The 72,089-nt window shown below is 44.5% G+C and overlaps 3 protein-coding genes and 1 pseudogene across 3 annotated transcripts; 1 reads left to right on the forward strand and 3 right to left on the reverse strand.

The window, feature by feature from the left end:
- Positions 1-19,500: 19,500 nt before the first annotated feature.
- Positions 19,501-20,369, reverse strand: LOC125546867 (putative ribosome-binding factor A, chloroplastic; annotated as a pseudogene).
- Positions 20,370-29,356: 8,987 nt separating this feature from the next.
- On the forward strand, positions 29,357-30,795 carry LOC125548207 (uncharacterized). Its single transcript, XM_048711874.2, has 2 exons — positions 29,357-30,353; positions 30,443-30,795. The coding sequence occupies exons 1-2, from the start codon at positions 29,486-29,488 to the stop codon at positions 30,499-30,501; spliced, it is 927 nt and encodes a 308-aa protein (XP_048567831.1). The 5' UTR covers positions 29,357-29,485; the 3' UTR covers positions 30,502-30,795.
- A 335-nt stretch (positions 30,796-31,130) lies between these two features.
- On the reverse strand, positions 31,131-33,064 carry LOC147979107 (F-box/FBD/LRR-repeat protein At1g13570-like). Its single transcript, XM_087546741.1, has 4 exons — positions 32,963-33,064; positions 32,009-32,878; positions 31,772-31,921; positions 31,131-31,582 (listed from the first exon to the last, which is right to left on the reverse strand). The coding sequence occupies exons 1-4, from the start codon at positions 33,062-33,064 to the stop codon at positions 31,253-31,255; spliced, it is 1,452 nt and encodes a 483-aa protein (XP_087402867.1). The 3' UTR covers positions 31,131-31,252.
- A 1,468-nt stretch (positions 33,065-34,532) lies between these two features.
- Positions 34,533-40,166, reverse strand: LOC125543396 (uncharacterized). The gene is made up of 4 exons (XM_048706723.2): positions 39,783-40,166; positions 39,613-39,680; positions 36,615-36,733; positions 34,533-35,227 (listed from the first exon to the last, which is right to left on the reverse strand). Exons 1-4 carry the CDS (start codon positions 39,988-39,990, stop codon positions 34,699-34,701), a joined length of 924 nt encoding a protein of 307 aa, XP_048562680.1. The 5' UTR covers positions 39,991-40,166; the 3' UTR covers positions 34,533-34,698.
- Positions 40,167-72,089: the final 31,923 nt, after the last annotated feature.

The following is a 72,089-nucleotide window of genomic DNA, read 5'->3' on the forward strand; positions in this document are numbered from 1 at the left end:
CTTCTGCAACGTGTAGCATCGCGTTAGGTCACCCCCAATGCAACGTTTTGCTTTGTCATGATTCATTGCTTTGTTATTTATTATGTTCCCCCTCATTTACTTCTCTTCGGTAAACCCCGAGACTGCTGTCGATGCCCCCGTGATCGACTACGTCTCCGACGACCCTTCTTCCTTTACAGCAGAGCTTCCAGGCAAGCAAACCCCCCCTTGAGCATTCCGATATCGCCCATTTCTTTCCCTCTCATGCTTGCATTAGAACTGCTACTGCTTTATGTACGATCCTACTCTGATGCATAGCCTGTTTTTGTTACCTGCTTTCATACCTTACCTGCTTATCCTAAACTGCTTAGTATAGGTTGGTTAGTGATCCATCAGTGACCCCCACCTTGTCCCAGTTGCCCCGCTTTATGTTCAATGACTCGATCAACGTGATCGACGTCCAGGCCCCGACACCGCACATCACCCCCCCCCCCTAGTTGTACGACTCTGCAGAGTTACCATCGAGTGCCGAGGGTGGAACCTCTCACATCACTCCTGATGAGATCGCAGTAGTGTAGCTATACGGCCGAGGTCATCGAGGGTGATTTCCTCCTTAACCACTTCTGTTACGGCTCTGTCATGCAACCCCTCAAGTGTGAACCTCGAGGGTGGATCCTCTTACGTTCACCTTGATGATAACATCGAATGGAATTCACCGAGGGTGACTCCTCGGGTTTCCACCTTGGTGTTAGACACACGGTTACTATGGTTACTATGACTTTACACTGAACCATGTTACTAAAGACGGGTCGACCCTGAGGGGTACCCGCGCGAGCTTAATAGCGAGTGATGTGGAGTCGGGTTGACCTAGAAGGTGCCTGTGAGATACTTACGAGGCATGGCCGGGCATTCTTAGCCCTTGCTGCAAGTACTCAAGACGAGGTGATGGGGTCACATCGATCGTGAGTCTCTGCTCGTTACCGTGCATTCCTAATCCACTACGATTTGGATATTTGATCTGAGGGGCCTCTGGCCTGATAGCACTAACCATCACGTGGGCATAGTATGGGCGTTCTACGTCGTATACATCAGCCGAAGCTTAATAGACGTCAACGACTGAGCGGCGCGCGCCGGGTTGGACGGGTAAGCACCTACCTTGTTGAAGGAGGTAGCTAGGTCTGCTCACCGGCCACGTACGCAACGTGTAGGAGTTCCCGGGGAGATGGCCCATGATCCCTTGGGGCATTGGTTTAGTCCGGCGTGCTGGCCCCTCTATTAAGCCTAGGTCGGGTTGCGGCGTATTTTTTGGCCGAGGCCGGACATGACCCAGGAAAGTGTGTCCGACCGGAGTTAATCGAGCGTGGTGCGTAAGTTGGTGCACCCCTGCAGGGAAGAAAACATCTATCGATAGCCTGTCCTACGGTAACGGACACTTGGAGTTGTATCCCGATCGATACAACTAGAACTGGATACTTGAGATGAGACATGGAGATGAGACTTGGATATGAGATGATAACTGGATAGTATGGCTCTGGGTTTGCTTTCTCGCAGGGAGTCGAGAAAGGATCTCTGGTCGAGGTTGATAACACTTCTACTACTTTACTGTATGCTACTCTACTCCCTCCTTTTGCTGCAAGATGGTGGTTTCCAGAAAATGCTAGTCTTCGATAGGACTAGCTTCTCCCCCTCTTATTCTGGCATTTATGCAGCCCAGTCCACATATACAGCCTTCCTTTGATAATGTTGCATATGTAGTGTAGATCCTTGCTTGCTGAGTACTTCGGATGAGTACTCGCGGTTGCTTTGCTTCCTCTTTTCCCCCTTTTTCCATCCTTCGCGGATGTCGCAACCAGATGGTGGAGCCCAGGATCCCGACGCCACCTTCGACGACGACTGCTACTACAGTGAGGGTGCCTACTACTATGTGGAGGCCGCCGACGACCAGGAGTAGTTAGGAGGCTCCCAGGCAGGAGGCCTTGCCTTTTCGATCGATGTTGCTGTTGTGCTAGCCTTCTTAAGGCAAACTTGTGTAAACTTATGTCTGTACTCAGATATTGTTGCTTCCGCTGACTCTTGTGTTTTCGAGCTTATGTATTCGAGCCCTCGAGGCCCCTGGCTTGTAATATAAAGCTTGTATTATTTAAATTTGTGTCTAGAGTTGTGTTGTGATATCTTCCCGTGAGTCCTTGATTTTGATCGTACACATTTGCGTGCATGATTAGTGAACGATTGAATCAAGGGCGTCACAGTACGGCAATCGTTCCTATAACCCAGTCAACCAACTATCACCATGAGAACGGTAAAACAGACACCTATCAAGGGAAAACATTTGCCTTGCACATAGTCCACTTGAGCTAGACGATGACGATCTTGACTTCCTCAAGTTGGACCACCTTTCTTGATTGTGTTGGATCGATGAAGACTAGTTTATTGCTCCCCATACTCCACTATGGGTGAGCCACTCTTTGGCACATCTTCACAAGTCCATTGTCACCACAATGGAGGCCAAGCTTCAAGCATGATATCTTCATGATGCTCCACTTGAATTTGCACACCGCAATCTTGATGACGATCACCACTTGATGTCATCCTCCAAGGGTTGTATGCGATCTTCCTCTTGACGCAAGCCCATGGAAACATGCCTAACCCCACATGGAACTCTCACATAGACCTTGGGTTACTACACAAAGCATAATGGACAATGCTTACCTTACCATGGGATCACTTGATCCCTCTCGGTACATCTCATACGCTTTGTGTGTTGATCAACTTGACTCACTCTTTGACTTGGTCTTGATCAACCTCTCATGTGACCAATATTTAGATAATTCCTTGAATAGCACTTTGGTCATCACATACTATCTTGAAACCAACAAATGGACTTCAAGGAAAACCTATGGACAAACCCTTCAAATACAACTCAAGGCAACCATTAGTCCATAGAGATTGTCATCAATTACCAAAACCAAACATGGGGACACCGCATGTTCTTTCACCAGGGTTTCTACCGAAATAGTGCATTCTGTCATGGCTTCATGCGAAGCCAACGAACGAGGCCCCAAAGTCGTTAAGTAGTTGCGAAAGGAGAACTGTCGTATACCGGATTACGATGGAGCAATTATACAACCTCTCTCGAACTCAAGGTATTTATGACTTCCAGTACCATAGACGACAGAATTGTGGTAGCGGGACTGGTTTTATGCCCCAGATCTCCCAAAGAACATAGAGGAACCGGGCGTGCCAATCTTTAGTAACGAGCCTCCACAGGAGTTGTAATCCTCGATCTCGGCGACCATCCTATCCATGGGAACTTCTCAACTAGTGGGGCGGTTTATCAACTCAAGGACGTCGGGCTCACAGGTGTAGGTTCGTGGCTGAAGAGCAAATGTATTCTCAAGATCTGTTAATTCTTTTCATCGTTGGCTCAACCTTTCCATTATTCATTCCGGAGTGCCTCAACAATTCACGGTGGTGTTTCTCGTTGTCATTTGAAGACCGAAGAAGAGTTTCTCTTTAATCTTGCTCCATTCTCTTCAAGATTCGTGATTCTAGCTTGTTGCCATCCTCTCGTAATTGTTTTGATCGTGAGAATTCTTTTCACCCTTCCGGAGAGATTTAAGAGTCTTCTCAGTTTGTTATCCGGAGTCCATCATTTCGGGATTATTCATTCTCAGCTTTCAGTTATCATTCTCCAATTTTACCGGTGAAGGCATTCTCAAGTTGCGATATATCTATCTTAATCCTTTCTACGAGAATAAGTAGTGTGCCAAATCCGTTGAGTGTCATCAATTTAATTGGTGAAGGATACGCATAACATAATTCTTATTCTTGTTCATCCAAGTGATTAATTCTTTATTCCGGAGGCTCATCATATTCTTAGTTCGAGATGCTTTATCTTTTCTGTTACCGGAGTTCCAAGCCCTCTCAACTATATCGTCACAAAGATCCATCTAATCATTGCAAGGGTTCAACCTGTGTTTCAACTTTTCTTTCCATTCGTTTGACCATTCTTTTACCGGAGTTTCTTCATGGAGGCTATACATGAGGGTTCATCAAAGATTATTTCCTTCTCGAAGCGTTCATCGAGATTCTTTTCAGAGGAGTTCAAGCATTCTTCATCTTGCTATCCGGAGTGCAATTCTTTCTTTCTTATCATTGGAGGTGGTATTATGTCATTCTTGATAATTTGAGTTCATGTTTCATGATTCACATATTGTTAAGAATGAGGTATTTTAAATCCATCAATCTCGTCATTGGAGTTACCTTGGGTTATATTCCACCTAAAGCCTTCCCTAAGGTTTGTTGCTAATTATGGTGCTTACAAATGTCCCAAGTTCTTCATTTATCCTCCCGATGAAATAAGTTTCTCGTCTCCTCGTTCATATCAATTCAATTCTTTTTCCCGTGAGTGGCAGGTTGTCACCTCATAATTTGAGATGTATTCCATAAGACCATATCAAGCTTATTCTTTTCATTGTGGTTTTCCAACAACTCCGTTCTAGCATTTGTTGTAAGTGTGCTCTCTCAAGATCGTGTTTCCCTTCGTTCATTCCATTCCATTCTTACTTTTGTTCCGGAAGCATTGTGATGTTGCTCTCTTCAACCCATCTTTTTGTTTGTCAGGATCGTGTTCTTTTCTTGGTTTATCCATTTAACCGGAGTGTTGTGTCCTCTGCAGAAGTTCTTTCTTCTTAACAAGTCTTTCATCTCTTTTAACCGGAGTGCTATCCGAATTGGTTCTTTCTTACTCCTCTTTCTTAACGGAGTGCTTTCAACTTCGTTCATCGCTGTTGCTTCTTTCTTTAAATTTGCTCAACCTTGCAAGGTTCTTTGGTTTCACTCGTTTGTCAAAGAAGCAACTTAGTTTTACCTCTTCTTTTTCTCTTCCGTTTTCCCTCCGGTGCCATTCTAGATCTCGGGACGAGATCCTCTCGTAGTGGTGGAGTGTTGTAACGCCCCGAGACCGATGTGCCAGGTGTCGTCCAGTTATTCGCTGTTGTTGCCTTGTCGTTGCTTGCGTGTCATGCATTGCATATCATGTCATCATGTGCATTTCATTCGCATACGTGCTCGTCTCATGCATCCGAGCATTTTCCCCGTTGTCCGTTTTGCATTCCGGCGCTTCGTTCTCCTCCGGTGGTCATTTCTACCTTTCTTTCATGTGTGGGGGTTAAACATTTCCAGATTGGACCGAGACTTGTCATGCGGCCTTGGTTTACTACCGGTAGACCGCCTGTCAAGTTTCGTATCATTTGGACTTCGTTTGATACTCCAACGGTTAACCGAGGGACCGAAAAGGCCTCGTGTATGTTGCAGCCCAACACCCCTCCATTTTGGCCCAAAAACCCACCAAACTCTGCTCCATCACCTAGAGCGTTCGATCACGATCGCGTGGCCGAAAACCGCACCTCATTTGGACTCTCCTAGCTCCCTCTATGCCTATAAAAAGGCCCCCCGAAATTCGGATCTCTCTCCCTCTCCGAAACCCTAAATCGCCCCACCACCGACGGACATGTCCGCCGCCTGACCGGACACGTCCGCCGCCGCGCCCCAGCCAACCAGCGCCTGACACGTGGCACTTCGCCGCCTCTCCTCCGTGCGGCCCGGCGAGCCCGCGGGAGGCCCGCTCGAGCCGCCACCGGGCCAGATCCGCCCGCGCCGCCCCGCGGCTTCTTCCCCGTCGCCGATCCGCTCCCGCCGCCGCCCTTCGCCGCCATCGCTGCCTCCGGCCGACCCAGCCGCCGCCTCGGCCGGCCGTCGCCTCAACCGTCCGCCGCGGGCCACCGCGCCGGATGCCGCCGACCCCGCCGCCCGGTCTCCCCTCGTCGCCGGAGTCCCGCACCGCCGCCCCTCCACTCGGATCAAGCCGCCGGCCTCCTCCCCCGTCGTCGCCGGTGAACAGGAGCACGAACTCCGGCGAGCTCAGATCTGGCCTCGGTTCGCGCGCCGCGAGGAACCCTAGATCTGGCGGTTGACTTTTTCCCCTCTCCTCTTAGTTTTTTATGCATACTTTGACTGGCCATATCTTTGCATCTGTAGCTCCGATTCATGCATATAGCATATCAAAATGTTCATCTCAGAAAGTACATCATTTCATTCCATTGCATCATTTTCATTTGAGCTCATCTTGATGCCCGAAATGCTGTTAGAAGAGGGCTACTTGAGTTAATTGTCAGATCTGTTACTCCGTTTAGCACTTTTGTCATTTTTGCCATGATTAATGTGTGCATGCTATGCCCGTGAGTTCTTCATATGTTTTGTTAAGGGTTTTGTCATCTTTCCAGAGGTGCAACCCATGTATTTTTAGGATGTGTGTGGTGACTTGTGCAAGCTTGCAAAGTGGTGCACTTGCTAATTCTGTTTTCAGGGACTTAGTGATTTCACTAAGTCCTGGGATTGTTTATCTCATGATGCCATATGTTCAAGTTGTTTCCTAGTGATCCGTGCCTCTTTTGAGGATGATCAGTAAAGGAGTTTTGTTAATATTGTAGTGCTCTATCCATCCAGGTCTTTGTTTGCAATTATGGAGCACCCTAGCTTGAGTCAATCGAGCTCTACTTTTGCTTCGTTGCGAATCTGGGCAGATCGTCAAATTGTTTGCAATTTTGCCGATGTTATTGTAGTTGATCCGTGCATGCTATGCCATTGTTCTTGCCATGTCTAGCTTGCATTTTATGCCTTCTTAAGGGATGTATGCTTGTCTTGCCATGACTTGCACCGTAGTGAGTGCATCGAGCTCGTAAACATGCCTTCGTGAGTTATGTTTCAGCATGTCCCAGTTTTTACTAAGTCTGAAAACTGATTATGTTTTTGCTATGTTCGTGTGCTTGTTAGTATATTTTGTGATCCCTTTTGGCTCAAGGTCACTAAGGGACTTTTGTTAAGATTGTTGAGTAGCTCCATGCCATGTCTTTCTTTGTCATGTTCAGGTCCTGTAGCATGTTTTTTTTTTTGCTCCGAAGAGGGCTATATGATCTGAAATTCCAGACAAGTGTTAATTTCACTAAGTCTGAGATCTGTTTTACCATTTGCGTTTTTGCCATGCTTGTTTGAACCTCCTAATGGATGAATTGACCGTAGCTCAGTGCTAGACTTTTGTTAAGCATCTTGTGTGCATCCCTGCCATGTATTTTGTTGTCATGTTTGGGTGCTGTAGCATGTTCATTTCATTGCATTTAGATGCCTACTTGCTGTAAATCGCAGACCGGTGTCATTTTTGAATCGCTTGCCATTTCCAAACCGTAACTCCGATTCCGGCGTTCTTTATATCGTTTTCAAGCGATTTCATCTCATCTTTCCAGTGGCACACTTGGAATTCCAAGTTGAGGCCAGGTTCATGATTTTCCTGTCCTATCTTGCATTTTGCATCCCGCATAGCATATCATCTTTGCATCGTGTTGTTTGAGTTTGCACGTGGTTGATTGTATCCTTGTTGCTTGTTTGTCTTGTTTGGGTAGAGCCGGGAGACGAGTTCGCTAACGAGGAGCCCGTTGAGTTTGCTTTCGAGGATCCAGTCAACTCTGACAACTGTGCAGGCAAGATGATCCTACCCTCAAAATCACTACTATCTTTGCTATGCTAGTTTGCTCGCTCTTTTGCTATGCCATTGCTACGATGCCTACCACTTGCTTGCAAGCCTCCCAAATTGCCATGTCAAACCTCTAACCCACCATTGTCCTAGCAACCGTTGATTGGCTATGCTACCGCTTTGCTCAGCCCCTCTTATAGCGTTGCTAGTTGCAGGTGAAGATTGGAGGCCGTTCCTTGTTGGAACATTTATTTACTTGTTGGGATATCATTATATTGCTATGTTATCTTAATGCATCTATATACTTGGTAAAGGGTGGAAGGCTCGGCCTCTCGCCTAGTGTTTTGTTCCACTCTTGCCGCCCTAGTTTCCGTCATATCGGTGTTATGTTCCCGGATTTTTGCGTTCCTTACGCGGTTGGGTTATAATGGGAACCCCTTGATAGTTCGCCTTGATTAAAGCTTTTCCAGCAATGCCCAACATTGGTCTTACCATTTTCCACCTAGCCTCTTTTTCCCTCGGGTTTCCGGAGCCCGCGGGTCATCTTATTTTAAACCCCCCGGGCCAGTGCTCCTCTGAGTGTTGGTCCAAACTAGAGTCCTGTGCAGCGCCCCCTCGGGGAAACTCGAGGTTTGGTTTTAGTTGTATGGAGTGCTCATCTGAGTGTGCCTTGAGAAAGAGATATGTGCAGCTCCTATCGGGATTTGTCGGCACATTCGGGCGGTGTTGCTGGTCTTGTTTTAACCTGTCGAAGTGTCTTGAATTATCGAGATACCGAGTCTGATCGGAACGTCTTGGGAGGAGGTCTATTCCTTCGTTGACCGTGAGAGCTTGTCATGGGCTAAGTTGGGACTCCCCTGCAGGGATTTGAACTTTTGAAAGCCGTGCCCGCGGTTATGGGCAGATGGGAATTTGTTAATGTCCGGTTGTAGATAACTTGAACCGTAACTTAATTAAAACGAATCAACTGAGTGTGTTACCGTGATGGCCTCTTCTCGGTGGAGTCCGGGAAGTGGACACGGTGTTGGATTAATGTTTGCGTAGGTTGTTCTCTAGCTTCTCGCTCGTGCTTTGCCTCCTCTTCTCGCTCTCTTTTGTGAATAAGTTAGCCACCATACTTGCTAGTCGCTTGCTGCAGCTCCACTCATATTTTACCTCACCATACCTATAAGCTTAAATAGTCTTGATCGCGAGGGTGCGAGATTGATGAGTCCCTGTGGCTCACAGATTACTATTACACCAGATGCAGGGCCTGATGATTCCGCTCCAGGAGACGCGTATGAGCTCAAGTAGGAGTTCGACGAAGACTCTCAACGATACTACGTTTCCTTTCCCGATGATCAGTAGTGGTGCCCAGTTGGGGGTGAACGGGACCGTTGTCGCATGTTGGGTTCTCTTTTATTTTGGCGCCGTAGTCGGGCCTTGAGTGTATGGATGATGTAATGTTATTTATGTACTTGATTGACGTGGCGAGTGTAAGCCAACTATGTTATCCCCCCTTTATTATCCATATTACATGGGATGTTGTGAAGATTGCCTAACTTGCGACATATGCCTTCAATGCGATTATGTCTCTAAGTCGTGCCTCGACACGTGGGAGCTATAGTCGCATCGAGGGTGTTACATTTCATCTCGCCCCCTCCCCCCCCCCTCCCCCAGCATGAAGGAAACATATTCAAAGAGAGTGGTTAGAGTGGGTTTTAAATAAGAAATTTTGTACAAGCATATGCTGTTCCTAGGGAATCAATAACTATTTCCCTCGTTTTCTTGTCAATTTTTGTGTGCGCCCTTAAGAAGTTGTGACCGCATGGCTTTATGGTGTTCTCAAATTGTATTGGTTTCCCACCGGCATGATGTCTCTCCTCCTCCCTCTCCCATACAGGAATCTTCGTGAAGTACCCCAGGTACCCAAGTGGTGGTCCAATTACTTCCAGGCTTGCAGCACAATGTTCTTCTTACTCGTCTTCTCAAACTCTTCGTTTTCACGTTGACTAACAAATTCACCGCACTCCTCTTCGGTCACCTTGTGCCACCTTGACTTAATGTCCCTGTTTAAATCAACGTCATAATCTAATGACCGCTTAGGTTGACGAAGGTTCTATTGGTTTTATATCTCCAAAAAAATTAACGATCTCCTTCCCGACCACCTCGGCGCTCGCCGGTGGCTCTCGGATCACCTCCAGCTCGGCGCTCCTCGGTGGCGCCACCGGCACAACCCACCTCCTACCTCGTCTCCGCCGCTGCCCGCATCATCGTCGAAATCACCAGCCCACTTCTCCTGAGAAGAGAGTGAGTGAATATAGAGAGGAAAGGAATTAATGGATATGTAATCCCCATGCGCGCTTGACCACGGGGGCGGGAACGCTTTTAGACATCATTGTCAAGTCATCCCGTGTGCCTGTTGGGGAACGTAGCAGAATTTTAAAATTTCCTACGCATCACCAAGATCAATCTATGGAGTCATCTAGCAACGAGGGAGAGAGGAGTGCATCTACATACCCTTGTAGATCACGAGCGGAAGCATTCAAGAGAACGGGGTTGATGGAGTCATACTCGTCGTGATCCAAATCACCGAAGATCCTAGCGCCGAACGGACGGCACCTCCGCGTTCAACACACGTACAAAGTGAGGACGTCTCCCGCGCCTTGATCCAGCAAGGAAGAGGGAGAGATTGAGGAAGAGGGCTCCAACAGCAGCACGACGGCGTGGTGGTGGTGAAGCTGCAGTACTCCGGCAGGGCTTCGCCAAGCTCTTATGGAGGAGGAGAGGTGTTGGGGGGGAGGGGCTGCGCCTTGGATGTTGTGTGCAGCCCTCCCCTCACCCCTCTATTTATAGGGGAAGGGGGAAGGGGGCCGGCCCCCTCTAGATGAGATCTAGAGGGGGGCGGCGGCCAAGGGGAGGGGAGCTTGCCCCCCAAGCAAGGGGGCGCCCCCTTTAGGGTTTCCCCCAAACCCTAGGCGCATGGGCCCTAGGGGGGTGTGGCGCCCCAGCCCACTTGGGCTGGTTCCCTTCTCCATACAGCCCATAAGGCCCTCCGGAAGAGGTGGCCCCTCCCGGTGGACCCCCGAAACCCCTCCGGTGGCCCCGGTACAATACCGATATGCCCCCGAACCTTTTCGGCGACCGTATGACAACTTCCCATATATAAATATTTACCTCCGGACCATTCCGTAACTCCTCGTGACGTCTGGCATCTCATCCGGGACTCCGGACAACATTCGGTAATCACATACAAGTCTTCCTAACAACCCTAGTGTCACCGAACCTTAAGTGTGTAGACCCTACGGGTTCGGGAGACATGCAGACATGACCGAGATGACTCTCCAGTCAATAACCAACAGCGGGATTTGGATACCCATGTTGTCTCCCACATGCTCCACGATGATCTCATCGGATGAACCACGATGTCGAGGATTCAATCAATCCGTATACAATTCCCTTTGTCAATCGGTACGTTACTTGCCCGAGACTCGATCGTCGGTATCCCAATACCTTGTTCAGTCTCGTTACCGGCAAGTCACTTTACTCATGTCGTAATGCATGATCCCGTGATCAACCACTTGGTCACATTGAGCTCATTATGATGATGCATTACCGAGTGGGCCCAGAGATACCTCTCCGTCATACAAAGTGACAAATCCCAGTATCGATTCGTGCCAACCCAACACACTTTCGGAGATACCTGTAATGTACCTTTATAGTCACCCAGTTATGTTGTGACGTTTGGCACACCCAAGGCACTCCTACGGTATCCGGGAGTTGCACAATCTCATGGTCTAAGGAAATGATACTTGACATTTAGAAAAGCTACAGCAAACGAACTACACGATCTTTGAGCTAAGCTTAGGATTGAGTCTTGTCCATCACATCATTCTCCTAATGATGTGATCCCGTTATCAATGACATCCAATGTCCATAGTCAGGAAACCATGACTATCTTTTGATCAACGAGCTAGTCAACTAGAGGCTCACTAGGGACGTGTTGTGGTCTATGTATTCACACATGTATTACGATTTCCGGATAACACAATTATAGCATGAACAATAGACAATTATCATGAACAAAGAAATATAATAATAACCATTTTATTATTGCCTCTAGGGCATATTTCCAACAGTCTCCCACTTGCACTAGAGTCAATATTCTAATTACATTGTGATGAATCGAACACCCATGCAGTTCTGGTGTTGATCATGTTTTGCTCTAGGGAGAGGTTTAGTCAACGGATCTGCTACATTCAGGTCCGTATGTACTTTACAAATCTCTATATCTCCATTTTGAACACTTTCACGAATGGAGTTGAAGCGACGCTTGATATGCCTGGTCTTCCTGTGAAACCTGGGCTCCTTGGCAAGGGCAATAGCTCCAGTGTTGTCACAGAAGAGAGTCATCGGGCCCGACGCATTGGGTATGACTCCTAGGTCGGTAATGAACTCCTTCACCCAGACTGCTTCTCGTGCTGCCTCCGAGGCTGCCATGTACTCCGCTTCACATGTAGATCCCGCCACAACACTTTGCTTGCAACTGCACCAGCTTACTGCCCCACCATTCAAAATATACATGTATCCGGTTTGTGACTTAGAGTCATCCAGATCTGTGTCGAAGCTAGCATCGACGTAACCCTTTATGACGAGCTCTTCGTCACCTCCATACACGAGAAACATTTCCTTAGTCCTTTTCAGGTACTTCAGGATATTCTTGACCGCTATCCAGTGTTCCATGCCGGGATTACTTTGGTACCTTCCTACCAAACTTATGGCAAGGTTTACATCAGGTCTGGTACACAGCATAGCATACATGATAGACCCTATGGCCGAGGCATAGGGGATGACACTCATCTTTTCTCTATCTTCTGCCGTGGTCGGGCATTGAGCTGTGCTCAATCTCGTACCTTGCAATACAGGCAAGAACCCCTTCTTTGACTGATCCATTTTGAACTTCTTCAATATCTTGTCAAGGTACATACTCTGTGAAAGACCAATGAGGCGTCTCGATCTATCTCTATAGATCTTGATGCCTAATATATAAGCAGCTTCTCCAAGGTCCTTCATTGAAAAACACTTGTTCAAGTAGGCATTTATGCTTTACAAGAATTCTATATCATTTCCCATCAACAGTATGTCATCCACATACAATATGAGAAATGCTACAGGGCTCCCACTCACTTTCTTGTAAATGCAGGTTTCTCCATAAGTCTGCATAAACCCAAACGCTTTGATCATCTCATCAAAACGAATGTTCCAACTCCGAGATGCTTGCACCAGCCCATAAATCGAGCATTGGAGCTTGCACACCTTGTCAGCATTCTTAGGATCGACAAAACCTTCCGGCTGCATCATATACAATTCTTCCTTAAGGAAACCATTAAGGAATGTCGTTTTGACGTCCATTTGCCATATCTCATAATCATAGAATGCGGCAATTGCTAACATGATTCGGACGGACTTCAGCTTCGCTACGGGTGAGAAAGTCTCATTGTAGTCAACCCCTTGAACTTGTCGATAACCCTTAGCGACAAGCCAAGCTTTATAGATGGTCACATTACCATCCGCGTCTGTCTTCTTCTTAAAGATCCATTTATTTTCTATGGCTCGCCGATCAATGGGCAAGTCAGTCAAAGTCCATACTTCGTTTTCATACATGGATCCTATCTCGGATTTCATGGCTTCCAGCCATTTGTTGGAATCCGGGCCCGCCATCGCTTCTTCATAGTTCGAAGGTTCACCGTTGTCTAACAACATGATTTCCAAGACAGGGTTGCCGTACCACTCTGGTGCGGAACGTGTCCTTGTGGACCTACGAAGTTCAGTAGTAACTTGATCTGAAGTTTCATGATCATCATCATCAACTTCCTCTCTAGTCGGTGCAGGCACCTCAGGAACATTTTCTTGAGCTGCGCCACTTAGCGGTTCAAGAGGTAATACTTCATCAAGTTCTACCTTCCTCCCACTTATTTCTTTCGAGAGAAACTCTTTCTCTAGAAAGGACCCATTCTTGGCAACAAAGATCTTGCCTTCGGATCTGAGGTAGAAGGTATACCCAACAGTTTCTTTAGGGTATCCTATGAAGACGCATTTTTCCAACTTGGGTTCGAGCTTTTCAGGTTGAAGTTTCTTGACATAAGCATCGCATCCCCAAACTTTTAGAAACGACAGCTTAGGTTTCTTCCCAAACCATAATTCATACGGTGTCGTCTCAACGGATTTTGACGGAGCCCTATTTAAAGTGAATGCGGCAGTCTCTAAAGCATAGCCCCAAAATGACAGCGGTAAATCGGTAAGAGACATCATAGATCGCACCATATCTAATAGAGTGCGATTACGACGTTCGGACACATCATTATGCTGAGGTGTTCCAGGCGGCGTGAGTTGTGAAACTATTCCACATTTTCTTAAGTGTGTGCCAAATTCATGACTCAAGTATTCTCCCCCACGATCTGATCGCAAGAACTTGATTTTCCTGTCACGTTGATTCTCAACCTCACTCTGAAATTCCTTGAACTTTTCAAAGGTCTCAGACTTGTGTTTCATTAAGTAGACATACCCATATCTACTCAAGTCATCAGTGAGGGTGAGAACATAACGATAGCCACCGCGAGCCTCAACACTCATTGGACCGCACACATCAGTATGTATGATTTCCAATAAGTTGGTTGCTCGCTCCATTGTTCCTGAGAACGGAGTCTTGGTCATTTTGCCCATGAGGCATGGTTCGCACGTGTCAAATGATTCGTAATCAAGAGACTCTAAAAGTCCATCTGTATGGAGCTTCTTCATGCGTTTGACACTTAAGTGACCAAGGCGGCAGTGCCACAAGTATGTGGGACTATCATTATCAACCTTACATCTTTTGGTATTCACACTATGAATATGTGTAGCATTACGCTCGAGATTCATTAAGAATAAACCATTCACCATCGGAGCATGACCATAAAACATATCTCTCATATAAATAGAACAACCATTATTCTCGGATTTAAATGAGTAGCCATCTCGAATTAAACGAGATCCTGATACAATGTTCATGCTCAAAGCTGGCACTAAATAACAATTATTGAGGTTTAAAACTAATCCTGTAGGTAAATGTAGAGGTAGCGTGCCGACGGCGATCACATCGACCTTGGAACCATTCCCGACGCACATCGTCACCTCGTCCTTCGCCAGTCTCTGCTTATTCCACAGCTCCTGCTTTGAGTTACAAATGTGAGCAACCGCACCGGTATCAAATACCCAGGAGCTACTACGAGTACTGGTAAGGTACACATCAATTACATGTATATCACATATACCTTTCGTGTTGCCGGCCTTCTTGTCCGCTAAGTATTTGGGGCAGTTCCGCTTCCAGTGACCACTTCCCTTGCAATAAAAACACTCAGTCTCGGGCTTGGGTCCATTCTTTGGCTTCTTCCCGGCAGCTTGCTTACCGGGCACGGCAACTCCCTTGCCGTCCTTCTTGAAGTTCTTTTTACCCTTGCCTTTCTTGAACTTAGTGGTTTTATTCACCATCGACACTTGATGTTCCTTTTTGATTTCCACCTCTGCTGATTTCAGCATTGAATATACCTCAGGAATGGTCTTTTCCATCCCCTGTATATTGAAGTTCATCACAAAGCTCTTGTAGCTTGGTGGAAGCGACTGAAGGATTCTTTCAATGACCGCGTCATCCGGAAGATTAACTCCCAGCTGACTCAAGCGGTTATGCAACCCAGACATTTTGAGTATGTGCTCACTGACAGAACTATTTTCCTCCATATTACAGCTGAAGAACTTGTCGGAGACTTCATATCTCTCGACCCGGGAATGAGCTTGAAAAACCATTTTCAGCTCTTCGAACATCTCATATGCTCCGTGTCTCTCAAAACGCTTTTGGAGCCCCGGTTCTAAGCTGTAAAGCATGCCGCACTGAACGAGGGAGTAATCATCAGCACGTGACTGCCAAGCATTCATAACGTCTTGGTTCTCTGGGACAGGTGCGTCACCTAGCGGTGCTTCTAGGACATAATCTTTCTTGGCAGCTATGAGGATGATCCTCAGGTTCTGGACCCAGTCCGTATAGTTGCTGCCATCGTCTTTCGGCTTGGTTTTCTCTAGGAACGCGTTGAAGTTGAGGACAACATGGGGCACTTGATCTACAAGACATATTGTAAAGATTTTAGACTAAGTTCATGATAATTAAGTTTATCTAATCAAATTATTCAATGAACTCCCACTCAGATAGACATCCCTCCAGTCATCTAAGTATAACATGATCCGAGTTAACTAGGCCGTGTCCGATCATCACGTGAGACGGACTAGTCAACATCGGTGAACATCTTCATGTTGATCGTATATTCTATACGACTCATGCTTGACCTTTCGGTCTTCTGTGTTCCGAGGCCATGTCTGTACATGCTAGGCTCGTCAAGTCAACCTAAGTGTATTGCGTGTGTCAATCTGGCTTACACCCGTTGTATTCGAACGTTAGAATCTATCACACCCGATCATCACGTGGTGCTTTGAAACAATGAACCTTCGCAACGGTGCACAGTTAGGGGGAACACTTTCTTGAAATTATTTCGAGGGATCATCTTATTTAAGCTACCGTCGTTCTAAGCAAATAAGATGCAAAACATGATAAACATCATATGCAATCAAATAGTGACATGATATGGCCAATATCATTTGCTCCTTATGATCTCCATCTTCGGGGCTCCATGATCATCGTTGTCACCGGCATGACACCATGATCTCCATCATCATGTCTTCTTGAAGTTGTCTCGTCATCTATTACTTCTACTACTATGGCTAATGCTTTAGCAATAAAGTAAAGTAATTACATGACGTTTATGTTGACACGCAGGTCATAAATAAATAAAGACAACTCCTATGGCTCCTGCCGGTTGTCATACTCATCGACATGCAAGTCGTGATTCCTATTACAAGAACATGATCATCTCATACATCACATATATCATTCATCACATCCTTTGGCCATATCACATCACAAAACACTTGCTGCAAAAACAAGTTAGACGTCCTCTAATTGTTGTTGCAAGTTTTTACGTGGCTGCTATAGGTTTCTAGCAAGAACATTTCTTACCTACGCCAAAACCACAACGTGAATTGCCAATTTCTATCACTACAAGAAATATGTCAACTTGTGACCAGCACTATTGGTCACTGAATGGTCACTGTTTTCAATTTGTGACCTTTTTGTGACCAAAAACATAAGGTCAAAAGCTGGCCGTCATAAACTGACTATAGCGACCTTTCTTCTGGAATGGTCGTAGACGTTTATGACCAAAATACGTCTACTGTGGCGTTTTGGTCACTAGCAACCTCCCCAGGCCACGTAGGCATCCAGCGTGGCAATCTGATGTGGCACAAGATTCAGCCCGGTCCAATTCGATTTTCTACATGGGCCTAGCCCAACAATTCGGCCTTTTTATATATTTTTTCTATCAATTTTTGATCGGCTTCATGGGCCAAGCCCAACATTGCAACTTTTTTTATTGTTGGGTTATGGCATTTTTGTCTAAACGAAATTAGTTTTTCTTTTTTTCCAAAAGAAGGGTCCACTAGTCAGATGGGTCTCGGTTGTCAGGTTCTGGTAACTGGGTCCCATTTGTCATGTTCTGGTAAGTGGGTCCCATCTATCAGGCTCATATTCTTCATATTCGAACCAGTATTTAAATGGGCGGACAAAAAGCATACATAATACTTGAAATAAGAGCAACCAGATCCTTACAAGTGTAATACAGTGGCAATCACAGTAATGACTACAAGTGTAATACAATACATTACAAGCTTTACAAGCAATCACAAACTCACAACATGCCAAACTCGTTGGACTACAATAGTGATATGAACAACATGCCGAACTAGCTGGACAACTATAGTTAGGGCTGGGAACAAACAAAACGACCTTCAAGAAAACAAACAACATGCCTTCCTCGGTCGCCCTGTTACATGAATCAGCAGGGAAGAATCAGAAAAGGTGAAGAATCAGAACAGACCATTCAAGAAAAGGAAACTTATTTAGAATGATAACAAAAATTGAGCTAGTACCATGCTTTTTGTTCTCCAGCTAGTTAAAATGAGATAACTCGTTCATACAAGAAAACAGAGACGCAATATGAACACACAGCAGGGTTGACAAGTACACAGCAGGATTCAATAATTTTTTAGGATCGCAAGACACCAATATAAGCTAGAATTGACAAGTACACATCAAGATTCAATTCATCTTGCCCATATACAGCAACCAACAGACATCTAACATTTCAGCATGCACATACAATTTATTTACTTATTTTTGAGCAAAACCGCCCACTGCCAAACAGAATGTCCTTTCATTTGATAAATAAGAATAGCAGGCCAAAGAAAGGCAAGCGTACAACAAACACACTACAGATAAGCAAGATACTAGAGGTCAGCACACAAGTCATATCATATATTATGTTAACCTTTGACACATCATATAGAATTATGAGCTTGACAGTCGTCGGTCTAACCATATCACGCAAGCAACGGCATACAAACTAATTAGCTGTACTATATATGATGCAGCATACGGATAGAATTTCTACCTTGTTATCATTAGGGAGAAACAGGGGGTGGGGGAAGATTTCGATTGGCTTCATGTCAGCTGCCATCACCACAAACTCGGAGTCTTGGTAGCTGGGGAAAATAGAAAACGGAGATTAAAAATCATAGTAACTGAAATTAGCAGGACCGACCAAAGCACGCAGCTAGGGACTGGTCACCTTCAAGGTAGAACAATGAATTAACTAGTTTTAGTCAAAGTCGTAAGCATGCACATACATACATACATACGAATTGAACCAGAATCCATGTTAGTCTGTGCACTTAATTGTAGGTTCTATCCAACTTGCAATTGGAAGGAGTACAACCTAGTTTACTAGCATCCTAACAAAAGATTCAGGTTCTTGGTTTGGTGCATGAATCCTGATGTCGTAGACAGACAGAGAGGAAAGAGCACTGACGGCACAACTACGACAGCAGAGCGATGCGAGCCAGTTAGGCAGTGCTTGATAAGCTATTGATAAGCAGTTTGCACACAATTAGCAGGCAACCAACAAAGTAATGTTGTATATTGTTCTGCAGTAAAGAGTAGAATTTCTTTCTGTTGGCTCTGAAATTTCTGTCCATGGTGCACACATGACATACCATTGATTTGAATGTGAAACTTAATTCTGCACAATTTAGTTGCTTATAAATTTCATCACCATATTAGCATGTCTCGTTACTAATGAAGTACTTCCTTTATCAATCATAGAATGGAAGGAATCACACAACATCGGGTAGTACTGTAATTGGATTTAGTAGTAAATCTGTAGATACATGTGGTTGGTATCTACTAGTAGGGAGTTGCACAGCATCTGGTGTTCTAATTAGAGAGTTGCTAGTGTGTTTTACTTACCCTGCTCTACTCTTCTTTTCTACATGCGAAAGCAGAGCAGGGAGAGCAAGCACACTACCATAACATACAAAGCCATCTACAACCAGCCCAAAAACATACATACCTACAGGACTCACTCACGCACTGCCATTGTGTTATGGATGAGCAAGTCTAGTGTGTGAGAGAAAATGCAGACAAGTTGAGGTAAAGTGCTGACCCCATGCTGTGAGGAACAGGTCGAGGAGCTAATAACTGGGCAATGCAGCACCAAGTACGACTCTACTACTACTACCTGTGATGCATCATTGTTGATCCATGGTAGATAATAGTAAAGATTAGAATCCATGATTTTGATACAGAAGTTACCTAGCCTGGTAGCCTAGCATAGAACAGCACTACATAGTACTTGGCCAGCAAATTTGAGCAATTCAGTGACCGCATCGCATGACAACAAATATAAAAACTATGAACAACATTGCATACGATGTGTGACAACAGAGAACACATTTGACAATGCAGAACGCATGCGCAACCACACATCCCATAACAGGGTTACAATCTAGAGGCAGTTAGCTAGCTGCTACCAGATCGCTCACTCATCAATATAGAACTGCAAAAGAGCAAAAGAAATAAATCAACGAGAGCATAAGGCATACTGTAGCCATCTAGCTAGATTTCATCTTGAGACTTATCCTTGTGCTTCTGTAGCATCTCGATAACTTGGTCCAGGGGTGGGTCTCCGGGCCTCCGAAAAACCCGGTCGCCGATCTTGAACTTGTACGCCTCCGGCTGCACAGAATGAACTCCTTCAACTACAAAACACATACATCCATGCATGTATACACTTGAGCTAGCATGCACCAACCAGTGTGTAACTAACCAACTACTCCAGCTAATTAACTTCAAGCATGAACAATTAACCAATTAAACAATACAGAAACTAGCATAATGATCTATAAACAAAATGGGAAGTAAGCAGACATGACCTGGAGGTCGTTGGAGAGCTCGGGCGTGACCTGGAGGTACTTGGTCTTGTCCTTGAGCCCGGCCATGGCTACCTTCTTCCCCGAACATGGACACATACACCTTGCACACCTGCAGACACAAACCGGAGCAGAGACAAGGAACTCAGCATCCCAGATTGTAGCGTAGCCGCATCGTTTCGAGGGAGAGTCCGGGCATGACCTGGAGGTCGTTGGAGAGCTCGACGTCGGCGATGGTGGTGGGGGAGGAGAGGTAGCGGTCGGCGCCGAGGGCGGCCTCAGGGAGGACGGCGCGTTGCATGATGGGGTCGCGGGTCAGCATGTCCGCCAGCTCCCGCTGGATCTGCTTCGCCACCATTCGCACCCGTCGCTCCTTGGCCATGCACCGCACCATGCGCAGCCGCCGCACGGAGATGGGCGCCTCGGCGGCGAGGGCCCGTGGCAGCGACGGGGACACCAGCGGCCATCACGGGAACATCCTCGCTGGCTTCATGGTGGTGGGGGATTTTGCGCCGCGGTGAGGCCGTCGGCCGTCGCTGTGGGGAGTGGGAAGGGGAGGGGCGAGAGGAGGAGGGCATGGGGAACGGCGACGAGCTCCGCCGGAGGGAGGTGGTAGCGGCGACGCGAGACAGCGAGGAAACGGGGGATCTGGATGGTGGAAGGAAGGATGGCCAGCGCTGGGGGCGATGAAGAGGTCGACGACGGCGGGGGTGGGGGAGGCCGGCGGCGGGTTTGGGATGGCAGAGAGAGGGAGGTCTGGGTCGGGGAGAGGGGGATCTGGGAGGAGGTGGCGGCAGCGAGGATCTGAGGGAGGAGGAGTGCGGCGGCTGCGAGGAGAGGAGGGGTGCGATGGGGGGGTCGATGGGATCTGACCTAGGGTTTGGGCTGCGGGTGGGGGTATCTCTTTTTCATTTTATTTTCTTTTTTCTGTAGATAGATGGATGGATGGATGTGGGATGGAGAGATGGATGGATGGATGGATGGGCGCCATGTCATCAATCCGTGGGAAGAGTCGTGATTGGTTCGAAAAACCAGTGATTTAAAAAAATGTCTAAGTACTAAAAATAGAGGGATTTTGTGAAGTAGCTAACAAAAATATTTTGCAAAATGGCACCACACAAATTTTCACTAGATTTAGACCACATTTTATGGATAAGGACCAATTTCTATGCATTTCTGATCTTTCTAGCTATTTTTAATCATTTTCCGAGTGCCCAAAATGACTTTTTTTGTGAAGGACCTACCACATATTTGTTGCAAAATTGTATCAAATCAATTTTCTAAAATACTAGGACATATTTAATGCACAATTGACCAAATGATTGGGTGTGAAAATTTTTGATCCACCTCTCATGAAAATGACAAATTTCTGCTCATTCAGCAGGAAACGGGTCAAATTTGAACTGCAGCATCCTCATTGTTTGTTATTTATTTTTTCCAAAAATCATTTCTAGGTACAAAACTATCTATTTAATCAGAGAAACACCAAAAAAATTCCAAGATTCAAGCACTAGCTAGGAACGGTCATTCCCGCCGTTTTGACCACATTTTGAAACGGGCATAAAAAATTCAAAAAAATCAAAAAAATTGGGAAACCTTCGCATTGTGTCATTATATGTGGCCAAGTTCCTAGGAAAAATAACAAACTTGTAATACGGCAATTATTTTAAAAAAGTGTTCTCTTTTTTTTGAGGGGATAAAAAAGTGTTCTCAGAAACGAGCTATCACGTGTGGAGATCAATGGCTTTCAAGCCAAATGATCAATCTTATGGCCACATCCATGGCATAGTTTGTTCAAATGATCTCATATTGTGCACAAGGGTGCATATTGGAATGGCAAACAATGTTGCCTAAGGAAGTTTTCATTTTCTTTGGACAAAAAAACCATTTTCCATTTTTTGAGTGCCCAAAAGGAGGTTTTTTGTGAAGGACCTCCCAAATAATTGTTGCAAAATTGGACCAAATCATTTTTATAAAATACTAGGCCATATTTAATGGACAATTGACCAAATGATTGGGTGTAAAAAATTTCGATCCACCTCTCATGAAAAAGACAAATTTTCGCCGATTCAGCTAGAAGCGGGTCAAATTTGAACTGTAGCTGCCTTGTAGTTTGCTCTTTATTTTTTCCAAAAATCATTTCTAGGTACATAAGTATCTATTTAATCATAGAAACACCAAAAAAATTCCAAGATTCAACCACTAGTTAGGAACGGTCATTCCCACCGTTTTGACCGCATTTTGAAACGGGCATAAAAAATTCAAAAAAAATCAAAAAATTGGGAAACCTTCGCGTTGTGTCGTTATATGTGGCCAAGTTCTTAGGAAAAATAACAAACTTGTAATACGGCAATTATTTTTAAAAAGTGTTCTCAGAAACGAGCTATCACGTGTGGAGATCAATGGCTTTCAAGCCAAATGATCAATCTTATGGCCACATCCATGGCATAGTTTGTTCAAATGATCTCATATTGTGCACAAGGGTGCATATTGGAATGGCAAACAATGTTGCCTAAGGAAGTTTTCATTTTCTTTGGACGAAAAAACCATATTCCATTTTTCGAGTGCCTAAAAGGAGGTTTTTTTGTGAAGGACCTACCAAATAATTGTTGCAAAATTGGACCAAATCATTTTTCTAAAATACTAGGACATATTTAATGCACAATTAACCAAATGGTTGGGTGTAAAAAGTTTTGATCCACCTCTCATGAAAAAGACAAATTTCCGCTGATTCAGGTGGAAGCGGGTCAAATTTGAACTGTAGCTGCCTTGTAGTTTGCTCTTTATTTTTTTTCCAAAAATCATTTCTAGGTACATAAGTATCTATTTAATCATAGAAACACCAAAAAAATTCCAAGATTCAACCACTAGCTAAGAACGGTCATTCCCGCCGTTTTGACCGCATTTTGAAACAGGCATAAAAAATTCAAAAAAATCAAAAAATTGGGAAACCTTCGCATTGTGTCATTATATGTGGCCAAGTTCCTAGGAAAAATAACAAACTTGTAATACGGCAATTATTTTAAAAAAAGTGTTCTCAAAAACGAGCTATCACGTGTGGAGATCAATGGCTTTCAAGCCAAATGATCAATCTTATGGCCGCATTCATGGCATAGTTTGTTCAAATGATCTCATATTGTGCACAAGGGTGCATATTGGAATGGCTAACAATGTTGCCTAAGGAAGTTTTCATTTTTCTTTGGACGAAAAAACCATTTTTTATTTTTCGAGTGCCCAAAAGGAGGTTTTTTTGTGAAGGACCTCCCAAATAATTGTTGCAAAATTGGACCAAATCAATTTTTTAAAATACTAGGACATATTTAATGCACAATTTACAAAATGGTTGGGTGCAAAAAGTTTTGATCCACCTCTCGTGAAAAAGACAAATTTCCACCGATTCAGCTGGAAGCGGGTCAAATTTGAACTGCAGCTGCCTCATAGTTTGCTATTTATTTTTTTCCAAAAATCATTTCTAGTTACATAAGTACCTATTTAATCAGAGAAACACCAAAAAAAATTCAAGATTCAACCACTAGCTAGGAACGGTCATTCCCGCCGTTTTGACCGCATTTTGAAACGGGCATAAAAAATTCAAAAAAAATCAAAAAATTGGGAAACCTTCGCATTGTGTCATTATATGTGGCCAAGTTCCCAGGAAAAATAACAAACTTGTAACACGGCAATTATTTTTAAAAAGTGTTCTCAAAATCGAGCTATCACGTGTGGATATCAATGGCTTTCAAGCCAAATGATCAATCTTATGGCCACATTCATGGCATAATTTGTTCAAATGATCCCATATTGTGCACAAGGGTGTATATTGGAATGGCAAACAATGTTTCCTAAGGAAGTTTTCATTTTCTTTGGACGAAAAAACCATTTTCCATTTTGAGTGCCCAAAAGGAGGTTTTTTGTGAAGGACCTCCCAAATAATTGTTGCAAAATTGGACCAAATCATTTTTATAAAATACTAGGCCATATTTAATGCACAATTGACAAAATTGTTGGGCATAAAAAGTTTTGATCCACCTCTGGTGAAAAAGACAAATTCCCGCCGATTCAGTAGGAAGCGGGTCAAATTTGAACTGCAGCTGCCTCATAGTTTACTATTTATTTTTTCCAAAAATCATTTATAGTTACATAAGTACCTATTTAATCATAAATACATGGTTTGATGGCAATACGTCGAGGTTTGGGCGGTGGCCAAGGCCCCCAACTCTAGAGCGTGTAAACTCGCATGCCCGACGCGTGGTCACCGCGTGACCGTGGCGTTGCCATGTGTTCTGGGCAGCCTAGGCATGTCTAGTGGGTTGGGCACTCCCCAGGTAGGTTCTAGGAAGAAAATTACAACATAAGATTCTCACGAGGAGACCGATCAATGCTCAAACATGAATTAGCAGCCAAGTGTTTGATTAGCGGTACGGGAAATGCACATGGCCAATGGGCGTGAGTTTTTGCTGAGGATGATCATCTACTAAGAAGAATGTCTTCGCAAATTTTCAGATCAAAAGGAGGATCCTAGGTGGTACTTGCTTTGCAAAGTACCACACCGGACAGAAATATGAATGTTGAAGCTGGGCTCGAAATAATGAATGGATTGAGCTGAAATTTGGTGGAGGATGGTTATTTGGGCATTGGAAAGCACCGTAGAAAATTGATACCATTTGTACATGCCAAAGTGGTACTTCCTTCACAACGCTCTTCTATGGACAGAAACTTGGGAAAACTAGTGAGAGAAATTGGATGAATGAAATGAGCTCAAATTTGGTGTAGGTAAGTTACATAGGTATGGTTATGCCTTGGTAGATTTTCAGATCATTTGGGTAAGCCTAGCTAGTACTTACTTCACAAAGCTTCTCTCGAGGTAGAAACTTTGAAAATTTCCTGAGAAAGATTGACTAGAAAAATGGAGCTGAATATTATCATGTGGCAATGATTTGGGTATGGAAGAGTGCCCAAAGAGTTTGAGGTTAATAGCAGGGATCTAGATAACACTTGCTTTGCAACGTGCCAATTTGGCCATAAAATATAAATTGAACCTGGGCTCACATAGATAATTTGCCTGAGCTGCAATTTTGAGGAGGGTGATAATTTTGGCATATGAAGAAACTGTATAAATTTCATGTCATTTGGATATATAAAAAAGTTACTTCCTTCACAATGCTTCTAGGTGGACAAAAACTTTGGAAATTTGCCGAGGAAGATTTGCTAGGCAAGTGGAGCTGAATTTTGTCATGCGGTAATGATTTGGATAGGAAAGAGTGCCCAAAAATTCCGAGGGCAATCAAGAATATATAAATAGCACTTCCTTCATAAAGTGTTGTCGTGAACAGAATAGGAAAATGAATATTGTTGAATTAGTTTTGAACTAGGCAAGGAAGGATTTTTTACATATTTGATGAAGATATGACCCAAAGAATTTATGAGATTTTTTTGGGAATTTTGGGAATGACAGAAATATAGGTTGCTTCACAACCTAGGGCAAAAACTGCCACATGGACATGACACATAGGCAAAACTGATGAGGTAGCGCCTAGTCATAGCAACCCACCACAATTTACAAGGTTATGACCATCTATATTGGTCATGATCAGCTAGAAATAAGGCAGCAGACCAGTGCTATCTGCTTTATGACCATTTCGTGTAAGGAAATTACGACCTTTCTGACCAAAATGGTCGTTATAGTTTAGGTTTTGGAGCCGCCCGAACAAATTTTGACCAATTGGTCTGAAATGGTCATAGATCTATGACCAATTCTTCCAGGGTCACTAACAGAAGGTCATAAGTTGACATATTTCTTGTAGTGTATTTACCCTTCATAAGGACCCTGTTCATCGAATCCGATCCGACTAAAGTGAGAGAGACAGACACCCGCCAGCCACCTTATGCAACTAGTGCATGTCAGTCGGTGGAACCGGTCTCACGTAAGCGTACGTGTAAGGTTGGTCCGGGCCGCTTCATCCCACAATGCCGCCGAATCAAGATAAGACTAGTAACGGCAAGATAATTGACAATATCGACGCCCACAACTGCTTTGTGTTCTACTCGTGCATAGTAACTACGCATAGACCTAGCTCATGATGCCACCGTTGGGGAACGTAGCAGAATTTTAAAATTTTCTACGCATCACCAAGATAAATCTATGGAGTCATCTAGCAACGAGGGAGAGAGGAGTGCATCTACATACCCTTGTAGATCACGAGCGGAAGCGTTCGAGAGAACGGGGTTGATGGAGTCGTACTCGTCGTGATCCAAATCACCGAAGATCCTAGCGCCGAACGGACGGCACCTCTGCGTTCAACACGCGTACGGAGCGAGGACGTCTCCCGCGCCTTGATCCAGCAAGGAGGAGGGATAGGTTGAGGAAGAGGGCTCCAACAGCAGCACGACGGCGTGGTGGTGGTGAAGCTGCAGTACTCCGGCAGGGCTTCGCCAAGCTCTTATGGAGGAGGAGAGGTGTTGGGGAGGGGAGGGGCTGCGCCTTGGATGTTGTGTGCAGCCCTTCCCTCACCCCTCTATTTATAGGGGAAGGGGGAAAGGGGCCGGCCCTCTCTAGATGAGATCTAGAGGGGGGCGGCGGCCAAGGGGAGGGGGCTTGCCCCCCAAGCAAGGGGCGCCCCCTTTAGGGTTTCCCCCAAACCCTAGGCGCATGGGCCCTAGGGGGGTGTGGCGCCCCAGCCCACTTGGGCTGGTTCCCTTCTCCATACAGCCCATAAGGCCCCCCGGAAGAGGTGGCCCCTCCCGGTGGACCCCCGGAACCCCTCCGGTGGCCCCGGTACAATACCGATATGCCCCCGAACCTTTTCGGCGACCGTATGACAACTTCCCATATATAAATCTTTACCTCCGGACCATTCCGGAACTCCTCGTGACATCCGGGATCTCATCCGGGACTCCGAACAACATTTGGTAATCACATACAAGTCTTCCTAACAACCCTAGCGTCACCGAACCTTAAGTGTGTAGACCCTACGGGTTCGGGAGACATGCAGACATGACCGAGACGACTCTCCGGACAATAACCAACAGCGGTATCTGGATACCCATGTTGGCTCCCACATGCTCCACGATGATCTCATCGGATGAACCACGATGTCGAGGATTCAATCAATCCGTATACAATTCCCTTTGTCAATCGGTACGTTACTTGCCCGAGACTCGATCGTCGGTATCCCAATACCTTGTTCAGTCTCGTTACCGGCAAGTCACTTTACTCGTGCCGTAATGCATGATCCCGTGATCAACCACTTGGTCACATTAAGCTCATTATGATGATGCATTACCGAGTGGGCCCAAAGATACCTCTCCGTCATACGGAGTGACAAATCCCAGTCTCGATTCATGCCAACCCAACAGACACTTTCGGAGATACCTGTAATGTACCTTTATAGTCACCCAGTTACGTTGTGACGTTTGGCACACCCAAGGCACTCCTATGGTATCCGGGAGTTGCACAATCTCATGGTCTAAGGAAATGATACTTGACATTCAGAAAAGCTACAGCAAACGAACTACACGATCTTTGAGCTAAGCTTAGGATTGAGTCTTGTCCATCACATCATTCTCCTAATGATGTGATCCCGTTATCAATGACATCCAATGTCCATAGTCAGGAAACCATGACTATCTTTTGATCAACGAGCTAGTCAACTAGAGGCTCACTAGGGACGTGTTGTGGTCTATGTATTCACACATGTATTACGATTTCCGGATAACACAATTATAGCATGAACAATAGACAATTATCATGAACAAAGAAATATAATAATAACCATTTTATTATTGCCTCTAGGGCATATTTCCAACAGTGCCAAGATCTGTGCTTGCCATCGGACGGTTATGGAGGCGAACCCGAACTGACAACAAATATGATGTCAGATATATAAGATTTCCCAATAAAATCACAATCACAGATTTGTCATTTGTTTTCCTCTACTCAAATCAACATAAAAAATCCCGCAATAATACTAGACGTACAGGGTGATTGATACAAGGGAAATGATTAAAATCACTCGGCGGATCATGCTCTTTTCGTCCGCCGTCTTGTGCACACGACACGTGTCAGTGGGCTCGCAGTCTCCACCTTCCCGAAACAACTACCAGATCCAATCGTACTTCATGATAAGCCCATCTTTCTCTTGCATCTCTCCTTCATCCAGACGAGGTGCTGTAGCCGTGCCACCGCCGAACACCCCAGCTGCACCGCCGCGGACGCCGGCGAGCAGGCGCTCCGCCGCCGCGGTCGCCGGTCGCCTCCACCGCCACCATCTTTCCTCCTTCCTCTTCTCGATTGATGGCGCCCGCTCCTACTGCTATTTGGTAATGAAGAAGATGACCTCCGCTCGCCACCGTCCATGGCAAGGCCGTCGTCCACTTCTGCAACATCACTTCTGTTGCAAAAAATAAATTCGCAACATGAACTCCATTGCAAAAAATCAGCAACAACTCTGTTGCAAAAAAACTGCAACAAGACGTTTGTTGCAAAAAAATCCGCAACAAAACCTTTGTTGCATTAAAAAAATCCGCAACAAGACCTCTGTTGCAAAAATATTCCGCAACAAGAGCTCTGTTACGAATGTTTCTGCAACAACCTCTTTGTTGCAAAGCAGTGAAAAGACGTTCGCCCGCTAAATTTGTGTCAGATTCGACGGCTCGCGAGGCGGCGGGTCTTTTTAAAAGATCCACCGGCCGACGCGTAGCAGCCCCCTTGATACAAGAGAAAATTCCTTATTTGACACTGTCTTAAAATCTGGTTCTTTATTTGACACTGAAAAAGTTTTTCTTCCCTATTTGACACTAGTCCTAAATTTTATTCCCTATATGACACTTCCGTCCATTTTGAGCCTAAATGACATCTAAAAAGACGATTTTGCCCCTCACACGGTATGTGTGCGCGCGCGTGTGTGGGTGCACGCGCACATGTGTGCTGCTGCTGCATGTGTGTGTGCATGTGTGCTGTTGCATGTGTGTATGCATGTGTGCTGCCGCGTGTGTGTTTGCTATTGCGTGTGTACGCGCGCGCGCGTGTGTGTGCTGTTGCGTGCCTATGTGCTGCCTGCGTGTGTGTGTATGTGGGTGTGTGCTGCGTGCGTGTGTGTTGCTGCGTGTGTGTGCGCGTGCATGTGTTGCTACGTGTGTGTATGCACGTGCGTGTGTGTTGGTGCATGTGTATGTGTTGCTGCGTGTGTGCTCCTGCCCTCGCACTGATGCTGCGTGTGTACGCTATTGCCCTCCACACACATACCACATGAGGGGCAAAAGAGTTTTTTCAGGTGTCATTTAGGCTTAAAATGGACGGAAATGTTATATAGGGAATACAATTTAGAGTTTGTGTCAAATAGGGAAGACAAATTTTTTCAGTGTCAAATAAGAAAGCAGATTTTAAGATAATGTGAAATAAGGAATTTTCTCTTGATACAAAGCTTTACATGAAGAAAACATGGCCCATCAGCCCCGTAACCTCCCTGTAACTTCCCGTACTTCGCATTGCTCAAAATCCCGTCGTCAATCAGGCCGTTCCGGCCGGACTCCCCACCTCCCCTAGAAACCCTACTCCTTCCCTCCCCACCCGCAATCCTCGCCGCGATTGCAGCGATGACGTCTCCCTTCCTCGCCGCCTCAGGCCCCGACGACTACGCGTTCGTCCGCTGCGCCTCCGGCTGCGACTCCTGGGCCCCCCACCACGCCCGCCTCGACGGCGACTCTTATCGCCTCTGCTCCTCCTGCGTCCTCCTCTCCAACCCCGAGGCCTACTGCTCCGCCTGCCTCCTCCTCCTCTTTCCCGGCGCCTACGCCGCCTCCTCCCGTGAAGCCCACATCGACTTCTCGCCAGGCCCCACCGCCGCCTGCTCCAACTGCGGCGTCTTCGTCGCTCACCTCTCCTGCATCGCGGACCCCTACTCCTTCATCTGCCCGCCGTGCGCCGCCGCCGTCGGCAACATGCCCTTCTCGTACGATCACGCGGGAGTGGGGCGGCGCGCGCTGGAGGGGCGCTCCGCGCGCGTCCTCCTCACCGCGGCGCTGCTTTCGCACGAGTCCGCCTTGCACGACGCCGCCGCGGCCCGCGAGAAGGCGGAGCGTAGCCTACAGGAGGCCGCGGCCGCCCGGAGGCAAGCGCGCGCCATGCTAGACGCCGCGTTTCGCGTCGCAGAGGCGGAGGCCTACAGGGACGCCAAGGAGCAGGCCACGCCGTCCGCGCCCGCAGTCGTGCAGCTTAAGAAGAAGACGCCTGATACCAACGGGCACAAGAGGAAGACCCCCAAGAGCAACGATGCCAACAGGGAGAGGGACAAGCTGCTCAAGTTCAACGACATGCAGCAGCCGGCGCTGGCATTTGCAGCGGCGGCTGCGGCCGCAGCCAGCTCAATGCCATCGCCGATGCCATCATCAAGACTGAACCAGAGTCAAGTGAAACAGGAGGCCATGCCATTGCCGATGCCGTCATCGACATTGGACCGCGGAGGTGAATAAGCATGACATTATTGCAGATGCAGAGCCAATCAATTAACTGTACTGCACAGTAACTGACTAACTGTTGTGTAATTCTTTCAGGTTCAGCAGACAGAGCGGCGAAAGATGATTACAGGGCACTCTTCGGCACCTTGCAATAGTGAGATTGGGGGGTTCCATTATCATTGTCCTGCAGCATTTGGTTCCAGCAATTTAAGGAATGAAAAGTTCCAGGGTCAAAGAATCCCCATCAAGTGTGAATTCCTCTCACTGTAAATTCTAGTATTGAGGATATGTTAGCCGATCGTATCTACACTACTGTTTTCATCTTATATAGCTGCTCTGCATACTGTATCAGTTTGTTATTAATAGAAGAAAAAAATGTTGCTCGTGGATAATAGTTGCTCTCATGAATGCGAGAAAGATCCGTGATGCTACAATGGAACCTATATTTGAACTTTGAACTGTTTGTTCCTTTCAGGTTTCAGAAACCATCTGGCTGATGCATCAAAGCACTCTATCATTGCACTTGGGTGCATATGTTCTTTCATTCATGTCATTTGACATGAGATTGTCAATGTACTTATTTTTCAAGACTACTAGGAAGACTGAAACGAGATGAAGTGTCTCTGATCTTTCGTGTTGCTGCATTTCTAGCATATCTCACTGTGTTTAATCTTGTTGTCACTTTTGTACTCTGCTATTAACTTTTTAGGCTGAAATTAATAGAATGTCATTTTGCTAATAAAAATGTGAAGTTTAACTACATAGATTTCTCCATTCGTCCAACATATATACGGTCATGACCATATGTGTGACTTGCTCATGTTAGAATAAATAGAAGTAGTAGAGATCGTATGCTTAGATATAATATAAGATCATACAAAGCTTGTTTTCTCTGAAGCAGCCTACCTACATAACACAAAACTTCACGTTTGGTGAAAGTATTGCACCCAGACAAGATCTAGCGCGCACAGCAGAGCGGGCGGAGCATGCATTTTTTCCGCAAAAATGTTGTACATAAACATCATCGTGAAGCACTAGAGCTGTGTCCACAGTTAATGCCTTCAGCGCAGGGGCCTTTTCCACAACATGCACAAGAAATTCAAGTTGACCTCTTGCCCCTTTATATCCTGTCATATGCACACTCTTCAGATAATTATATTCACAGTGCTCAAGGTACTGTGGCTTGTCCACAGTACCCTTGGCCGCAAGACAAAGATGACTACCACCGGCAGTAAACTGCAAGATTAAAACAAGGTAGCATATATGATTAGCACGATTTATATGATATAATCCATTACACAAATTTAAAGTAAAGAATAGATACACTAGCATCAACATGAACAAGATAGAAGGGCTAAAACCAAATAGAATATGGTGCCAAAAAACTTTATCTGTTGACACATAAGAATCAAGAACAGTACTTACATGGATCTCTAACTTCTCAATAGATGGAGCTGCTCTCAGAATGGAAACTACACGGGGAAGTTTGTTTATATCTACAAGTGTTATACCCAGTAACAACTGTAAGCACCTAAGATGGGAAAACATGCGTGTGCTATTCAAAAGTGGTTGCATCTGCAAGACAAAAGAAATAAGGTGATTGATGGGCCAGATGATGTTACAAATCAAATGGTAACTTCAGTGCCATTGTAGGAAACAAACCTCTATTCCCAGTTTCAAAATTTGTAGCGTCAGATTTTGCACCCTCGGAATACCATTGAGAACTACACTGACAGCATCATCGAAATTTGCCTTGAAGAGCCATAGTTGTGCATTTTCAAACATGGAATCTCGATTTATAACAATTGGAACAATGTGTCCATGATATACAAATGTATCCAGTTTCAGAATTGGAAGTTCTATCCTGGTTATGTCACACCATACAACTGCTAGGTGTCGAAGGTTGGGCAATGGACGATCCAACTTTAGCTCGTCATTCAGGTAGCATCTGACTAGGCTTAACCATTTAAGATAACAGCAATTGGACAATATAACTTCAAGATCCGTTCTAGTGATATCCACGAATTCTAGGTCAAGCTTTCTTAAGCTTGGGAAACCACTGAATTCCGATGGTGGTCTCAAAGATACAAAGCTAAGTTGAATGCACTCTAGACGTGATATGCTTTCACTATCCAAGAGGTGAAATGGAAATTCGTAATGATCAGGATCCCAAAGCCCCAGTTTATTTGGATCTAAGTAGAAAGCTATCTTCCTTATCTGCGCTGACACTGCAAAATTAACCCAATCATTCAGATGATCAACGAACATGTTGTCAAACTGCAATTTTATATTGAATTCTTCAATCAACTTGCCATGGCAATTTCTCACTACCGCGTTAACATTATTGATGAATTCCTGCATACGTTGGCAGTATTCTTTTCTTTCAAGAATACGATGGGGATACCCAGCAGGAACAGTGAAACATAATTTATAGCAACAAGTAGCCCAGATATATCTCCAATTACTTGACAAAACACTAGCCCTTGAGACCTCTTTAGGAGGCAACTTTGATACAATTGTGCAGAGCACATCCTGTGGGCATCAACATAATATATCCCTTAGTATTAGAAATTCCATCAATACTCAACATTCACATAGAAAATAAATTTGACATACCTGTGGAAGGTCTTCCAATTTAATGTTTGATCTTGCATTCGTGATTGGTTTCCCATGGATATGGTTTGAGGATGTTCTTTTGCAAACTGTATGCCTCGTCATTTTTAATCTGAAATTAACGAGGCAGAGGTCTTCAGATATGATGGTATTAACAAGTGGATAGTAGCAATACTTGTAACTCAGAGGTGACAAGCATGTAATGAAAATATACCCCCCTTGGTTTCGAAATGGAGGATACTTTGTATAACATCTAATATGCATCTTTGACAATTAATTCTTGGAACGTATGCAAGTTCTACCACGCGGCAAGCGTGGTAAAAGCAATCTCAAATTGACAAAAAAAACGTATGCAAGTTCTATATTATAGTAAATTAATGTAAGTAGTACCACATAGATGACTACGTATCAATTGATCCAGAGGCCAGGGGCATAGTCTCCTTGTCAGAAAAAAAAACGTACGTTCAATAATATAGAAAACCCAAATGCTTAAAAGTGTCCATATGCGGCTATTTGGGTGAAGCGAGGGCACCCTTTGGTCGGGAGCATGTGTGGTCCCACATGGGAAGAGGGACAATGGCGTGCATTGCATCACAGAGAGAAAATTCGGTTCCAGAATTATAGGAACTTGCATTTAATTTGCTTTTTTCTAAATTTTAAAGAAGTTATAGCTCTTAAGATAAATGAGTTTGACTGCATAATGTAGAATTTATAAAAATACATCTGCTTCCAGACAGAGTGAGTAGTATAGATGGTTGAAGTTATACTGTCCTTGTATCTGGTATCACAGGGTAATTAAAAATTTATGTTACTCTTTGCACATACTCCCTCTGTAAACAAATGTAGAGGGAGTAACTGCCAAAACGTCTAACATTTGTTTATAGAGGGAGTATATAGCAAACTTCGTCCTTGTTTACTGTGGAACGACAAGTCAGTATGATATGGTAGGAAAAAAGGATTAAAAGGAATTGAGATCTTTAACACACTAGGGTAAACAGGGTAGTTTAGACGGTTTTCTGAGTCTATGTTGTAATGTTAGATGACAGATTCAGCGGATCATTTGGACTTGATTAGACAGAAAAAGATAAGAGCGGTCATCTCGCTGAGCAAGAATCCACAGCTAATCCAGCATATAGCTTGAGAGAGAGGGACAAAGGAGGTTACCAAACCTGTGGAGATCAGCGACGGCGTCACCAGGGTCGAGGAAGCCGTGGCGGCGTTCTTGTGCTCCGGAGGTTTATCCAATTAGTATAGGGGTCTCAGCGGGAAGGTCGAGAGGATTCGTCTACTAGTATAGGGAGGGGCTGTGAAAGAGGGACACGATAATCGAGCAACAAAAGGGCCGAGCCGAGTTCGATTGGGGGTTAAGGGTTTGTATCTGTGCCGGGCTGGGCTCGTCAACTTCTGAGAAAGCGGCCCGGCATGTTCGTTGTTGTCGTGGACGGATCGTAGTGCCTTTTAGCTCTTCGGTCGTCGTTTGGGCCGTCCAGTTGTGCCAGATAGAAGCCTCACAGAACTTTTTTTTTGCGGGGACACATAACATCTTGTACAATCAAGCCTAATGAAAGGCTACTTAAACAGAGACGAGAAAAGGTGCATTTCCATCCAAAAGGAAAAATCTACAACGATCCATCATTCTTCATCAACGGTTTCAGTTCTCACATCAGGAAGAGGGCAGACCACATCGGTTGCTACAATCCCTAGAGTTACACATGGTACAACAACAGGCAAAAAAACATTCAGGCTAGCTTGCTCCTCCGCTGCTCTGGCAGTGAAGCTCCGAACACCTGGGCCAGCACTATCTTCTGCCTCTTGTTCAGTCGGCACAACTGCTGGACCCTGCCGGTGTCACCGTTCAGCAGCCTGCGCCCATCGCCCGCGGCCTTTCTCCTGAGGGAGCAGAGCTGGGCCGACGGGTCAGTTGCAGCAGCCACTCCGTCGGCATCAGCTTCGGGTTCGTCTGCTCCCCAGTCTAACTCGTCGTCTGTCATACCTTTCGATGCCTCATTTGTTGATTCGGAGCCTTCCCGGTTATCGTCTTTCGCGGGAGCGGTCTCTGTGTGGCTATCAGTCCCCCACCATTTCATTGTTTCAGTAGACAGGCCAGATGATGGAAATCCGTACTTGAAATCATCCATGTAGGTGGGGATGTCTTTGGCTTGGCTAAACTGGGACAGGCTTGGCGCATTTTGTCGACCTATAGCTGTTCCTGCCTTCGCACTGCCTTGTTGAGCTTTTGGCACTCCCTGGAAAGCACCTGATGATGACCTATCAATACGACAAAATTAAGGGTCAGACAACTGCTGAAAGTTGTTTATTCATTACAACAATCATCATTTGGTCCATGTATGGTTAAGAGTAATTGTAAGACGCCGCATTGTACCATAAACTGGGAAAATGGAGATGATTAATATCATTCAACAAACTCAGAAATGAACAACAATAAATGAAGCGCTCTGGCCTTTGGAGGTCCTGGAGAGGGATCGTTTAAACAGAGTGGTCACGGTCAGGTTTACCTGGTACCTAACCAGGCTACTGCTCCCATCATCCAAGCCCTCCGAGAGCATATGGGCAGTCAAACCATTAACCAGTAAGAAACACACCTTATGCAAGTGGCACACAGAATAATCTCCACTTGACATTAATTAGCACAAGGATCCATGTTTCAAGTGCTTACAACACAAAGTTGCCAAGTGGGTGAAAGATTGATAAATCAATCTAAGGGTTGTGAGACTAGTAAACACTAAGCAGAGTAAAAGTTGCACCGAGTTTGAGAAGTTAAATCAGGCAACCAATACAACTGGACATAACGTTAAGAAAAATACAACTGGACCTAAATCCAAATCTATTGCATAGAAGTTACATGTGTAGCTTGAGAGGGGGTTGTGCTTTTAGACTACAGATAGATACAGCTCACAAGAAGGGAAACATGCATCATCAACACTACCTTCAATATAAATAATAAAACAGTTCCAATATCTTCTCAGTGGACAGTGAAAGTCGCAAATCATTCTATGTTATGCAGGATCAGGAGCAGGAACCCTAATAATCAGTAAAGTGTACAATCTTATACATGATTAAATTCTATTCATATTCATGGAAAAGATGTGCCGCGGCAAGTTCGACACTGATGTCGATAAAAGTAGTGTGCGACAAATAGACATTGTACTGTTGGCAGGACATGCAATGGATGATCTCCAATAGGCAACAGGAGTTACCGGGGGGCACTGGTGCCATGAACCACCCCTGAACCAAAATAATCAAGATTGCTCTAGTAATACAAGGTCTGTATGTACCATAGCAGATAATTGCCGTCCCATGTACATATGATAGCAGAGCCATATAAAAAGCTCTAACCTTAAGTATTCTTCCTTCGCAGTAATCAAGAAATTGGACTTGTCATGTCTTAAAAAGAACACTTATATGCACTACAATAAACTAAAAATCTTCTATTTCAGCCAAACTGTTATAATAGATACCTCGGTGTAGTATATTAGTTTTTGAAAATCTTCTACTTCAGGCTACTGGGTGTACGTTTCTAGTTAACATTCAGTGACAGTCAAATGCATGAGCCTGGTACCTTGAGAGAGATTTACTGCTACAAGGGAGAGATTAAGTTCTTATACATGGAGAATATCAAGGGAAAGGTACTCACGTCGCTAATGAACCAGAAGAGCTTATAGCCTTTTGTTTTGCAATTTTTGACAACTCAAGAAGCTGCATGGCTTTCTCTCTTTCAGCATTTTTTGCGTCATCACCCTTCCCAGAAACAATCTGCAAGCATGAAGGTCCAAGTAATAATATAAATTATTCAACTTTGTAGGAGTTGCAAGAAAGCCAGAACTAAAAAGTAGACATGTTATTAAATATGTGGCTGCTCCACAGCAGGCCCACACGCCAGCTGGGAAGAGTACACATGCACTTAGTCGCCTAATCGAATGGAAAAGATGTCACACAATTTCGCACCAAAGCACGCTGGCCCACACGCCAGCCACCGTGGAACTCCTGATAGGGTGTGCGTCGGCCTAGCCAGCCATGCATAAATTTGGAGAAGGTTATTTGCAAAGGTTGTATGAAGCACCAGCCATCTCTTAATAACTGCTTGAGTTTTGTTACAGCAGTCACATCCAGATGTAAACGGAAAGCCGTTGGTGTGAGTTATTCTCAGCTGATATTAACAGTTTTTGGCATCTATTTCACTTAGTGACATTTCCAACACTGAAAGGTGTGAAAATGAACAAATAAAACACGTTTTAACATAATAAATAAAGCGCATGAAGGCATTCATGTTCACCCATATCCATACTACTACTATACTATATAAAGTATAAATATATCCAGATCTGAGGACTGGGATTTGGTCAGATGGTTAGGTGCATGAGTGTATACCCGGCCCACCTGCGTTCGAGCCCTGGATATCGCAAAGAGCTCATGTTTGTCGCTCCTTTATAAAGAAGGCTTTCATGAGGGCCTATCTTTTTTTAATATGTACAGATCAATCAATTCATACTATCCCAAAGAATCCACGGGACAACCGGCCACCCCATGGTGGGAATTGATGTGATTAGGCCTACTATACTCGACTTGTGAATTGCTGACCTGATAGGTGCTAAGAACTAATGGGCAATCTTGGTATAACCGTATAATCATCTCGTTTGGTGATTTTTCTAGTTTAAAGACCAGAACATCATGAGTCTTTTTTTGCCATTGATTACAAGGGGAGCCTTGGCACAGCGGTAAAGCTGTTGCCTGGTGACCATGAGCAGTGGCGGAGTGTGACCGAAACAAGAGAGGGGGCCAAACTCCAACACACAATATGGTCCAAAAGAAATTTTTCACATCATTCCACGTGATTTTCTTCATCAGCCACTTTTCTTTTAAAAATGGACTGCATCATTCATAATGCGATGTGGTGGTTCCCCGCAAAACAAAAATTTACTGATGTGGTGGACATCTAGATTACCAAAAGTCCAGAATATCTCCCCTATAAAAAAGGTCCAGAACATCTAAATACATCACATGACATTCAAAAATAGGACATACTGGAACTTGGGCACTTGCACTAAACAGAAACATGATATCAGTGTATTGGACATACCTAATCAAAACCAAGGGTCTAGGCTGTGGTCTAGGGCGTCAGGTGCTGCGTGCCAGCGAGCATTGCCGGCGTGCAGGAGCTGTGGCTCCAACCAACGAGAAGCCAAGAAGAAACCCCAGGCAGCACCTCGGGCGTGGGGCGCTTCCATGCAGCGTGCCGGTGTGTGTGTGTGGTGGTTCTCAAACCGCCGGTCAAGAAGAAGAATAGGAGGAGCAACAGGCCAGGATGAAGACAACCAAGGAGATTAGGTCGCCTCACTATGGACTCATGGAGGCTGGCTGGAGGCATGGATGCGTACGTAAACTAATGGGTCAGGCGGTTAGCAAGCAGGACTAGTGTTCCGCTAGAACGATAGGCTGATTGCTACAAGTGGGCTTTAATTGCTGCCGGACTGGGCCAAAGTATACCTGGTAATTAATCTTGTGCACATTTGAAAGGGGGGTGGGGGGTCATGGCCCAGTTTGGCCTCCACGACGCTTAGCAAGTGACCATGAGGGCACGGGTTTGAGTCCTGGAAACAACCTCTTGCAGAAATGTAGGGAAAGGCTGCATACAAAAGACCCAAAGTGGTCGGACCCTTCCACGGGCCCTGAACAAGCAGGAGCTACGTGCACCAGGCTGACCTGTTTTATAAATTGATTACAAGTGCCAGCATGTCAACAATTCCCCATCCTGATTTAAAACCACATCACCAAGTATCACTCTATGTTTTTAAGGCGACGCCTTACCGCCTTAGGGAGGGGGGGCGCTTTGGCGCCTAGGCGGGCGCTTTGGACGCCTAGGCGCCCAAAGCGGTCGATTTTCCAAAGCGGAGGGGGAGCGCTTCGACGCCTAGGCGTCGCCTTAGGGACGCTTTAAAAACATAGGTATCACTTGTTGCTACCTATATACCAGATAAGAGTAGGCAAGCTAGTACTTATGATGATTTTGAGCACAATTTTGTGATATTTATCTGCCCTGCATTCTGGTTCAAGCTCCGCCCCTGAATCTCAAATCTTATTTGAATGTATATGGTTTTGGGAAAGCAGGCTAGAATTTCCAATCTGTTCAAGAACATGGTAGAGGCGTATTCAGCTTACACTAAACATATGAGGTTTGGCTCGATCACTCCACAGAAGTATTTTTCTGTTGGTGCTAGATGCTAGAGCTTCCACAATACGAGAACAACTGATTGCTGGCAACAGCATGAGGCAGCTCAATATCACAGGCATGATTTAAGTTATAAAAATCTATCAAGGTGTTTTGCTGGGATATTTCCATTGTGTTGCTGCGGAAAAATAACAAAAAGCAATGTGAGTTCGTATTCGTATAGTCACCAAAAGACATCTCCCGATTCAGCTAGTTCCTGTGTTTACAGCAAGCATTCACCAAAAGATATCTGTCCAGTCGGTTAGTCCCTGTGTTTACAGCAAGCATTCATGTTCTCACTGTCTCACAGGTACATGTAGCTGGGGGAAAAGGTACACTTAAGCATGCAATAAATGAACATTAATGCTACAGTAGCAAGGCACGAAACTGATTTCACGAACCAGCCGCAGAACAGACAGGATTTCACCTTTCGATACGGCCATCTGACAATACCGTGGGTGCGGCATATCCGCTTGAGGACGCTGGTGCAAACCCCTGCAGATCAAGCATGGTCACCTACCAGTCAGTACCAGGCAATCGCGAGCGAAAGCGGCGAATTCCGGCAACGTCAGGGGAGAAGGGGCGGGCGTGGTTTACCTAGGATGGAGGCGGCCTCCGCGATGGGGAGGGAGAAGAGCTTGGAGATCTCCTCGTAGGACAGCGACACCCTGGTCGGCTTAATCTGCGCCTGCGCCTGCGGCTGAGGCACCAGCGCCAGCGCCAAGGAGGGAGCCTGCTCCGCCGCTGGCTGCTGCTGCGCCGGGGGAAGCTCCTGGGCGCTGGCAGCCATGGGGGGCGCGGACATAAGAGATTTGAAGCGGGCGGGAGTGGAGAGTGTGGAGCGTGAATGGGATCGAAGCGGTAATGACGAGGTGGGAGCGGCGGCGGCCGGGACGGGACGGATCGGATCGGCAAGGGGATCTATCTATCTATCTGTGTTTCGGTGGGTGGGTCGATCGATTTGGGCGTTGCGCTGATTTTGAGGGCGGCTGTGCTGGTGGTGTGACGGGGCAGGGGCTTTTCTTGCGGAGCCGACAGGTGGGCCTGCTTCTGGGCTTTTTGCATCGTGGTGATCTCTCTAAATCCGAGGTAGTTTTCTCGCCGCACGTGCAGAAAATGGGCAAGGGTTCTCTCTCTATCGCGTGCAGAGAATGTGTACAGGCATGTGCAAGTAAATTTTGTTGTATATATGCATGTGCAAGTAAGTTCAGACAAAAATGTTGTAAAAACATGAGTATTCACGAGCCGTGCAAACAAAAAAAAAGATGAACTTCTAAAACATGCTTTGCATGTATGTGTTTTTAGTCATCTATATAAAACAAATTTTGGGACAATACATCCTGATATGCACTTAATATATATAGATAAAATTTTCTGATTGTTTAAGCTTGCAGGTTTACTAAGAGATGGAGCTAAAAAGAAATTATTCCCTTTATCTTTGGATGGAAGAGCATTGTCTATTAGGGCATCTACAGTCGGACCTCTCAACCCCGTCTCATATGCTCGGGTGGGCCGCTCAGTCACTGACCTGTCACGTTTTTTCGGCCCAGTCGTACGCCTCAAACGGGCTCAAATGCCCGGGCTGACCGGCACCCCTCATATCCAGCCCAAATATGGGGCGGATATGGGGGCGCTCAGGCACGCCCGCTACGTCGGACTCGGCCCATGCTGGCCCACCCGTCCCCACTTATATTCGTCCTCATCCGCTCGCCGGAGCAAACTCTAGCCACTTCACTCCACTCCCCTCCACTCCCCTCTGCCACCCGAGCTCACCTCCGTCGGTTTCCGGCCTTCTCCGGCATGGCAGACAGCGGATCGGACTCCGACCACTCCGGATCTGTTGACTGGGGTTTCATCCCGTGCAGATTGAAGGAGGCAATGGCAGTCCGCATTGCACTCGCCGCTCCTGGGAGGGCAATACCTGACCGATGGACGGATCCGTCCGCTGCGACGCCATAGCGTTGGCTCACCGGACGCTCGGGTCCTCTGGTGCTGGATCCTCACGGTCCTGGCAGCCAGAACACCTCTCTTTCCCCATCACGGGCTGGGTAGACTATGAGTCCCACCGGGAACGGTGCGGCCCGTCGTGGGAAGGAGAGGATAAGAGCCGCCGAGGCCCGTATCGCGGCGGAAATGGCGGCGGCGGGGGTGATTGATGCGGCCCGCAGGCGGCCGTAGAGGAGGAAGCCATCCGCGCCCGCATTGTGAAGAAACGGCAGCGGAGGAACACGCGCGCCCTCGCTCGAGAGCAGAATCGGACGGTCCGTGCCATTGTCGAACTGCCACCGAAGGAGGAGAAGGAGGAACATCGATGACGAGGATAGCTCCGGCGACGAGCAGATCTGGCTCGATATGTACTGCGTCTTCGGTCGGTACTTCCGCAAGAAGGACGGCAAGGGCGCCGGGAAGGGCAAGGGCAGCCGTGGATGAACTCCACCATAGCCAAACATGCCAAATTTTGGTAGTCCGATGGCATGTTTAGTGTAGTGTTGATGGAGTAGCCAGACGATGCGTGTGCGTCGACGTTGGTGCATGAATTTGTATGGATTTGAGATATGGTAATTGAGGTGTCCGGATGTGAATTACATTATTTGAGGGGGGCGGTCAGTGTCCGCGGACGCACCCGGGCGCGTCCGCGGCCGTTTGAGGGGCCGGATTTGCCAAGTCCGGCTGTAGATGCTCTTAGATGAACCCGAGACATGGGGCTGGAACCGACTGAAGCTGGAATTTCATCAGAAATTTTATCCTATGCATTTGGTTCATCGTGATCGGAATATATACGTTTTTACCTCGTGAAGGAGAAAATATCGCTCAAACTTGGAGGAGGCTTAAGGGAATGATGCTCAAATGCCCCAATCATGAGCTCTCGAGAGATATGATTATTCGAAACTTTTATGCTCAGCTTTCTCATAACGATAGAACATTGATTGATTCTTCTTCTGCTGGTTCTATCTCAAAAAGAAGCATTTAATTCAAATGGGATCTTATTGAAAGAATTAAACGCAATTCTGAATATTGGGAGATCGGCAAAGGTAATGAGTCATGTATAAATCTTGAATTTGATTCTGTTAAGTCTTTTGTAGAAACAGATGTTTTTCATGAGCGTAGTGTAAAATATGGACTTGATTCTGACTTAGCTACGTTATGTGAATCCTTTGCTGCTCATGTTGAACTCCCTAAGGAGAAATGGTTTAAATTCCATCCACCCATTAAAGATATTTGTAAAGAATCGATTATTGCTAAAACTAAAATAATTGTTTATACTGCTAATCCGTTTGTGCCTGCTACTTATATTGAGAAACCTCATTTCCCTGTTAGTATTAAGGAATAATAAGGCTACAAATGTGATTCATACGAGTAACATGAAAACACTTATACCATCTGAACAAATTAAAGTGGAATCTCCTATTGCAATGGCTAAAGATCTCTTGGTTGACAATATTGATGGGCATGTTATTAATTTATGTGATGAAGTTGTTAGAATTGTTAAAATTGATAGAACTGACCAAGATATGTTAGATAAGAATAAGAAAGTTGTTGGCATGCCTATTGTTTATGTTAAGGTTGGAGATCATTAATTAATAGCATGGTTTGTGTGATATGAGTGCTAGTATAAGTGTTGTCCCTTTTTCTCTCTATCAAGAAGTCATGCATGAAATTTCACACGCCGAGATAGAAGAGATTGATGTTACTATCACTATTGAAAAAAAGCCTTATAGGTGAACTCAAATGAGTGGCGGGATCGACCTAGCACCCGCTATAGCTACCTTGGAGAGACAGAACTGACGGGTCCATAAACGTGCCCGCCACTGCTACAGTCACAACAGCTGCAGATATTTCTTCATACCCGCCACAGGTAAACTCCCTTTAAGATCGCCGCTTGGTGGAAAACTCTAGTGGCGGACGACGTTAAGTGCCCGCCACTATTCTATCAGTGAGCAGTGGCGGGCCACCCAAAGCGCCCGCCACATATGTCTTTGGGCAACTCACGCCAGAAGGTTTCAAAAATTCCAAAAAATTGAAGTGGCGGGCGCTCTGGGTCGCCCGCTACATGTATCGTGATTGTGAAAAATCTAGTCCCCCCCACAAAACCCTCCATTACGGCCACACTAAGTCAAATCGATTGATATTCTATCTCCTTCTCCGGCATTCGCCCCCTTCGCCTCGCGCGGTGCATCTTCTCTCGTCGTTGAGCCCGTCTGCGCGTTTCCCACCGGTATGTCCCAATCTTCCTCACTCTCCTCCTTCTCTTGACACTAGGGTTAAGGTTAGGGCGTCGCCCCCGCCGCCGCTACTGCTATGGTTAGAGTGTCGCCGCCAGGGCTACGGGTAGGGTGCCACCGCCACCACTGCCGCTAGGGCTATGATTAGGGCGGTGTTGCCGCTGTCATTAGGGCTACGGTTAGGGCGCGGGCCGCTGCGTAGGGTTAGGTCGCCACCACCACTAGCTAGGGATAGGGTTAGGGTGCCGCGGCCGGTAAGGTTATGTCGCCGAAGTGGCTCTTTGAGTATTCCAAACTATAGCAAGTTTTAATTAGGTGGTGATCAAATGTTTTCTATATATAGTTATGCAGGTTCCATGTATACATACTTCATCTTATAGTAGTACTTCTCCAATTTCAAGACAAGTTTGAGTAGTAGAATAGCAAACCTATGTCAAGTAGGATGCGTGCACGTGTGTTGATGTATCATGAGTTGAGAAAAGAGAAATAAACAAAGAAAAAAGTGGCGTGAGACGTGCCCTTGGTTCTATCATTTTTCCGTGCGCGCGTATATTCGTGTTAGAACTTTTGCTAAGAAAAGGAAAGCTTAAATATGACAAGTGCATGGGCTAATTAAGCTGGACATGTTATACATTTTTGTCAGGGATACAAAAATGAGTGCTAGCATTTTGGGAAAACGTTGATTACCTTCCGCTTCGACAAATTTTTGGTACGCAATATGTTTATTTTTTAGCAAAGGTCATGCTGAATTTTTCTGTTCATTTTCATCCTTTGTTAATAATAATAAGTGCATCATATGATTAATAGGGATCATGGTGCTTCCAACGTGCTAAATCTGGAAAAGTAGTTGTGCGGACATCTTGGAAACTGCAAAGGAAGTTAGGATCTTTTTTAATGAGGGGTTCAAAAAATCAGTGGTAATGGTATTTAACTTCAGCATACAATTATAACCATTTTGTAGTTATTTACTGTCATTACCACTAATTTGATTCGCATTTTACTTTACTGTTGCATAGTGTATCCCATGCAACGTAAGGGCGAAATTTAACAATGCAATAGGTGATACTTTGCTCTTCAAGGATGATAAGGGGCGGTCATCTCAAGTTGAAGTGAAGAAAGAAAAGCATAAAACCATCATCTGCGGTGATGGATGGATGAAGTACATTTCAAAAAATAAGCTGACTGGGGGAGACTACATAGCATTTTACTTAGAAGGGTGGGTCAACCATCACTGGTACGCGTCAGTGCTATACAAACGATTTTTAACCCCTTTCCGCGACGGCATTTGGAACTGTTGCCAAGTGAGTGTGGGAGATAGGGGGGTCCTTCCCACACGAACCAGAAATCGTCGGGGATAGGCCCTCCTGGGACACAGGCTAGGGCCGTGTACGATCGGGCGAGGCATCGAAACTCAATCATTTCCGTTTGTATGTTGTGACGCTCGGATATTTAAGCTACAGTGAACCTCTGCTATTGGTGCCACGTCACCTCGATTACTGTTCCTAATCTCGCGATGATTCAAAACTCGTTCAAATTCAAATTTTAAATAAATTCAAACTAGAAAAGTTTTCAAACGTCAAAACTAAAATGTTCGGGTTGTGACAAATAAATCGTAAGTAATTATGGTGGAGAAGCCAAACTTTGATAAACTGTTTAAACACTCTAAAATGAATAAAATAGTAACAATAATAATTATTTAAATGCTTTCAAAATGTTAAACAATTTCAAAACTATTTTGTTTCGGTGCTAAGTGGTTTGTGGCTGTGGCTTAGTTTGCAACCTCTATTTTGGTGCCACTGTAGTATTTTACTAAAATGAGAAATAAAAGAAAACAAATAAACAGAAACTATAAAAGAAAATAAGGTTTATAAAAAATGGAAAGCCCCAGGCCAACTGGGCCATCCGGCCCAACTCCTCCCTGGCCCAACCGGCCTCCCATATCCCCCCACCCCAGGAAACCCTAACCCCCACATCGCACCCACTCCCCACTCCCTCTCGTTAGCCCCCACCTCTCGATCCCATCTGGATCGGGAGGGGTTCGAACCCGGCGCCCTATCGCCGCTGCTTGGAGCTCCTCCGCCCCGTCCTCATCTCCTCTCTGTCTCCGCTCGCTCCGGCGAGCCATGGAGCCATCGCCTCCGCCCAGCGACTCATCCCTCCGTCCTTCGGCGACCGGCCCCGCCCCGAGTGGATCTGGATCGGGGCAACCGACGCCCCGACCCATCGCGCGCCATCGCCCCACCACTCCCGACGCCGACGTCCCAGAGCCCTCCATCGCCGGCCGGCCTGCTTCGCCCTCCCCCACCGGACTGCCTCCTGCTCCGCCGTGTCATCCCCGTCGGCCTCCCCGAACCTCACCGCGCCCATTTCCCCGACCCTACAAAGCCCGGTGAGGCCACGGCCTCCGCCCTCCTCCTTCCCCTGTCCCCGCTCCCCGCGCACTCCGGTGCTCCGCTCGCTCCCTGCACGTCGCTCGGGGTTGAGCCCCGCCGTTGCAGCCGTGCTTGCCCACGCCCACGCTCCCCTGGCCTCGTCCGCAGCCCCCGTGCACTGCCCAGCATCGCCGCCGCTCGCCGACCTCGCCGCTGCCACGCCAGCGCCGTCGTCCTCCCCTCCCGTGGCACCGACTGGCAGCGCCCCGTCCGGGTGCCCGCACCCGCGCGCCTGTTTGCGCCCGCTCCAGTGGCCTCCTGGGCCACTGGCATGTGGGGCCCGCGCCCCTGCATTGTTAAAAAAAGAGAAAAGAATTAAAAGTAATTAAAATAAAAATATTAGTTAATTAAAATAATTAATTAAGTTAATTAACACTATTTAGTTAATTAACTCTAATTAAACCTGCTAATTAAATGTTAACAAATAATTAGTCTCCAGCCAATGACATGTGGGACCCGCCTGTCAGTTTGACTAAGTCAACTAACTGGTTGGCTGATGACATCACGCTGACCTCATGCTGACATCATAATGGCATTTTCTAAATTAAATTAATTCTGTTAATTCTAAGAATGAATTAGAAACTTTGAAAATTAATATTAAATAATCCATAACTCGGATGAAAATACTTTGTACATGAAAGTTGCTCAGAACGACGAGACGAACCCGGATACATAGCCCGTTCGTCCGCCACGCATCCCTAGCATAGCAAACAAGCAATTTTCCCCCTCCGGTTCATCTGCCCGAAAACGCGAGACACCGGGAATACTTTCCCGGATGTTTCCCCCCTTCGCCGGTATCACATAATACCGCGTTAGGGCATACCTAGCACCGCGTATTGCCGCGTCTTGCTTTGTGTTACATTTGATTGCTCTGTTATTTATTGTGTTCCCCCTCCGTTACTTCTTTCCGGTAGACCCTGAGGCCGATGCCGGTACCCCTGTGATCGACTACATCGACGACCCCTCCTTGTCTGAGCAACCAGGCAAGCCCCCCCCCTTGATCACCAGATATCGCCTACTCTCTTCTATACTGCTTGCATTAGAGTAGTGTAGCATGATACTGCTTTCCGTTATTCCTATCCTGATGCATAGCCTGTCCTTGTTACTACTGTTGTTACCTTTACCTGCAATCCTACATGCCTAGTATAGGATGCTAGTGTTCCATCAGTGGCCCTACACTCTTGTCCGTCTGCCATGCTATACTACTGGGCCGTGATGACTTCGGGAGGTGATCACGGGCATATGCTATATACTTTACACTGTTACATTACCTGTGGTACTGTTTGGAGATGGGGGCTGAAGGGGCAGGTGGTTCCACCCAGGTAGTGGTGGGCCTGGGTTCCCAACGGCCCCCGACTGTTACCTTATGGCGGAGCGACAGGGCAGGTTGAGACCACCTAGGAGAGAGATGACCTGGCCCTGGTCGGTGTTCGCGGACACTTAACACGCTTAACGAGATCTGGGTATTTGATCTGAGTCTGGCCATTTGGTCTATACGCACTAACCATCTACGCGGGAGTAGTTATGGGTATCCCGGCGTCGTGGTATCAGCCGAAGCCTTCGTGACGTCAGCGACTGAGTGGCGCGCGCCGCATTGGATCGTAAGCTCGCACTTGTATTAAGGGGGCTAGATCTGCTTCCGGCCGTGTTCGCAACGTGCAGGTGTGCTATGGGCGATGGGCCCAGACCCCTGTGCGCTTAGGTTTAGACCGGCGTGCTGACCTCTCTGTTGTGCCTAGGTGGGGCTGCGACGTGTTGATCTTCCACGGCCGGGCATGACCCAGGAAAGTGTGTCCGGCCAAATGGGATCAAGCGTGTTGGGGTATGTGGTGCACCCCTGCAGGGAAGTTAATCTATTCGAATAGCCGTGATCTTCGGTAACAGGACGACTTGGAGTTGTACCTTGACCTTATGACAACTAGAACCGGATACTTAATAAAACACACCCTTCCAAGTGCCAGATACAACCGGTGATCGCTCTCTCACAGGGCGACGAGGGGAGGATCATCGGTTAGGATTATGCTATGCGATGCTACTTGGAGGACTTCAGTCTATTCTCTTCTGCATGCTGCAAGACGGAGGCTGCCAGAAGCGTAGTCTTCGAAAGGACTAGCTATCCCCCTCTTATTCCGGCATTCTGCAGTTCAGTCCACATATGATAGCCTTATTCCATTTGATACCAATGCATACATATGTAGTGTAGCTCCTTGCTTGCGAGTACTTTGGATGAGTACTCACGGTTGCTTTCTCCTTCTTTTCCCTCTATCCCTTCTACCTGGTTGTTGCAACTAGATGTTGGAGCCCAGGAGCCAGACGCCACCGTCGATGACGACTCCTACTACACCGGAGGTGCCTACTACGTGCTGCCCGCTAACGACGACTAGGAGTAGTTTAGGAGGATCCCAGGCAGGAGGCCTGCGCCTCTTTCGATCTGTATCCTAGTTTGTGCTAGCCTTCTTAAGGCAAACTTGTTTAACTTATGTCGTACTCAGATATTGATGCTTCCGCTGACTCGTCTATGATCGAGCTCTTGTATTCGAGCCCTCGAGGCCCCCTGGCTTGTAATATGATGCTTGTATGACTTATTTATGTTTTAGAGTTGTGTTGTGATATCTTCCCGTGAGTCCCTGATCTTGATCGTACACATTTGCGTGCATGATTAGTGTACGATTAAATCGGGGGCGTCACAAGTTGGTATCAGAGCCGACTGCCTGTAGGAATCCCCCTTCCACACTCCTTGGCCGAAGTCGAGTCTAGTCGATGAAAACTGCTTTACTAACATGACTGTGCGGCCCATGGGCCCACATCGCCATTGGGTGGTATTAGGATCTTTTATTCCTCGACCTATACTCTGGGACTCTGATCTCTCTTCTATTCGGGTTAAATGATTTTGCTAAAATCAAACTCTAGGTTCTCGTTACCACTTCCTACCGGAGAGCCCCTTCATTACAGATGATCGACTGCTTCACTAGAAGATTCCAAAGATAATCTCTGTTGTTCTCTTGAGACACTTGTGCCCATCGCCTTTGCAAATTCCCTACCACTGTTATATTATTATGGATAACTACATACACTTGTCCTTTCAATCCCATTGATCTTGTTATTACAAGATACCTCGAAAATTCTCTCTATTGCTCCGAGAATACTTTGTGCCTACTGCCTTGCAATTCATTACCCACATGAATACCTCTATGGATAAATCCTCGCACTTATCGAGTATCCGCTCATTCCCAGTTGTTCATGTGTTCCGCAAAGGACTTTGAAATACCTTTCGATCTTCCAAAAATCCTCAGGAGCCTATTGCTCTTGAAATTCTTGCTTGCTTACATTTTGGTTAATCCAATAAGTCTAGTAATCCTATTGGCATCCTTTGTCACTATCATTTTAAGTCCATTGATTCTATATGTGTGTGAATGCACGCAATCATCAGTTGATCATTATAAACTACCTTCCGGCTCAGACGTCTTTCGAACATGAGCTGGTTCTTGGCCAATCAGATTGACATCGATCTTACCCCTAAGTCTAGTTGACTTATCCATCCTTGATCAGAGCTTTTGCTCCTGACCCCTTGAATTGAAAATCATAATTACTATGTTATTTAGATGTTGAATTATTCAAATGTTTTATAAATCGATGCATTTGCATTCTTTCTTCCTCTGATTGGGTATTGATACTCACATCAGCTCCATTGTGGATCGCCATATCCACTGTTGGATTATTATCCGACATTGTCCTTCATAATTAATCACCTTGTGAGTTCTTTCTCCGATACATAATGCCTTTGGTAAATTATATCCTCTCCTTTTGCCAACCATGCTCTACTTTCGAGCTGGTGATATCTACTCTTGAAGATTGTGTTATATTTTTCCACGATACCCTAACGGGTTGATCCGATGCCTTCCTTTATATGTGTGAACTCGGAAGTTTTCACGAGTCATACTCATCTGGTATTTCACCAGGTAAAACTTTCAACACTAAGGCCTTTATCAAAGCGAAAAGTGAATGGAAGGTTATACATTGAAGAAGTGGAAGTCGACCTTGAACCTGCGTTCATGCCCAGGGACACGATGTATAACTTATCATGGAAGCTGCTCGTAAAAATAATTACCCCTTGTTATAAGTTCATCTTGTATCCATGGTTCGATCCTTTATGATCGTGGATTCCGACCATGTTCTCCTTTAAATACCATTTCTCGTGCAAGTTTAAGCACTTGTCTTCTGCAGAGCAATACCCTAGTCCAACCTCTACTTTGGTCCGTCATCGAGTATTACCCCCCTCTGGTATCTCGAGATTATCGCGGAACTGCATAACTTCTTATGAGTTATTCTTCAAGTATTATTTCTCACTGATTCCAAAATTTTCCCTGGGTTCTGAGTTGTTAGACACTCAAGGACACCGACAGTGAATCGAGTCTGTACTCCGAATCAATAACTATAAGTAATTTTTATTGCTTATGAGTTTAATAATCCTTCAAGTCATTCCTAGCCCAGTTGGCTATATCATTATCGTGCTAAATTTTAACTGTGCTACCTGGTCCTTCTTCCCGGAACACAACTTTCGACGATGAGCTAAGCTTACATCGATCTTTCTCGTCATATCTTTCACCTTGGACAACAAGCTTGATTTTGAGTTTGTGTCATACCCATGGTTCCGATAACCTTTTGCTTCATAATTCCTTTGACTTGATGTCATCGCCGATAGATTACATCTTCATGAAATCTCTCGACAAATGTGTCGAGATCAGCACCAACATCTTGGGCTCTTCCAGGATATCCATCGAATTCATGATGAGAATTACCATCTTTTCCCTCGGTGATTTATATTATCATCGACCACTTTATTGCCTTCCGTTCAACATAAACTTGTTCGTGTTTTGTGTTACACGTTGAGATCCTTGCTACCCCGCAGTTGTTCTTCTTCACCTTGGAAGTATTACCATCTCTTTTGTCAAGAATGTGGTGAGAATTTCACCACCTCTTAAAAAATCTTGGTATGATAATACTTCTCGCCATCTTCGTACATTCCTTGGTCCCCGTATTGTTTTTGACCGGAATACCGACAATTGAGCTATGACGTGTGAATTCAAAACTTCTAAGCAACCCTATTGATTTGAAGTGAATGGGCGATAGTTTCATTCTAAGTCTTCCGATAATTGAATCACCATTCTAACATTGATCGTGCTACCTAAGCCCATATGTCGGGTGCACCTTTCAACCATTTTTTAATTGTGTATGATTTCCTCGAGCATACATCATAATATCATTTGATCTGACTAATGTTATCTCCTTGTTCACATAATTGTGGAAACCCCTCTTTTGGAAGTCTCGAGGAACTGTTGCTGAGTTCATCAGCCACCCCCTCATCCTCTCCTTGGTTTAATGATGAACTCTGGTTTCAGAACTCGCTCCCATAGTTCATTTCTTGAGAATCTTACATTGCCATCTCGTCAATTTGTGTTGCACCTTTTCTTCTCTGGCATCCTAAGTCAGAGGTATCCTGACACCAATCGGATCTGAACCTCGGTCAGATATGATGGTTGGGGCATATTTCCAAGAGTTATAACATTGGTCCTTATATGACTCGGTAAGGTGATGTCATGCCTAGCACACCTGACCAGAGGACCTATTGTTATAATTTCCTTTTTGGCAAGGAGAACCCTTCTTCCATGAGGGAATTGGATGACTTGATTTATAAATTTTTCCTGATGGATTCTTTGTGTATCCAAAGTCCGACCATCGCTTGAAGACCTTGTCAATACTATCTCGAAGCATGTCTGTGGTACTCCAATTTTCCACAAAGAACATTTGAAGCCCAATGCTAAATGTTTCTCTCTCAATTATCCAAACACCATTGTATGGGTAATATCATGAAATTTCTCTCCCCTTACCTAAAGAGATTTCTACTTTAAATCCTGTCATGGATATCATGCCCTACTTGTCCATGGGAAGGATTTACCCCGGGAATATGTGTTTTAACACATTTTCCTTTCCATTGTTCTGTCAATGTGGTAATCATATTTTCCTTTCCATTGTTTGGTTTAACCTTTCTTGTGATCTATATGATCCAAGAAGAAATATTCTCCTGCTTATGTAAACACCTCAGTGTACTATTCTGTCAGCAAGACCCTGTTACTATTGTTGATGACATTTCGGTAGCCACCGATGGACGAGAACTTTGCCTATTGGTCCGCCTCGTTCAACGAGCAGGAAAATGGTTCTCTTCGTCCCTCGCCCTTGGTACCAACGTTGTTGCCAACATAACCGACAGTCTCTTCTCTGACATGCCTGGCTATCATGATGCCTTGCTATCATGACCGTGCAAGATGTCAGTGCCCCCCTACTTTACCCACATGGTGGGCCCATAACCCACAGTTCCACAAGATCGAAACCTGACTCTCTTGTACATCCCTGTTTCAAAGTTATCCCTTATGCTTGGCATCATAGGTAATTCTTGAGCCACCTTCCTACTGCTCTATTCTGGTATCAGACGCAACGCTTACTCTCGCCGCTCTGAACCCCTTTCTCACTCTGGTTCAGACTTTGAGCAGCTAGCTACCCGCTTGGACCCTCCCATTATACCTTCGTATCATACTCTCGATGTGTTTTATATGTTCAACTTGAGAGATAATCTTATGCTCATTCATGGTTAACCCCAGATTGTTTCCCTCGTAAGCATGCTGTCGTAGCCAAGCGGCCCCTTACCTATTCGTAAGTACGTTGGAGTTCCCGGAGAAAAATATGATGACTTCCTCATGGTGACCCAAAGCTGAGGTATGAAGACATCAATGTTATGGATCGACCTCTTCGAGAAGAGCATCCAAGACCGAGAAGATTCGTTAGAATTTCGTGACCAGATCTTTCCCCCTTACTTCCCCTCTTAAATCTCGGGACGAGATTTCTTGTAGTGGAGGAGAATTGTGACGCTCGGATATTTAAGCTACAGTGAACCTCTGCTATTGGTGCCACGTCACCTCGATTACTGTTCCTAATCTCGCGATGATTCAAAACTCGTTCAAATTCAAATTTTAAATAAAGTCAAACTAGAAAAGTTTTCAAACGTCAAAACTAAAATGTTCGGGTTGTGACAAATAAATCGTAAGTAATTATGGTGGAGAAGCCAAACTTTGATAAAATGTTTAAACACTCTAAAATGAATAAAATAGTAACAATAATAATTATTTAAATGCTTTCAAAATGTTAAACAATTTCAAAACTATTTTGTTTCGGTGCTAAGTGGTTTGTGGCTGTGGCTTAGTTTGCAACCTCTATTTTGGTGCCACTGTAGTATTTTACTAAAATGAGAAATAAAAGAAAACAAATAAACAGAAACTATAAAAGAAAATAAGGTTTATAAAAAATGGAAAGCCCCAGGCCAACTGGGCCATCCGGCCCAACTCCTCCCTGGCCCAACCGGCCTCCCATATCCCCCCACCCCAGGAAACCCTAACCCCCACATCGCACCCACTCCCCACTCCCTCTCGTTAGCCCCCACCTCTCGATCCCATATGGATCGGGAGGGGTTCGAACCCGGTGCCCTATCGCCGCTGCTTGGAGCTCCTCCGCCCCGTCCTCATCTCCTCTCTGTCTCCCCTCGCTCCGGCGAGCCGTGGAGCCATCGCCTCCGCCCAGCGACTCCTCCCTCCGTCCTTCCGCGACCGGCCCCGCCCCGAGTGGATCTGGATCAGGGCAACCGATGCCCCGACCCATCACGCGCCATCGCCCCACCACTCCCGACGCCGATGTCCCATAGTGCTCCATCACCGGCCTGCTTTGCCCTCCCCCACCGGACTGCCTCCTGCTCCGCCGTGTCATCCCCGTCGGCCTCCCCGAACCTCACCGCGCCCATTTCCCCGACCCTACAAAGCCCGGTGAGGCCACGGCCTCCGCCCTCCTCCTTCCCCTGTCCCCGCTCCCCGCGCACTCCGGCGCTCCGCTCGCTCCCTGCACGTCGCTCGGGGTCGAGCCCCGCCGTTGCAGCCGTGCTTGCCCACGCCCACGCTCCCCTGGCCTCATCCGCAGCCCCCGTGCACTGCCCAGCATTGCCGCCGCTCGCCGACCTCGCCGCTGCCACGCCGGCGCCGTCATCCTCCCCTCCCGTGGCACCGACTGGCAGCGCCCCGTCCGGGCGCCCGCACCCGCGCGCCTGTTTGCGCCCGCTCCAGTGGCCTCCTGGGCCACTGGCATGTGGGGCCCGCGCCCCTGCACTGTTAAAAAAAGAGAAAAGAATTAAAATAAAAATATTAGTTAATTAAAATAATTAATTAACTTAATTAACACTATTTACTTAATTAACTCTAATTAAACCTGCTAATTAAATGTCAACAAATAATTAGTCTCCAGCCAATGACATGTGGGACCCGCCTGTCAGTTTGACTAAGTCAACTAACTGGTTGGCTGATGACATCACGCTGACCTCATGCTGACATCATAATGGCATTTTCTAAATTAAATTAATTCTGTTAATTCTAAGAATGAATTAGAAACTTTAAAATTAATATTAAATAATCCGTAACTCGGATGAAAATACTTTGTACATGAAAGTTGCTCAGAACGACGAGACGAACCCGGATACACAGCCCGTTCGTCCGCCACGCATCCCTAGCATAGCAAACACGCAATTTTCCCCCTCCGGTTCATCTGCCCGAAAACGCGAGACACCGGGAATACTTTCCCGGATGTTTCCCCCCTTCGCCGGTATCACATAATACCGCGTTAGGGCATACCTAGCACCGCGTATTGCCGCGTCTTGCTTTGTGTTACATTTGATTGCTCTGTTATTTATTGTGTTCCCCCTCCGTTACTTCTTTCCGGTAGACCCTGAGGCCGATGCCGGTACCCCTGTGATCGACTACATCGACGACCCCTCCTTCTTGTCTGAGCAACCAGGCAAGCCCCCCCCCTTGATCACCAGATATCGCCTACTCTCTTCTATACTGCTTGCATTAGAGTAGTGTAGCATGATACTGCTTTCCATTATTCCTATCCTGATGCATAGCCTGTCCTTGTTACTACTGTTGTTACCTTTACCTGCAATCCTACATGCCTAGTATAGGATGCTAGTGTTCCATCAGTGGCCCTACACTCTTGTCCGTCTGCCATGCTATACTACTGGGCCGTGATGACTTCGGGAGGTGATCACGGGCATATGCTATATACTCTACACTGTTACATTACCTGTGGTACTGTTCGGAGATGGGGGCTGAAGGGGCAGGTGGTTCCACCCAGGTAGTGGTGGGCCTGGGTTCCCGACGGCCCCCGACTGTTACCTTGTGGCGGAGCGACAGGGCAGGTTGAGACCACCTAGGAGAGAGGTGACCTGGCCCTGGTCGGCGTTCGCGGACACTTAACACGCTTAACGAGATCTGGGTATTTGATCTGAGTCTGGCCATTTGGTCTATACGCACTAACCATCTACGCGGGAGTAGTTATGGGTATCCCGGCGTCGTGGTATCAGCCGAAGCCTTCGTGACATCAGCGACTGAGTGGCGCGCGCCGCATTGGATCGTAAGCTCGCGCTTGTATTAAGGGGGCTAGATCTGCTTCCGGCCGCGTTCGCAACGTGCAGGTGTGCTATGGGCGATGGGCCCAGACCCCTGTGCGCTTAGGTTTAGACCGGCGTGCTGACCTCTCTGTTGTGCCTAGGTGGGGCTGCGACGTGTTGATCTTCCACGGCCGGGCATGACCCAGGAAAGTGTGTCCGGCCAAATGGGATCAAGCGTGTTGGGGTATGTGGTGCACCCCTGCAGGGAAGTTAATCTATTCGAATAGCCGTGATCTTCGGTAACAGGACGACTTGGAGTTGTACCTTGACCTTATGACAACTAGAACCGGATACTTAATAAAACACACCCTTCCAAGTGCCAGATACAACCGGTGATCGCTCTCTCACAGGGCGATGAGGGGAGGATCATCGGTTAGGATTATGCTATGCGATGCTACTTGGAGGACTTCAGTCTATTCTCTTCTGCATGCTGCAAGACGGAGGCTGCCAGAAGCGTAGTCTTCGAAAGGACTAGCTATCCCCCTCTTATTCCGGCATTCTGTAGTTCAGTCCACATATGATAGCCTTATTCCATTTGATACCAATGCATACATATGTAGTGTAGCTCCTTGCTTGCGAGTACTTTGGATGAGTACTCACGGTTGCTTTCTCCTTCTTTTCCCTCTATCCCTTCTACCTAGTTGTCGCAACCAGATGTTGGAGCCCAGGAGCCAGACGCCACCGTCGATGACGACTCCTACTACACCGGAGGTGCCTACTACGTGATGCCCGCTAACGACGACTAGGAGTAGTTTAGGAGGATCCCAGGCAGGAGGCCTGCGCCTCTTTCGATCTGTATCCCAGTTTGTGCTAGCCTTCTTAAGGCAAACTTGTTTAACTTATGTCTATACTCAGATATTGATGCTTCCGCTGACTCGTCTATGATCGAGCTCTTGTATTCGAGCCCTCGAGGCCCCCTGGCTTGTAATATGATGCTTGTATGACTTATTTATGTTTTAGAGTTGTGTTGTGATATCTTCCCATGAGTCCCTGATCTTGATCATACACATTTGCGTGCATGATTAGTGTACGATTAAATCGGGGGCGTCACATATGTACATCCCACGCGGTGAATCCCAGAAAAATATTTCTGTTCGTATGTATATCACACACAGTCAATCCAAGGAATACGTTTCCGTTATTATGTACATCCCACACAGTCAATCCAGGGAAAACGTTTCCATTCATATGTACATCCCACACAGTCAATTCCGGGGAAATGTTTCCATTCGTATGTACATCCCATACAGTTTTATGTATGCGCTCATGTGTGAAAGGTGTAACTATCACACACACTCTGCCTTGGTTAACTGTTTACTTTTATGAACTACATCACACACGATTTGATGTAGAAAACTATGTGCCATTGGGCTATCCATGACAAGCGCTTTTACTGCCAGAATCCTTTGCAAAGTTTCATGACCGTCTGTTCTCTTTTTACATCGCACACGTTGTTTTCTTTCTAACCGTGTGCACATTATTTTATTAGCTCCTGTATATTTTTTTGCCTGTAATTTATTATTCGAATTGGAAATTTTGAAATATGAAACGTGCAATTCAAATTCTCAGCACAATGGTTCAACAACGAATCCATAAATAAAATTGCTAGTACAATATGTTCAGTAATTACAGGATTAGGCATCAATTAACTATGATGAACCACAATATTTAAAGGCGGTAAAGGTGAAGAGACAAGTGTAAATCATTTTGACCGCCGACGGTATTGAAGAAGCGGAATGCCCATAATGTGCCTTCCTGCATGCCATAGGAACAAACCACTTTTGTCCAACCCCTTGTGACGATCGCCCGCCCATCCTTCACTGCCTTCAGGAAGACTTCTAGAGCATTATCATGGTAGCATGAATTATATACTTTAACATTAGTTGCCTCCACTCCGGTCATGTAGTTTGCAAGGTAATCATCAGTAAATAGCTTCGAAAACCACTGAAAAGAGAATATCAGATACTAAGGTCTAATAGAGTAACTTGTTGTGGGCAAGGGGAAAAGGCAACACATTACTTACCATCCTAAAGTTCAGTGTTGTCTTGGACAAAGTGTAAATAAAGAGCTTAATTACAATCACCTGTTTCTTTCGCCTAATAATATTTCTTAGTTTCCTCACTTGACGCTTGTTGATGAATATCTCATTGCCCCATACGCAAAAGGGATTGAAGCGTGGATCGATACCGCTCATATATGTACCTACAAGCAACCAGTAAATGTTAGAAACTAAACTGAGATTGCACAAATGATGTAAAATACAACTACCTATGTTCCTAAGTACAAGTATTTTTTTTAGATTTCAATATGAACTATATACGGATGTATATAGAATTATAGATATAGTTTAGATTAGAATCTAGATTCGCTCATTTTGCTCCTTATGTAGTCTATATTGGAATCTCTAAAAATACTTATATTTAGGAATAGATGGTGTACAAGACATGGGATGCAGCTAACCTCGACTGCAAATAACAGCATCGCCCATTGTAGCCCTGTCTAAGTACATGGAAAGCCAACGTTAACTACAATAGGGTTAACATCCACCAAAAATAGCAAATGGTAATAAAACGGTAGCATCTGTAGTGATATCTTCATTGCGAAAGAGTAGCACGGTAGCAAAGGGACGAATTAAAAAATGGATACAACTGTTAATTGCAACAGGCTTAACAGCATCCTAATTCATGTTTTGTAAGTTTGTAACCATTGAAATACAACTCTTTAAAAATGTATACAATTGTTAATTGCAACAGGCTTAATGGCCATTCAAACCGGTACTGATAAAAATGCAATTGGCAGAGTTAAACATCACAGGGAGGTGCTGCCAGAGCAGATAGTGGCCCAGTTATCTATAAAAAGGTAGAGAAAATAGCTAAAATGTGTTAGGCATGTTTACTACAACATGCTTAATACATTGGCCATACAAAACATATCCATTAATTGCAACTGGTATTGGTAAGATTGAATTGGTGAGTACATACTTGGTAAGTCCTGAGAGGTAGTTGCTGGGGCACTTCATCTTGGCCAGAGCCCGCCCAAAATCAGCGACGGTGGAGGCGAGCTGTTCCTCCGGGTCAAAGCGTGGACCAGTGCCACTGACATGTGTACCTACAGGCAACTAGTAAATGGTAGAAGTTAAACTACAATTGCACAAATGATGTGAAATACTGTAAGACATGGGATGCAGCTAACCTCAACGAAAAACAATAACATCGGCCGTTATGACCCCGCGTAAGTACATGGACAGGCATGTTAAGTACAACATGGTTAGCATCCACCAAAAATAGCAAATGGGCAACATCTCTAGTATATCTTCATTCGGGAGAGTAGCATGGTTGCAAATGGACAGATTAAAAAATGTATACAACTGTTAATTGCAACAGGCTTAACAGCATCCTAAGTCATGTTTTGCAAGTTTATAGCCATTGAAATACAACTATTTAAAAATGGATTCAACTGTTAATTGCAACAAGCTTAATAGACATTGAAACCGGTACTGATAAAAATGCAATTAGCATGGTTAAACATCACAAGGCAGGTGCTGCCAGAGCAGAGAATGGCCCAGATGTCTATAAAAGGTAGGGAAAGGAGCAAAAACGTGTTAGGCATGTTTACTAGAACATGCTTAATACATCGACCGTATAGAACGTAGCCATTAATTGCAACTGGTATTTGTAAGGTTGAACTGGTGAGTACATACTTGGTAAGTCATGAGAGGTAGTTGCTGGGGCACTTCATCTTGGCCAGAGCCCGCCCAAAGTCAGCGACGACGGAGGCGAGTTATTCCTTCGGGTCGAAGCATGGATCAGTGGCACTGACATGTGTACCTATAGGCAATCAGTAAATGGTAGAAGTTAAATTGCAATTGCACAAATGATGTAAAATACTGTAAGACATGGGATGCATCTAACACTACTACATGTTGCTGCTAACGTGACACTACGATCAGAGACCCTTCGATGAAACTGTGTGCAATGCCATAATCGCAAACGGTGGTGTAAAAAACCCGTCAAAAAGGTGCAAAAGTTTGCGATTGAGGATGCATCAAACACGGTTCAGATTTTAGTTACGTGTGTGATTCAGGGCATACGGTTCAGTTCAATTAACCGTTTTAGATGAGGAGGAACAAAATAAATGGGCAGCCATATGAAGGTGTGTGCGATGTACAACATACGGTTCACTCGGATGAACTGTTTGTGATTAGGCAACACAAAATAAACGGTCAGTCAGATGAAGGTGTGTGCGGTATACGGCATGCGGTTCACTCGGATGAACTGTTTGCGTTGATATAAGAGAACATAAATGGTTCAACTTAACAAGATGTGTGTGTTGTGCGATGGGATTGCGTACAGAACAACAACATTATATACACACTTATAAAGACATGCTTGCATAACCAAATTAAACATTGATACGTTTCCAACGTATCTATAATTTTTGATTGTTCCATGCTATTATATTATCTGTTTTGGATGTTTAATGGGATTTATTATACACTTTTATATTATTTTTAGGACTAACCTACTAACCCAAGGCCCAGTGCAAATTGCTATTTTTTTTGCCAATTTCAGTGTTTCGCAGAAAAGGAATATCAAACGGAATCCAAACGGAATGAAACCTTCGGGAGAGTTATTTTTGGAACAAACATGATCCAGGGGACTTGGAGTAGATGTCAGGAAAGAAACAAGGTGACCACGAGGCAGGGAGGCATGCCTGCCCCCTGGGCGCGCCCCCACCCTCGTGGGCCCCTCGCAGCTCCACCGACCTACTTCTTCCTCCTATACATATATATATATATATCCATATACCCCGAAAACATCCAGGAGCACCATGAAACCCTATTTCACCGCTGCAACCTTCTGTACCCAAGAGATCCCAAGCTCCGCCGGAGGGGGGATCGATCACGCAGGGCTTCTAAATCAACACCATAGCCTCTCCAATGATGTGTGAGTAGTTTACCACAGACCTTTGAGTCCATAGTTATTAGCTAGATGGCTTCTTCTCTCTCTTTGGATCTCAATACAAAGTTCTCCTCGATCTTCTTGGAGATCTTTTCGATGTAATTCTTTTTCCGGTGTGTTTGTCGTGATCTGATGAATTATGGGTTTATGATCAAGATTATCTATGAACAATATTTGATTCTTCTCTGAAATCTTTTATGTATGATTTTTTATCTTTGCAAGTCTCTTCAAATTATCAGTTTGGTTTGGCCTACTAGATTGATCTTTCTTGTATTGGGAGAAGTGCTTAGCTTTAGGTTCAATCTTGAGGTGTCCTTTCCCAGTGATAGCAGGGGCAGCAAGGCACATATTGTATTGTTGCCATCGAGGATAAAAATATGGGGTTTATATCATATTGCTTGAGTTTATCCCTCTACATCATGTCATCTTGCCTAATGTGTTACTCTGTTCTTATGAACTTAATACTCTAGATGCATGCTGGATAGTGGTCGATGTGTGGAGTAATAGTAGTAGATGCAGAATCGTTTCGGTCTACTTGTCGCGGACGTGATGCCTATATATATTATCATGCCTAGATATTCTCATATGCACTTTTCTATCAATTGCTCGACAGTAATTTGTTCACCACAGTAATACTTATGCTATCTTGAGAGAAGCCACTAGTGAAACCTATGGCCCCCAGGTCTATCTTTTATCATATAAGTTTCCAATCTATTTTACTTTGCAATCTTTACTTTCCTATCCATATCATAAAAATACCAAAAATATTTATCTTACTATCTCTATCAGATCTCACTCTCGTAAGTGACCGTGAAGGGCTTTACAACCCCTTTATCATGTTGGTTGCGAGGTTCTTATTTTTTTGTGTAGGTACGAGGGACTTGCGTGTAGTCTCCTACTGGATTGATACCTTGGTTCTCAAAAACTGAGGGAAATACTTACGCTACTTTGCTGCATTACCCTTTCCTCTTCAAGGGAAAACCAACGCAGTGCTCAAGAGGTAGCAAGAAGGATTTCTGGCGCCGTTGCCGGGGAGATCTACGCACAAGTCAAGACATACCAAGTACCCATCACAAACTCTTATCCCTCGCATTACATTATTTTCCATTTGCCTCTTGTTTTCCTCTCCCCCACTTCACCCTTGTCGTTTTATTCGCCCTCTTTCCCCTCACCTCTTTTTCGTTCGCCTCTTTTTGCTTGCTTGTGTGTTGGATTGTTTGTCACGATGGCTCAAGATAATACTAAATTGTGTGATTTTTCCAATACCAGCAATAATGATTTTATTAGCACTGCGATTGCTCCCCTTACCGATGCTAAATCTTGTGAAATTAATACTCCTACGCTGAATCTTGTCATGAAAGATCCGTTTTCCGGCCATCCTAGTGAAGATGCCACTACCCATCTAAACAGCTTTGTTGATTTGTGTGATATGAAAAAGAAGAAATATGTGGATAATGATATTGTTAAATTGAAGCTATTTCTGTTTTCACTTAAAGATCATGCTAAAACTTGGTTTTCGTCTTTGCCTAAAAATAGTATTGATTCTTGAAACAAGTGCAAAGATGCTTTTGTCTCTAAGTATTTTCCTCCCACTAAGATCATCTCCCTTAGAAACAATATTATAAATTTTAAGCAACTTGATCATGAGCATGTTGCACAAGCATGGGAGAGGATGAAATTAATGATATGTAATTGCCCTACACATGGTTTGAATTTGTGGATGATCATACAATTTTTTTATGCTGGATTGAATTTTGCTTCTAGAAATCTTTTAGATTCGGCCGCGAGAGGCACTTTTATGGAAATCACTTTAGGAGAAGCTACCAAACTCCTAGATAATATTATGGTTAATTATTCTCAATGGCACACCGAAAGATCTACTAGTAAAAAGGTTCATGCTATAGAAGAAATTAATGTTTTGAGTGGAAAGATGGATGAACTTATGAAATTGTTTGCTAATAAGAGTGCTTCTTTTGATCCTAATGATATGCCTTTGTCTACTTTGATTGAGAATAATAATGAATCTATGGATGTGAATTTTGTTGGTAGGAACAATTTTGGTAACAACGTGTATAGAGGAAACCTTAATCCTAGGCCGTTTCCTAGTAATTCCTCTAATAATTATGGTAATTCCTACAACAACTCTTATGGAAATTATAATAAGATACCCTCTGATTTTGAATCTAGTATTAAAGAATTTATTTGTTCGTAAAAGAGTTTCAATGCTTTGATTGAAGAAAAATTGTCTAAGATTGATGAGTTGGCTAGGAACGTGGATAGAATTTCTCTTGATGCCGATTCTTTGAAACTTAGATCTATTCCACCTAAGCATGATATCAATGAGTCTCTCAAAGCCATGATAATTTCCATTGATGAGTGCAAAGAAAGAACCGCTAGGATGCGTGCTAAAAAGATTGCTTTATAAAAGCATGTTCTTCTAGTATTGATGATAATAAGGATGAAGATCTAAAAGTGATTGATGTGTCTCCTATTAAATCTTTGTTTTGCAATATGAATCTTGATAATGTTGGGACTGGATATGAGTCAACTTTAGTTAAAAGGCGTCCCAATGATTCAGAGTTTTTAGATCTTGATGCAAAAATTGGTAAAAGTGGGATTGGAGAGGTTAAAACTTTACATAGCAATGAACCCACTATTTTGGATTTCAAGGAATTTAATTATGATAATAGCTCTTTTATAGATTGTATTTCCTTGTTGCAATCCATGCTAAATTCTCCTCATGCTTATAGTCAAAATAAAGCTTTTACTAAACATATCGTTGATTCTTTAATGCAATCTTATGAAGAAAAGCTTGAATTAGAAGTTTCTATCCCTAGAAAACTTCACGATAAGTGGGAACTACTATTAAAATTAAAATTAAAGATCATGAATGCTATGCTTTATGTGATTTGGGTGCTAGCATTTCCACGATTCCAATAACTTTGTGTGATGTGTTAGGTTTTCATGAATTTGATGATTGTTCTTTAAATTTTCATCTTGCGGATTCCACTATTAAGAAACCTATGGGAAGGATTAATGATGTTCTTATTGTTGCAAATAGGAATTATGTGCCCGTATATTTCATTGTTTTTGACATTGATTGCAACCCTACATGTCCCATTATTCTTGGTAGACCTTTCCTTAGAACAATTGGTGCAATTATTGATATGAAAGAAGGGAATATTAGATTTCAATATCCGTTAAGGAAAGGCATGTAACACTTTCCTAGAAAGAAAATTAAATTACCTTATGAATCTATTATGAGGGCCACTTATGGATTGCATACCAAAGATGATAATACCTAGACCTATTCTTGTTTTTATGCCTAGCTAGGGGCGTTAAACGATAGCGCTTGTTGGGAGGCAACCCAATTTTATTTTTGTTTCTTGATTTTTGGTTATGTTTAGTAATAAATAATTCATCTATCCTCTGTTTAGATGTGGTTTTATTCCTTTAATTAGTGTTTGTGCCAAGTAGAACCTTTGGGAAGACTTGGGGGAAGTTTTTGCGATCTTGCTGTAAAAAACAAAAACTTTAGCGCTCACGAGATTTGCTGCCATTTTTTACTGGAGAGTGCGATTAGGTTGATTCTTTTTAAGATGATTAATAGACAAATTCCTCACGTCCACCAATTTATTACAGATTTTTTGGTGTTACAGAAGTATTCTAAACCTATAGATTACTACAGACTATTCTGTTTTTGACAGATTCTGTTTTTCGTGTGTTGTTTGCTTATTTTGTTGAATCTATGGCTAGTATCGGAGGGTATGCACCATAGAGAAGTTGGAATACAGTAGGTTTAACACCAATATAAATAAATAATGATTTCATTACAGTACTTTAAGTGGTGGTTTGTTTTCTTATACTAACGGAGCTCGTGAGATTTTCTATTGAGTTTTGTGTTGTGAAGTTTTCAAGTTTTGGGTAAAGATTTGATGGATTATGGAATAAGGAGTGGCAAGAGCCTAAGCTTGGGGATGCCCAAGGCACCCCAAGGTAAAATTCAAGTACAACGAAAAGCCTAAGCTTGGGGATGCCCCGGAAGGCATCCCCTCTTTCGTCGTCTTCCATTGGTAACTTTACTTGAGGCTATATTTTTATTCACCACATGATATGTGTTTTGCTTGGAGCGTCTTGTATGATTTGAGTCTTTGATTTTTAGTTTACCACAATAATCCTTGCTGTACACACCTTTTGGGATAGACACACATGAATTGGAATTTATTAGAATACTCTATGTGCTTCACTTATATCTTTTGAGCTAGATAATTTTGCTCCAGTGCTTCACTTATATCTTTTAGAGCACAGTGGTGGTTTTATTTTATAGAAATTATTGATCTCTCATGCTTCACTTATATTATTTTTAGAGTCCTTTAGAACAGCATGGTAATTTGCTTTGGTTATAAAATTAGTCCTAATATGATAGGCATCTAGGATGGGTATAATAAAAACTATCATAGAAAGTGCATTGAATACTATGAGAAGTTTGATACTTGATAATTGTTTTGAGATATAAAGATGGTGATATTAGAGTTTGCTAGTTGAGAATTTATGAATTTGAGAAATACTTGTGTTGAAGATTGCAAGTCCCGTAGCATGCACGTATGGTAACTGTTGTGTAACAAATTTGAAACATGAGGTGTTCTTTGATTGTCTTCCTTATGATTGGCGGTCGGGGACGAGCGATGGTCTTTTCCTACCAATCTATCCCCATAGGAGCATGCGCGTAATGCTTGGTTTTTGATGACTTGTAGATTTTTGCAATAAGTATGGGAGTTCTTTATGACTAATGTTGAGTCCATGGATTATATGCACTCTCACCTTTCCATCATTGCTAGCCTTTTCGGTACCGTGCATTGCCCTTTCTCACCTTGAGAGTTGGTGCAAACTTTGCCGGTGCATCCAAAACCTATGATATGATACTCTCTATCACACATAAACCTCCTAATATCTTCCTCAAAACAGCCACCATACCTACCTATTATGGCATTTCCATAGACATTCCGAGATATATTGCCATGCAACCTTTCACCGTTTCATTTATGACACGCTTCATCATTGTCATATTGCTTTGCATGATCATGTAGTTGACATCGTATTTGTGGCAAAGCCACCATGCATAATTTATCATACATGCCACTCTTGATTCATTGCCCTTCCCGGTACACTGCCGGTGGCATTCATATAGAGTCATATTTTGTTCTAGTATCGTGTTGTAATCATTGAGTTATAAATAAATAGAAGTGTGATGATCATCATTAATAGAGCATTATCCCAAATAAAAAAAGAGAAAGGCCAAAAAAGTAAAAAGAAAGGCCCAAAAAAGAAAAAAAAAGAAATAAAAAGGGACAATGTTACTATCCTCTTTTTCCACACTTGTGCTTCAAAGTAGCACCATGATCGTTATGATAGAGAGTCCCTTGTTTTGTCACTTTCATATACTAGTGGGAATTTTTCATTATAGAACTTGGCTTGTATATTCCAACAATGGGCTTCCTCAAATGCCCTAGGTCTTCGTGAGCAAGCAAGTTGGATGCACACCCACTTACTTTCTTTTGTTGAGCTTTCATATATTTATAGCTCTAGTGCATCCGTTGCGTGACAATCCCTACTCCTTGCATTGACATCAATTGATGGGCATCTCCCTAGCCCGTTTTATTAGCCGCGCTGATGTGAGACTTTCTCCTTTTTTTGTCTTCTCCACATAACCCCCATCATCATATTCTATTCCACCCATAGTGCTATATCCATGGCTCACGCTCATGTATTGCATGAAAGTTGAAAAAAGTTTGAGATTACCAAAGTATGAAAAAATTGCTTGGCTTGTCATCGGGGTTGTGCATGATGAGAGCATTCTTGTGTGACGAAAATGGAGCATGACCAAACTATATGATTTTGTAGGGATGAACTTTCTTTTGCCATGTTATATTGAGAAGACATGATTGCTTAGTTAGTATGCTTGAAGTATTATTATTTTTATGTCAATATTAAACTTTTGTCTTGAATCTCTCGGATCTGAATATTCATGCCACAATAAATAAAAATACATTGAGAATTATGCTAGGTAGCATTCCACATCAAAAATTCTGTTTTTTATCATTTACCTACTCAAGGACGAGCATGAATTAAGTGTTTCACAGAAAATACATTGATTGTTCCATGCTATTATATTATCTATTTTGGATGTTTAATGGGCTTTATTATACACTTTTATATTATTTTTGGGACTAACCTACTAACCCAAGGCCTAGTGCAAATTGTTGTTTTTTTGTCTATTTTAGTGTTTCGCAGAAAAGGAATATCAAGCGGAATCCAAACGAAATGAAACCTTCGTGAGAGTTATTTTTGGAACAAACGTGATCCAGGGGACTTGGAGTAGACGTCAAGAAAGAAACGAGGTGGCCACGAGGCAGGGAGGCGCGCTTGCCCCCTGGGCACGCCCCCACCCTTGTGGGCCCCTCGCAACTCCACTGACCTACTTCTTCCTCCTATATATATCCATATACCCCAAAAACATCCAGGAGCACCAGGAAACCCTATTTCCACCACCGCAACCTTCTGTACCCAAGAGATCCCATCTTGGGGCCTTTTCCGGAGCTCCGCCGGAGGGGGAATCGATCACGGAGGGCTTCTACATCAACACCATAGCCTCTCCGATGATGTATGGGTAGTTTACCACAGACCTTCCGGTCCATAGTTATTAGCTAGATGGCTTATTCTCTCTCTTTGGATCTCAATACAAAGTTCTCCTCGATCTTCTTGGAGATCTATTCGATGTAATTCTTTTTGCGGTGTGTTTGTCGAGATCCGATGAATTGTGGGTTTATGATCAAGATTATCTATGAACAATATTTGATTCTTCTCTGAAATCTTTTATGTATGATTTGTTATCTTTGCAAGTCTCTTTGAATTATCAGTTTAGTTTGGCCTACTAGATTGATCTTTCTTGCAATGGGAGAAGTGCTTAGCTTTGGGTTCAATCTTGTGGTGTCATTTCCCAGTGACAGCAGGGGCAGCAAGGCACGTATTGTATTGTTGCCATCGAGGATAAAAAGATGGGGTTTATATCATATTGCTTGAGTTTATCCCTCTACATCATGTCATCTTTCCTAATGTGCTACTCTATTCTTATGAACTTAATACTCTAGATGCATGCTGGATAGCAGTCAATGTGTGGAGTAATAGTAGTAGATGCAGAATCGTTTCGGTCTACTTGTCGTGGATGTGATGCCTATATACATGATCATGCCTAGATATTCTCACAATTATGCACTTTTTTATCAATTGCTTGACAGTTATTTGTTCACCCGCCGTAATACTTATGCTATCTTGAGAGAAGCCACTAGTGAACCCTATGGCCCCCGAGTCTATCTTTTATCATATAAGTTTCCAATCTATTTTACTTTGCAATCTTTACTTTCCTATCCATATCATAAAAATACCAAAAATATTTATCTTACTATCTCTATCGGATCTCACTCTCGTAAGTGACCGTGAAGGGCTTGACAACCCCTTTATCGCGTTGATTGCAAGGTTCTTATTTGTTTGTGTAGGTACGAGGGACTTGCGTGTAGTCTCCTACTGGATTGATACCTTGGTTCTCAAAAACTTAGGGAAATACTTATGCTACTTTGCTGCATCACCCTTTCCTCTTCAAGGGAAAACCAATGCAGTGCTCAAGAGGTAGCAAACATCCACTTACATAGGTGGCTACTACAACCATGGCATTTGCACACACCAAAGTAAACTATTACATGCATAATTACATATGTGGCTACTACACACATGACATTTTCACACACCAATAAAGTAAACTATATATTACATGCATGATTAACCAGCATAAACGATCATCTGATCATCATCTACTTCTTGTGACGCTTGCTCTGCTTGTGGCTCGATCCGGGCTCGTCGATTTGGGTAAGGAGACACTTCCTCATGTCAACGATCCTCCTGTGCATCTCGTAGCATGTGTACACACTCTTGGTCGCGAACCTGAGGTGAGGTTCATCTAGTTGCTGCATCCAGGCCCTGTGCCAGGATAGGGGGCTTGTTCTATGGGCACCCTGCTTCATCTTTTCGTAGTAGGGGTCGATGATGGCCAAGGCGAGTTCGACCAGAGAGTCCTTCTTCGTGCTTCCCCAGACCCTGTAGTGGTCACGGATTTCGGCAAGGTTCTTACAGACCAAGCCCATAACACTGAGCGCTTTTACATCGTCGGTGGTTTCCATCATGGTGAACTTGTAGTCGGTGCTATTGACAAACCTGTTGAAACGGTCGCAAGGCTCTATGGCCATGCAGTAGTGGTAGATGAGGACATGATGGTGCACACACAACTGGGCGACGGCAACCTTCTGATCTATGCCGGGATGACCGGCGGTGTACTGGAGGTTGATGCCAACCACCTTGTACTTGTCTTCAGCAAGCAACTGCTCAACGTTATTGATGTAGTTGTCCACCACGGTCGGGTCAATGGTGTACACCACCGAGAGATCCGTCTCCCTCGTGTGGTTCTCCACTCTATGCTCGCCGAACTCCATTGGAGCGCCGCTGGACATCCCCTCTCTATGTGTCGTCGTGGGTGGGCTTGTTGTGTTGTGGGGCGCGATCGAAAGGTTGAAGAGACTAAGGTTATAATGGCCGCGGGAATTAAAGGGGAAGCCGGACGACTAGGAATATCGGTAGGCCCTGATGACAGTTCTAATTTGCAGCGCGTAACTCCATCATGCTGCACATAACTGCATCACATGGCAACGCGCGCGGCGCAACCGCATGCATAGGGGGCCCCGACGTGATCATGCACACGCCCAACCATTGGCAGAGTGCGCGCGGAGGGACGCGAGCAGAGCGCTCCGCGGTTGCCTCAACGGCGAGCAACCATATATATATATATATATATATATATATATATATATATATATATGGAAAATGGATTCTACCACCTAGTGGTAACTACCACCTAAGAATCCACCATTAGATCTGAGCGTGTTTTTTCTTAGATCGCCACAGAATCATAGAGGGTTAGACTAGATTCCACCGACCCGTTTGGTATTATTATTAATTATATTTATATTAGATTAATTGGTACTTATCCACGGCGTACTGATCGTGAGCTTATCCCATAATTTGGCTAGGTATATAACTACCATCGAACAACCTTGCTAGCTTTTAGATATCGATCTGACCGGCCGGCCGCATACATGCACGGATAAATGATCTTCTTTTGTCCCTGAATCTAAACAAATTTTGTTTTGGCCGCCGATGTTAACTGCAGCCAACTGGATCAGGAGGAGTAGCTCGGATACATGTTTTAACAGATCCATGCATCATCAAAGCATTCATACTGTTCTTAATTGGTTTCTTTTTGACAGATTCTTGATTGTTTTCTTATTTTTTCTGGCTTCTGTAGTCGCCTTTTTTTGTGAGAGGCTTCTGTAGTCACCTGCCGCCATGTGTACATGGTACTATGATTCATTACGGCGAACACTGCTTGCTCCCGCGCGGCATGGAGACGACGATGTATGGCTTCATCTCTAGCACGGTGACAACCTATGGTTGATTATCATGCTCGGCACCAACAGCTAGCGATGATAGTACTTCTCCGGCTTGGTGGCGGGTGGCGGCCAACGACGACGAAGAGTTGCGCCGACATGGCTGCTCCAACATGGTGGACGACGGCAACGACCACGAAAACTATACACCAGTTCTGACTTTGCCGGCATCCTCACGATGTCGTAGGCAGTTCTCATTTTTCTTTCCTCAGGCACAAAGAAACATCATCGCCAAACGGCCAGCCGATCATGAACCCCGGCCGGACGGAACGGATGTCGTGCTAGTCAGCTATACGAATAGAGCCAGAGATCGATGCTTGCTACTCTCCATGATGCACCATACATGCATGACATATTGACATCACATCTGCATCATGTACGTACATGCCATGTACTTCATCTGTTGATCAGTTGCATCTTTTAATGACGTTCAACATACTCTTGTATATCTATACTTCATATTATTACCTCTCCTCTTACATACTTTTGCATGGCTACTACAAAAAAACTATTTTATTTGTGATCATTGCAACTGTATTGATTAAATTTCGACATGGACGTGGCTTGCTGATACATGAACTAAATACTTTATAGTTCATACTATATATTTCATACTCTAAAAAGATCATATATATATATATATTAATAACGATATACTTCATATTCTTTTTAGAAGGACGAAAATGTAATTCATAACGTGTTACTCCAACAATAATACTCCATACTTCACACTCCATACTCCAAACTCCATACTCCATACTCCATACTCCATACTCCATACTACATACTTCATCCTTCATACTCCATACTCCACAAAATATATACTATAAACTCCTTCTCTAAGAAAACTACAGTATATAGACCCCAAAAGGTTATTTTGTATTCTTGATACTCAATAAAAAGTTCATATACACATACTTATTATTCATGCGTGGATACGCTCCAGTCTTTGTAAAAATATCATATACTCCATACTATTTTAAAACTCCTACTACATTTTGCATGTATATATACTCCATACAACTTTCTATGAAAAAATATTTCTGAATTTTCTCTCCCTTATTGAGTGAATATGCTCCCTCTCTTATGAAGGGTCTACATTTATTAATTTGCACGTCATGTACAAACACACCATAGTAAGTTTAGGGAATTTGAAAAAATATGTCATACAAAAAAGTACACGCTCCTAATTCTTAATGGATAATATACATATACTATATACTCATTCCGAAGTAGGATAGTCTAATTTTTCAAGGAGTATAGAGTGGACCTACCATGCACTTATCCATTCAAGTGACGTGCATGCACGCGGCCAAGAAATTAGCAGGTTGTTGTAGGTTGTTACGTATGACAATTATTTAATTACTTAATTGAATTATCTAGTTTTCTAGTTGAGCTAATGGATCCTTGTACGATCAGGTAACCCATCTGGCTTGCACAGACTTGGAGACACGTGGCAGTCAAATAAGTAGGAGGTAACTACCATTGCTTGTAGATAAAATTTGTCCTATATATATATACATAAACACTATTCTGATCACGGGATCAGAATAATATTCTGATCACAACATGAACTTTCCGAGTCACGCGCCTGACCTTCCCCGAGTACTAGGTTGAACTTCAGCTAAAAGGTGTCCAAATGGGGCTTGCGATATATCATTGGATAGCTATTGACATCAGTATCATGACCCAGGTTAAATTTTTGGCAAAATGTAAGCGGTTTAAAAGAAGTTTTGAAAACCGTTTTTTCTTCATACAAAAAATGTGAATCATATTTTCGATCGCATTTTTAAACCGTTTATCGGAATGAGGCAATTAATATGGCGTTGGAAAGCTGATGCAAAACCGCTCCTTCCACATGTTGAAAGTTTTCTCTAATTCCCTACGGTTAAAGAGTTATTTGGAAAATCGTAGAATTTTGCAAACCGAACAGCCGAGTTTGTATTTTCGATGCCATTTCTAAACGGCTAATCCAATTGAGGCAAATAATATGGCGTTGGAAAGCTTATGAAAATGCGCTAATTTTTCATGTTAAAAGTTTTTTCTAATTTTGAACGGTTTAAAAGTAATTTAGAAAACGGTACAAGATCCACCGAGTTCGTATTTTCGAGCTAATTTTTTAACCGCACGTCCAAATGCAGCAAATGATATGGCGTTGGAAAGTTTGAACAAATGCGATTTTTTGTATATATTGTT

Source organism: Triticum urartu, chromosome 3A, assembly GCF_056163025.1.
Source record: "Triticum urartu cultivar PI428250 chromosome 3A, HENAU_Tu73, whole genome shotgun sequence".
Lineage (NCBI taxonomy): Eukaryota > Viridiplantae > Streptophyta > Magnoliopsida > Poales > Poaceae > Triticum > Triticum urartu.

What these genes read in the sequence shown, in the direction of transcription:
- LOC125543396 (XM_048706723.2), bottom strand. Translation starts at nt 39,990, where the DNA reads ATGTCCGCGCCCCCCATGGCTGCCAGCGCCCAGGAGCTTCCCCCGGCG. An exon ending in TCAGATGGCCGTATCGAAAG is followed by an intron (nt 36,734 to 39,612) that starts GTGAAATCCTGT and finishes TCATGCTTGCAG; the next exon opens with ATTGTTTCTGGGAAGGGTGA. An exon ending in TCTTCTGGTTCATTAGCGAC is followed by an intron (nt 35,228 to 36,614) that starts GTGAGTACCTTT and finishes TCGTATTGATAG; the next exon opens with GTCATCATCAGGTGCTTTCC.
- LOC125548207 (XM_048711874.2), top strand. Translation starts at nt 29,486, where the DNA reads ATGACGTCTCCCTTCCTCGCCGCCTCAGGCCCCGACGACTACGCGTTC. An exon ending in ATCGACATTGGACCGCGGAG is followed by an intron (nt 30,354 to 30,442) that starts GTGAATAAGCAT and finishes TAATTCTTTCAG; the next exon opens with GTTCAGCAGACAGAGCGGCG.
- LOC147979107 (XM_087546741.1), bottom strand. Translation starts at nt 33,064, where the DNA reads ATGACGAGGCATACAGTTTGCAAAAGAACATCCTCAAACCATATCCAT. An exon ending in AATTGGAAGACCTTCCACAG is followed by an intron (nt 32,879 to 32,962) that starts GTATGTCAAATT and finishes TGATGCCCACAG; the next exon opens with GATGTGCTCTGCACAATTGT. An exon ending in TTTTGAAACTGGGAATAGAG is followed by an intron (nt 31,922 to 32,008) that starts GTTTGTTTCCTA and finishes TTTGTCTTGCAG; the next exon opens with ATGCAACCACTTTTGAATAG.